Below are 72,089 nucleotides of genomic sequence, written 5' to 3' on the forward strand. Positions count from 1 at the left end.
AATCAAGCAAAACGAACCAATCAAAATGCTCGTTGAAACACATCGCTCGCAAGGACACGCCCCTAAACTTGCTTTGCCTTGCGTCATCCTCCGTCCGTGTATCTCTGCTCTCTGGCGAGTACTCATGCGTCCTATCAATATCATTCCATGTTCTCCTTTCTCTCCCGAGGAATCATCAGCATACCAGGTAAGCTTCTCCGGTTGTAAATTCAAACTTTCCTTCGATCATAAAGCTTGGCTTCATCCGATGGACAACTTTCGTAGACACGAGAAGCACAAACCGAGACGAGCTGACGACGAGATGTGTAACTAGATGTCGATCAGCACAGGTTGCTTCGTCGATGTGCCGACCCGATCGCCGTTTATGATTATTTTGTACTTTGTCCACGTGTTTCATTCATTCGCCTGCACGTTTGTCTCCGTCGATATCTTCTTTTTCTGCGACACTTTGTCTCACCTGCATAGACGTCGCTCGTTTAATAGGTGTCCGTGATTTAACGCTCTGACACCACCTTGATGGCGGTAAATGAGAGTAAAGTAAAGGAAAGTAACGGCTCCACGTTCCGGGCAAGTCGGAACATGTTCCAGGCGGCCCGCTCCCCTCCTCCTCCCGGCCTCATACCTCTCTCTGTCCGCTCCCCTCCTCCTCCCGTCCCTCATTCTTCTCTTTCCGCTTCCCCTCCTCCTCCCGTCCCTCATTCTTCTCTCTTTCCGCTCCTCCTCCTCCCGTCCCTCATTCTTCTCTTTCCGCTCCCCTCCTCCTCCCGGCCCTCATTCTTCTCTCTTTCCGCTCCCCCTCCTCCCGTCCCTCATTCTTCTCTTTCCGCTCCCCTCCTCCTCCCCGCCTCATACCTCTCTCTGTCCGCTCCTCCTCCTCCTCCCGTCCCTCGTTCTTCTCTCTTTCCGCTCCCCACCATTTCCTTGAACTTCGTCCTCGACTCTCAAGTTTTCATGATCAGCGCTTTTCCTGTGTAGGATTCACGAAGCTAATCGGTCCATATTACTAGCATCGCATCCACAACCGCTTTAAATGTAACCCATTCGCACGGATGGTCATCACAGGGATGTGTATGTTTGGGAAAGAATGAAGAGCCGGGTTGGGAGGAGGAGGGGGGAGTGAGGCGACGGGTTGGGTGGAGGTGAGGAGCCGGGTTGGGACGGGTCAGGAGACGGGTTGGGAGGGGGTGAGGAGACGGGTTGGGAGGGGGTGAGGAGCCGGGTTGGGACGGGTGAGGAGACGGGTTGGGAGGGGGTGAGGAGACGGGTTGGGAGGGGGTGAGGAGCCGGGTTGGGACGGGTGAGGAGACGGGTTGGGACGGGTGAGGAGCCGGGTTGGGACGGGTGAGGAGACGGGTTGGGAGGGGGTGAGGAGACGGGTTGGGACGGGTGAGGAGACGGGTTGGGACGGGTGAGGAGCCGGGTTGGGACGGGTGAGGAGACGGGTTGGGAGGGGGTGAGGAGACGGGTTGGGAGGGGGTGAGGAGACGGGTTGGGAGGGGGTGAGGAGCCGGGTTGGGACGGGTGAGGAGACGGGTTGGGACGGGTGAGGAGCCGGGTTGGGACGGGTGAGGAGACGGGTTGGGAGGGGGTGAGGAGCCGGGTTGGGACGGGTGAGGAGCCGGGTTGGAGGAGGAGGGGGGAGTGAGGAGACAGGTTGGGTGGAGGTGAGGAGCCGGGTTGGGAGGGGGTGAGGAGCCGGATTGGGACGGGTGAGGAGACGGGTTGGGACGGGTGAGGAGCCGGGTTGGGACGGGTGAGGAGACGGGTTGGGAGGGGTGAGGAGCTGGGTTGGGACGGGTGAGGAGACGGGTTGGGAGGGGGTGAGGAGCCGGGTTGGGACGGGTGAGGAGCCGGGTTGGGACGGGTGAGGAGACGGGTTGGGACGGGTGAGGAGACGGGTTGGGACGGGTGAGGAGACGGGTTGGGAGGGGGTGAGGAGCCGGGTTGGGACGGGTGAGGAGCCGGGTTGGGAGGAGGTGAGGAGACGGTTGGGAGGAGGTGAGGAGACGGGTTGGGAGGGGGTGAGGAGACGGGTTGGGAGGAGGTGAGGAGACGGGTTGGGAGGGGTGAGGAGACGGGTTGGGAGGGGTGAGGAGACGGGTTGGGAGGGGTGAGGAGACGGGTTGGGAGGGAGTGAGGCGATGGGTTGGGAGGGGTGAGGAGATGGGTTGGGAGGGAGTGAGGAGACGGGTTGGGAGGGGGTGAGGAAACGCGTGGGAGGGGGTGAGGAGACGGGTGGGAGGAGGTGAGGAGACGGGTTGGGAGGGGTCATTTTGACTAATGACAGTTGATTTATTGATGAAATATCACATAAAAATGCTCATTTAAGAAGTTGATTAATTTGGGTTGGGAGGGAGTGAGGAGATGGTTTGGGAGGTGGTGGGTTGGAGAAGGTGAGGTGGGGGTTAGGAGGAGGTGAGGTGGGGGTTAGGAGGAGGTGGGTTGGGAGGAGGTGTGGTCGGTTGGGAGAAGGTGAGGTGGGGGTTAGGAGGAGGAGGTGGGTTGGGAGGAGGTGAGGAGATGGGAGGGGGTGAAGAGGCAGGTTGGGAGGGGTGAGGTGGTGAGTTAGAGAGGTGAGGTGGAATTTTGGGAGAAGATTTGGAGGAAATGAGATTTTGGAGGGGATGAGGAGGCAGTTTAATGGTTGAAAAGTCAGAACTGAGCTTTAATTACTTACTGAACAGTTGAACTGTATTATTTGGTGTTTCCTTCATTTGTGAATAATGACAGTTGATTTATTGATGAAATATTACAAAAATGCTCATTTAAGAAGTTGATTAATTTGCTTCCATCGACACTATGAATGATCGTTTTAAGGCCATTTCCCCCCCGCTAAAGCAGGGGTTAACCTTGCGGGCCCCATGACAATCATGGTTCCCTGTTTGAGGCAATGTTTTTATGGCCGGATGCCCTTCCTGACACCAACCCTTAGTCGCCTCTTTCGATGCGCAGGGATACGGTGCACCTATTCTAAATCAGGGTACACACCGGGATCATTCATCCCAGCGAGCTAGTACTCAATTTGCCTCCCTCGGGAGGATGACAGGCTGAGTCAATCCCCTTGGCGTTAATCCAGCGATCGACCGGGATTTGAACTCAGGATCCTAAGATCCCAAGCCAGCACCCGAACCGCTAAGCCAACACCAGGTTTTCCATAGACACTAGAAATGCATTAAAAAGATGAAGCAAACTGCACAAAACAAAAACATGATCTGATTTTTACAAAATGTAGCCAATGACCTTTAAAGTCCAAGATCCATGTCATAAGAATATCCAAATGTATTTATTGTGGTTTAAAAAAAAAAGTTTCATTAAACTGGATATTGAATTTACTCCCAAAATCAATTTCAACTGTCACACGTGGCCGGCCAGTTTGTGAAAGACTTGGGCCAAAAGCGTTCACCAGCAGACCCCAATAGGTGGTGGGAATAATTGGGGCCACTAAATAAGTGGTAGTAGTAGTAGTGGTGGTGGTGGTGGTGGTGGTGTAATTCCTGTCATAATTAGTTGTTCGAGGAACTCTTTCATTTGTCATTAGCTCGTAGACCTGACGCAATAGGCTCCAAGTGGTGTTAACTTTATAGATAATACATCCTGCAATTGGATCCGATATTGTACATAGGATCATGATCATAGGTCATCCTAGGATCCTGGGTTCGAATCCCGGTCGATCGCTGAATTAACGCCAGGGGGGTTGACTCAGCCTGTCATCCTTCCGAGGTCGGCTAATTGAGTACCAGTTCACTGGTAATTCCCTGCTTGTCGTTAAAGGCGGCAAAAAGGGTTGGCGTCAGGAAGGGCATCCGGCCGTAAAACATTGCTTCAAAAAGGGAAACCGAAAAACAACAACAACCACGGTTCCCGAAAAAGGCCAACCCCCGCTTGCGGGGAAAAATGGCCTCTAAAGGTGGTTTATTATTGTACAGGTGAGCACATGAACCGTACAAGAAAGCTGCACAGGTGTACAGTAGAGGAAAAAAATAAATCAAGATTTGCTTGGGAATTGGAACGTATTTTTGGTCTCTGTGGTTATGATGAGGATTTCTGACATTCGCTTTCTTTATTTTTGTCCATCAGAGCCCAGCATTGATTCACAGGAAGTAACACGAGAAGAAAGACAGAACGTGATCGAGGACCAGTGGAGTAATGCAGACAATCTCCATTTTCCATTTTGTCTCTCTGCTCATATCCTTCACACTCTGTGTCTTGGTAAGGAAGCTGATGACCTTCATGGAAATCGCGGAGTAATGCAATGGAACAGGATTAAAGGGAATGGAGAAATTTTGTGGGGAGATGAGGATAAAGAGAGGAGGTTGGGTAAGGAACATTGAAGTTAAGGCCAGGAAAGAGAGGTGAGGCTCAACAGAGACAAATGTGTGAGTACAGCACTGGTGAGAATATAAGTTGGTAGAAAAGAAGAATGATGCGGAATTGTGTTGGAAGGGAAGAGAAAAAGGTCGGATGCATCGTGTTTCTAAGAAGGATTTCAGAGAGAAGAAGAGACGGATAAGTAGTGACAATTGTCCCTCTGATCTTTGTCCCTTGCAGATGGAGAGCAAAGGGCTTGAGCAGAACTGCGGAGCGAGGGAGTATGAGAGTGAAGCAGGAGTGTGTACGCCATGCCGAGTGTGCGACGGTGGCACGCAGCTGTCGGAGGTTACAATCATCTTTCTATTCAACCTTGCTCTCCCCTTTCACCTTTCATTCACTTTCCTTTCATTCCTATTTGCTTCTGATATTCCTGCCGATCTAAATGTGGCAATGAGTACAATCCTCATCTTGTGTTTATTTCACTACACCCTGTATAGTTGAATTCGATTTTGGTGAAGATCCAAATGCGGATCCAGATGCGAGAATTTTTTACTTTCTTAAGTGATGCTACACCTTTGAGAGATGGGGCCAAAACGATACACTGTACTGTATAGCATGATATTTCAAAACGTGGATGGGTTATGACCAAACTAGGTGGACAAGTTGGTTACGAGACAAGTTGGTTACATGCAGCAAAGCATTGTGAAGGTTCACTAGTTCTTCAGCAAGTTGACCAGATATTTGTGTTATTTCTTTACTGGCTTGAAGCTTATGAGGAGTACGTTTAACTTGCCGTGGGCTTATATACATGAGACTCCAATCATTCCACGGGAACAGTTCAGGATTTCGGTGCTTCCAAGACCGAGTTTTTTTTCCCACTTTCATCCATGTCTAGCACAACAGAGTGACGGATGCACACCCTCAAGTTGTGGGTAGGCCGCCACTCAATGGGCCGTCGCACTGTCCTTATCCACTGCAGCCGCTCATTGGTATGAACAGGAAATGGTAGGAACGCGAACGCCTCTCATTCATGGATATTTCTCATATTTCCCATATTTTCATGTGTCCTATTTGCATGCCACATCTGATGCATCCAGGAACACAATTACCGTCCATTTTGGAATTGCCCTCAGTTTGACTCTTTCGTTTGAATACTGCAGTTGTATTTAAAATACCATTTGATTTCGCCCGATCAACGGCAGACTCAAAGTGCCCTGATTAATTATCAGAAGTGAGGCAATGAAAACGAACGCACAGCGCATGCGCAAAGGGCATCATTTGGCATTCTCGAGACATCCCAAAAGTCCCTTATTGGCGTACTTTAGAATGAGCTAGGATTTAGAATACACTCTCCCACCGGGAGCGGCGCAACACAATACACATTTACATAGACAATTTGCATCGCTCCCAACACCCTGCCTCCCTAAACCCCCGCAACATTAATTTTTTTAAATGTCTATAACCTTCTCGGGCACACCTCAAAAATACAACCACAAATTTTCAACTCATTCCATCCAGTGCTTTAGTAACGCATACAAGTGAAACACTGAAACACACACACACACACACACACACACACACACACACACACACACACACACACACACACACACACACACATATATGCACATGTACTGGTATCTTTACACATATATGCATATATATATATGTATATATATATATAGGTGTGCACATATATGTTTTAACCAGTTGACACACAGTCGGGTTCAAAGATTGCCCCTTAAATCCCCCCCCCCCCCCCCCCCCCACTCAAATCCCTCCTAAAGCACTATTCAAAGCCTTTAAAACCTACCCTTATGAAGGGGGACAGACACACACACACACACGTCAAATTATATATATATATATATATATATATATATATATATATATATATATATATATATATATATATATATATATATATATATACTAGCCGAAAGCACCCGGCGTTGCCCGGGTTCTTTTTGAATGAATTTACTACTATAATTCAGCTTTTACTCGCGGCCATAGAAGATTGACTACTATAATTCAGCTCAGCTTTTAATTGCGAAATGGGCCCAGTCCGGCCGAAGTGGCCTCGCCACCGAGCCTATAACTATCCCGGGGCCCGTCCCGACATTTTCTGTTTTAGAGGTTCCTCCTATCTTTCACTGTTCAGGAGATTAGCGCGTGCAGACAAACAAACAAACAAACAAAAACTTTCTTATATATATATATGGATGATTAATGATTAAGCTGCTGGTTGCATGGAATGTTTGGGATTCGTTGGGCTGTGTTTATTTTTTATCTGCTTTACTATCACCTCCTTTGTGATGTTTAGCCCTCTTTTTAAGTATTTCCCCCCCCAATGTTACAATGATATGGTGTATAACTTTAGTTCTAAACATACAGCAAGGCTGTTCTTACTCTTTCTCTGCCCCATTGCTTTCACGTACACTGCGATATTGTATCGGGATAATTACCTCCTTATGGTAAGCCGAGATGGAAGGGACGTGGTGTGAGAATGGTGAAGGGTAGGCAGGGACAGAAATACAAGTTTGTGTGGCAAGGGTGCCCGGAAGACGTGCATGGTGTTGGTGTCCTGTTTTCTGAGGAGTTTGTAGACAGTGTGGTGAGTGTGACTAGAGTGAGTGAAAGGTTGATGATGGTGAAAATGATTATTGGAAAGCTCTTGGTGAACGTCATCTCGGGATATGCTCCGCAGGTCGGTCGGAGCAATGAAGAGAAGGACAAGTTCTGGTGTGCAATAGAGAAGCTGATGGAAAACGTGAAAGATGAGGAAGTTGTTGTGGTAGGAGGAGACCTAAATGGACATGTGGGAAGCAGTATGGACGGTTTTGAGGGAGTGCATGGGGGTTATGGATATGGTGTGAGGAATGGAGAAGGTGAAAGGATTTTGGAGTTTGCTGATGGAGCCGCCGGTTTGTTGATTTGTAATACTCAGTTCCAGAAAGAGGATAATAAGCTTGTTACATACACGTCAGGTGGGTCGACGACAACCGTTGACCTCCTGATGGTGCGTAGGCGAGATAGGGGGCACCTCCGGGACACAAATGTGATCCCGGGGGAGGAGGCTGTTTCACAGCACCACTTGGTTGTCTGCGACATGAGGGTGAAAGTTGCGAGGAGAGCTCGGCTGGTGAAGTACCAACCGAGAATGAAGGTGTGGAGGTTGAAAGAGGTGACGGTGAGGGAGGCATTAAAAGAGAGGCTGATTATGGCAGAGGATGATGTGGTTGAGCTTGAAAGTGGTTGCATGTCAATGAAAGATAGTCTGTTGGGAGCCGTTGGTGAGGTATGTGGATGGACTAAAGGACTACCGAGGCACTCGGAAACATGGTGATGGGATGATGAAGTTGGAAAGAGGATTGACGAGAAGAGGAAGAAGTTCAAAGAGTGGCAGAAGGCGAAGGATACGGGGGCAGAAAAGGCAGAGCATGAAAGTTATAAGGCAGCCAAGAAGGCTGCAAAGAAAGAGGTAGGAAACGCGCAGGAGGCATGTCGGAAAATGTTCGGAGAATGCTTGGATTCGGTATTCAGGATTATTATTAGCAGTATTCAGGAATTCATAATTCATTATTATTAGCGGTATTCAGGATTGCAAAGCAGACAGCGAAAGAGAGGTGTGATGTGATGGGGATGAGTTGCTTGAAGGATGACGTGGGACAAATCGTTGTGTACCCAGATGGAATTAAAGGAAGATGGAAGAGATATATGGAAATGCTGTTGAATGCAGAGAATGACTGGGATGGCAATATAGAGAGTAACGCAGTTTTAGGACCGGCAGAGAAGATAACCGAGAAGGAGGTTGAGGAAGCGATAAAAGCAATGAAGGGTGGAAAAGCGGGAGGGCCGACGTGTGTTGTGGGAGATATGTTGAAGGCAGCAGGAAGTTGGGGTGTGAAGAGAATGACAGAGATCTGTAATCTGGTGGTGAAAGAAGACTTAGACGGGTCAATATACAACCAGAACAGCCGTACCCCAAAAAAATTGCAAATTTTAGTTTTATTGCATTTCCTTATATTTTAAGACTTACTTAGGAACATATCAAAAGTTGGACATAAATGGACCATGGGAAAGTAAAAAATTTTGACATGATAAAAATGTCACAAAACCATGCACGATTCACTACGTCGAAAACGTCTTTGGTTTTTTATTTTTGTTTCTTTTTGTTTATATAAATTAATTTGTTCCACTGAGACCAGCTGCAAAGGCAACATTTTATAACACTTGTTTCGTGTCTTTAACAATGTTTACATCTGCTACCTGACACATGTCTTTAACAATATGACCTCCCAGCATGTAGGCTAATGACCTAATTCCTCACTGGTAGTTGTGCAGCTTGACTGAGTAACAACTCCACATGAATGAGTTAATTACACCTAATTAGGACTCAATTGGACAACGTTGTATGGTAAACATTGGAGATACAATACAATACAACCAAGGAGATACAGTACAATACAACCAAGGCCAAGGCAGTAGCAAAAAGACAGGTAGGCCTATGCATACAATTGCCCCATATATTCTACATGTATTTTGTACTCCTACAACTGTAGTGTATGATGGTATTTATTTTCCAGGTTCTAGAGTTGTGGGGATGCATATTTATTTAATAGGAATGGGACCAGTTGATTGGGGGAAGGGGGGGGGGGGGGGGGGTTCTATCAGTATGTTTTTCTTCTGGACTATACATATCTTTTCCTGGTGCACCTTGTGACTAAGCAACAGAGCCCTTCAGCCAAACTAACATACGCACTACATAAACCTAAACTAACATCCATTTGCTTGTGGATCAGTGTCTTACACGTCAGGTTGTTGGCAAGATTGTGGAAGTTGACCCTGGGTTTCAAGAACAAGTGGCAGAACTGGAGCGACTGTACATTTCCCTGGAGACTGTCGAAAGTGACACTATAGAGTCTGTGTTGCAATCAGAGTGCATTCATTTCATTGACAATAGATTGAATCAGGAAAGGAATAAACTTGCAAAGGACTCGAAAACCAGTGCACTTTGGATCAACTACCAGCGTATGTTGGGAATTGCAAGGGCACTTGTGGCAGCTGATCGGACGGGGTCCTGGGAGATGCATCTCCAAGCCATATCAGCTTGCTTGCCGATATTTGCAGCTGCTGGCCATCCCAATTACCTGAAGTCAGCTCGACTCTATCTCGAGAAGATGCTTGCTTTAGAGGATGACAACCCTGAGGTTCATCAGAAGTTCCAATCTGGTTATCATGTAATCCGGCGCAGTGACCAATACTGGGCTGGCCTAGGCTCTGATCTTGTGATAGAACAGACATTAATGCGCTCACTGAAAAGCCAAGGGGGGCTGACTCGAGGAAGTGGGATGTCAGAGCACCAGAGAGCAGTTTGGACTCTGTCTTCAACCATATCGTCCTCCTACAACCTTGCTATGCAAGAACTGACCTCGAGTAGCTACTCAACAAGTGAACAACATAAGGAGTTGACAACATCCAGGGTGAGTCGAGATGAAGCTGATCGTGGCAAAGTTGCCGAAAAACTGGACAGCTTCACACCATTTTCTGATGACAAGTCATTGCGCAATATCATCACAGGGGTTACTGCAAATGAGGATGTCAATGTTCATGACCTATTCAAAGTAGGTAGTGACATTGTCAAGAAGATGGATGATCACCCAGCTTACTCCTATTCACACAAAAGGAGTTCTAAAGCCAAGACACTTGCATTCAGCAGGGCAGTCAAAGTTGCTGAGGACCGCACAATAGATCCAGCGTTACTATTCCAGAGGTTCTTAGTGGTGTCACAGACGGGAGATCTCCAGATAGGTGAAGTGATGAAATATGAACTCTGCCCATACCCAATGTCTCTTTTTGAGGCAAAAAACATCCTGCGCCAGCCAGATAAACCACAGTTGGCGGAGGCAATAAGGAATTATGCTACAACCAAATCTGACAATGCTGTCAACCAGACAGTTCCAGGAACAGATCACTATGTTCTTGACGGGGGATCACTTATTCACCGCTTAAAGTGGACAGAGGGATTCACCTACAGTTCCATTGCAGATGAATATGCCTCATTTACAGTACGACACTATGGCAAAGCTACTGTTGTGTTTGATGGTTATGAGGCTGGGCCAAGCACAAAGGACTGTTCTCATCAACGTCGGAATAGAAACAAGAATGCCACCAAGGTTAACATTACGGAGTCAACAAAATTTGTTGGGAAAAAGGAGGACTTTCTGTCGAATGAGTCAAACAAGCAGGCAATGATACTGTTGATTATAGAGGTGTTGCACAAGGAAGGCTGTGAGGTGATCCAAGCAGAGGGAGATGCTGATGTTGAGATTGCAAAAGCGGCCGTCGCAAATGCGGCTTCCAGATCTACAACCCTCATTGGAGAAGATACAGATCTCCTTCTCCTCCTGCTCTTCTATATGGTGGAGACAAACTGCATTGAACTCTATTTCCGTTCTGACAAGGCAAAATCAAATGTCTACAATATCAAAGTCCTTCAGCAGATACTTGGAAATGCAGCCTGCAGAGATATATTGTTCCTTCATGCATTAACTGGCTGTGACGCAACGTCTCGTGTCTTTGGGATTGGAAAGAAGTCAGGGTTTCAAAGAATCATCAAGAAAGAAAAGGAACTGATAGACAGCTCAAAGGTGTTCTGTAAACCACAGCAGAGTCAGGATGTTATTGAAACTGCAGGCTGCAGAGCAATGGTGGCATTGTTTGAAGCAAATCAGAACGACTCATTGGCATCGATCAGATACAACATTCTCTGCAAAAAGGTTGCAAGGGCTAAGGCATTTGTCACTCCTGAAAGACTGCCACCCACATCCGCTGCCTGCAAGTTTCATTCTCTGCGGACCTATTACCAGGTAATGGAATGGATGGGCCTTTGTTGTGGAATGGAGCCAACGGAGTGGGGATGGAAGGTAGAAGGAGGAAAACTTGTTCCAGTGATGACAGACAAAAGCCCTGCTCCAGACATACTACTTCAGATGATTCACTGCAATTGTTCAGGGGGGTGCAAAACACTAAGGTGTTCATGTAGGAAGCATGGATTAGAGTGCACCAGTGCATGTGGACATTGCCAGGACAGCAACTGTGACAATATGAGTGTTGAACCAGACATAGAGGAGGAGGAGGAGGACGATGAAACTGGAATCTAAGACTAGAAGGCATATGGTACTTCCACATGTGTCAAAATTGTCCAATTTTTTATATGTTGCTTTCCATGTCATAGACTGGCAGAAACAATCAAAGAACATATATTTGTGCAAATATTTACTTTAAATTGCGAATGGTCTCAGGATTAGCACTGCATAAACTACCAGCAACGATCATAATACAAATATTGGTGCAAAATTAACTTTAAATTGTTAGTGGTCTGATGATTATCAGTCAATTTTTTTACGTTTTATCTGCCGGCAGCCATCTTGTTTTCTGACGTCACTGAGGGACTTTCCCATGCGTCAAAATTGTCCAACTTTTAATATGTTGTCTTCCACTTCATAAACTACTAGAAATAAGCATAAAACAAAAATTTGCAATTTTTTTGGGGTCAGGCAGTATATTGACCCGTCTAACTACATTCCAGTGGATTGGGAACTGAGTACCCTCGTCCCTCTATACAAGAGGAAACGTGACCCTCTGGACTGTGGCTCGTATCGAGCGATAAAGTTATTGGAGCATGGAATGAAGGTATTGGAATGGGTGTTAGAGAGGAGGATAAGGAAGAAAGTGAAGATCGACGAAATGCAGTTTGGATTTATGCCAGGAAGAGGAATGGCAGACACGCTTTTTATTGTAAGGCAGTTGCAGGAAAAGCCTGGTGTTGGCTTAGCGGTTAGGGTGCCGGCTTGGGATCCTAGGATCCTGGGTTCGAATCCCGGTCGATCGCTGAATTAACGCCAGGGGGGTTGACTCAGCCTGTCATCCTTCCGAGGTCGGCAAATTGTGTACCAGCTTGCTGGGATGAATGATCCCGGTGTGTACCCCGGTTTAGAATAGGTACACCGTATCCCTGCGCATCGTAAGAGGCGACCAAGGGTTGGCGTAAGGAAGGGCATCCGGCCATAAAAAAAACATTGCCTCAAACAGGGATCCATGATTGTCATGGGGCCTGCAAGGCTAACCCTTGCTCTAGCTGGGAAAATGGCCTTAAAACGATCATTTGTTGACGTCTGATGTTGATTTGACGTTTGTTGATCTGGAGAAAACATTCGATAGGGTTCCACGCGAAGTATTTACATGGGCATTGAGGAAGTTAGGAGTGGAGGAATGGTTGATCAGAGTAGTGATGGCAATGTACGAGAGAGCACGCACAGCTGTAAGGACGAAGGACGGGAACAGTGGTGAGTTTGAGGTGAAGGTGGGAGTGCATCAGGGGTCGGTACTAAGTCCATTACTATTTGTAGGTGTCATAGAGGTGCTGGCTCGGAATGTAAAGGAGGGTTTACCGTGGGAGTTGTTGTGTGCAGATGATGTGGTGTTGATTGCGGAAAGTATGGATGGACTAAAGGAGAAGATGAACAAGCGGAAGGAATGTATGGAGACAAAAGGTCTGAAGGTGAATATCGGAAACGGAAGTGGTAAAGCATGTGGTGAGGTGGAAAGAACTGGGAAGTGACCGTGTGCTGTGTGCAGGAAGGGTGTCAGAGTGAACTCCATTCAATGTACAATGTGCACTGAGTGGGTTCATAAAAAATGTAGTGGTTTGAGAGGGTCATTAACTAGTGTGGCAGCTACATTCAAGTGTAAGGTGTGCACATAGGGCGCTGCAGATGGAGTAAATGTTGAGTTAGATCTTGGAGACGGCGTGAAGCTGGAAGGTGTGAAAACATTTTTCTACCTAGGAGACATGATGAATGGAGAAGGTGGATCAGATTCAGCAACGGTTGCTGGAGTGAGATGTGCATGGAAGAAGTTTCGGGAACTGAGTGGCGTGCTGACGAGGAGGGGAGTGTCGTTGAAGCTAAAGGGAAAGTTGTGTGCTGCATGTGTGAGAAGTGTTATGATTTATGGGAGCGAGACACGGGTAATGAATGTGGTGCAGCAACGAAGGCTGGAAAGGGTGTAAATGCGAATGGTTCGGTGGATGTGCGGAGTATCGTTGAGAGAGAGGAAGACAAATGATGAATTGCGAAAGATGATGGGAATAGAGCCTGTGATGGATGCTGTGAAGAGAAACAGGTTGAGATGGTTTGGTCATGTGTTGAGGAAGGATGAAAGTGACTGGTTGAGAAGAGTGATGGAAATGAATGTAGAAGGAAGTAGAGGACTGGGGAGACCATGAAAGACTTGGCTAAAGGTGGTGGAAGAAGAAATGCGGGCACAGGGGTTAACAAGGGTAGATGGTGAAGATTGTCATGGGGTCCACAAGGCTAACCCCCGCTCTCGCAGGCAAAATGGCCTTAAAATGCCTGTTGTTGTTGTTGTTGTTGTTGTTGCACTATCACCTCCTTTGTGATGTTTAGCTCTCTTTTTAAGTATTTTCCCCCACCCGCCCCCCCAAATGTTACAATGATATGGTGTATAGCTTTAGTTCTATACATACAGCAATGCTGTTCTTACTCTTTCTCTGCCCCATTGCTTTCACGTATACTGCGATATTGTATCGGGATAATTACCTCCTTATGGTAAGCCATACCTTTTGTTTTTCTCTGAACCGACTTTAAATAATTGACAAAGTGACCAATTGTTTGCTTAAAACTCAAAAACAGAAGAGATTGTTTCCGCTTCAAAAATACCTTGATTGATATTTGTCTTAAAATGGTTTTGAATTAAATACGATATGCAGTCTGACCCCGACATTCGCGGTCCCAAGACTCCCAGTATTTGCGGTTCATAACATGTGACCTGCTTCTGTAATCGCGCTTCACGTATTTATGGTTTACCAAAAAAAAGAAGATATGTATATAGATGCATATATACAATACATACACATCCTTCTGCTCTTGGTACTCAGAATCCTATGGTGAGGCAGTTGTTTTAAAACAACTTGCATTCTCCTCCTGGAAGGAAAATCCAACTGAAGACAACCTCAGATCATTCCACAAAGCTTGCAACAAGTCTGTCTGCTCTCACGAGAGCCAGAAAATAACATCTGTCAAATCTCAAGAATGAGCCTTCAATCTTGTCTCCCTCCTCTAAAACCTGGTGGTGCCTTGTCAAGGTGGCACGTTGTCAAGACTTGCACCCTCTGCCATGTCCATGCTTTTTTTCCCCCTCAGGTATCTGTCGGACACATGTGGTCCAGCACCAATCCCGTCCTAGTGAAACTGCCTAAATCCAGAAGCACTGCTCACGTCCACTCATTTATTCCTCTTTTTTCCAACCTGTGGAACCAACTTCCATACTCTATTCAATCTCATTCTTCAAGACAGCTCTTCACCACTATCTCAAGTCATCCCCTATCCAAAATCATTATGTTTTCTACACCTGTTTAAACCACCCTTACTCCTGCCAAAATTTTTGCTTAGGTATCCATGTTGTCTTTCTACCCTTTGCATTCTCCCTTACCCCTCATCGTTACCTGCAACCCTTGTTTGTCCGTCTCCATCTATTTTCTCCCTCTGCCCTGCTGTTGGCGTTTCCCTTTTCTCCTGCTGTTCCCTTTGTTATGTTGTGTCCTGATTTGTTCTGTGTCGTATCTCTTGCAGGAATCTAGACCATGTAGTTAAAAAGAAAAAAAACATTCCCCACTCTCGACCCCCATTCAAACAATTTCCCCACATTCATGGATTTGCGGTATTTTCCAGGAATGTATCCCCCGCAAATGTTGGGGTCCTACTGTTTTGGATACTTATTATGAGGATTAATTATTTTAATTCCTTTAACTTTTTTGTCTTTTGCCTTTGTCATCCCTCCTCCAGCCATGCGGCTACGGCAAAGGTGCCAGGGCTTTGTGCGTCCCCTGTCCTCCCGGGCGCTACAGTACATGGGACAATGAAGGGATCATGGGTGGGGAGATAGGTCGAAGGAATGGCCTGTGTCGGCCGTGCAAGGCATGCCACTTGCTACACCGCAATACTGTGTCCAATTGCACCCGAAGCCATAACGCCATGTGTGGCTTCTGCATGGACGGGTGAGAGGGAGCGGTTGAGGAAAAATGACAGACTTTGGGAGAGGGATGTAAGGTTGGGAGAGATTGGTAATGTGACAGGCAAGCACTTGAGAGGGAAGGTGTGAGCCATTTTTATGCTGGCACAACTGGTGAACGATAATTGGGGTGGAAATATTTGAGAGAGAACTTGTCTGAGAAAACAATGAAAGATGTGGTGCTTGTGTTAAACGAAGAAGGTGGGGTCATGTGGTAATCCATTACATGATTTTTAACATTGTGTGCTCTCAGCTTTTATCTCAGGGAACATCTCGGAGGGCTGACAGAGGGAGATTGCCTTCCCTGTGGAGATCTTACCCACAATGAAGAGAAGCAATGTAGGATTGTTTTTCATTCCCTCTTTAAATGATGAGGTTGTTGTGAAGAACCTTTATTGTCCACCACAGATGTACTTATTCGTATTTTCCTGTTATAGATGACACTCTCCTATTAGTGCTTCTAATTATGAAAAGAAACTATGACTGATTTTTATTTCTTAATTTAGTTTTCAGCAAGTTTTTCTCGACAAAGGTTCATCCAACGCATCTTGATGCGCAATTTATATCACTAGCAACGGTACCCACCCTATGGGCGGGGCTTCAATTGGGAGGCCCAAATGAAAAGGCAAAATATCAGAAATTGAAGGCTTTTTTTATTTTAAACGATTTATATAAACATCCGTTAAATCATATCACACTCAAATCATCAAAATCTAAACAGTATTTGTAGAATTTCAATAAAAGCCACATCACTGTTCATATCGGTAAATATTATTCCATAGTGTTTGGAAAAACTGCAAAATTGGCAAATTGGAAAAAAAATCCTAATTGGAAAAACAATGTAGCCTATTTTACTCCAGGAGGTCCCAGGATTACCTACCCAAAATTTTGTTGCGATCGGTTCAGCTGTTTTTGCGGTACCTAGGAACAGACAGACAGACATTTGGTGAATTATAGTAAGACCAGCGAGGTACCCATGCTACGCACGGGTGGGAGGCCAGAAGCAAACAGACAATGCAGAAATGGCGAATGCTAAAGCATGAAACCAATAAATTCCACATTCATGTAGCACCTTCAGTCACACGTCAGACATGGACAACAAGTTCGTGAAAGACTTTCATGAAAAACGTACCCGTTCGCAAACAAACGGGTACGTTTGTTCCATACCCAGTCAATGGCGAATCTGCATATGGCGATCCGCGAAGTTCACGTTCAGAAAGTAGAAACCGTCATGGCATTTCGTCATTCACTTGAACTCGATATCTTTTTTCATTCCAAACAACATAACTCCAATCACAAATTAAATAGCATTAATATAAAAAATAAACTTTTAACAACATTCGTGACATAAACAAATATTTAAATCCTGATGTGAAGTTCCGTACGGTTGGGTGAATACAATTACGAATTCAAAGTCGTAATTGTATTCACTCAATTCCAATCATCAATTGATACTTTCAGAAAATACTGTTTGAAATGACGGTTGTCTTGGTATATTATTAAACCCGCTCATTGCCGTAATCTGTCCACTTCCGCATTCGCGGCAGGTTCGTAATTCATCAGGATTTTCCTCAATGCCGCAATGAAATGTTCATGAAATACTGTTCAGCCGTTTTTAATTTTCATGTCATGTTCTTTTGGTGAATTATCGTAGGATTTTACTGCAGGGGTTCCAATAAATTGTTGCGATTGGTGCAGCCGTTTTTGCAGTACCCGGGACAATAATGTTATGTGGGAGTCCAAACCTGAACATGCTGGAGACCAAAGCAGAAATTGGAAAAACAATATAGCCTATTTTACTCCAGGGGGTCCCAGGATTACCCACCCAAAATTTTGTTGCGATTGGTTCAGCCGTTTTTGCGGTACCTGGGAACAGACGGACAGTTGGACATTTGGTGAATTATAGTAAGATAATGCAGTAATACAGTAATACATCTCGTGAGATTGCGAATTGAATGTTGTTTCGTCATTATTTTATTGTGTGTGTGTGTGTGTGTGTGTGTGTGTGTGTGTGTGTGTGTGTGTGTGTGTGTGTGTGTGTGTGTGTGCGTGTGCGCGCGCGCGCGCATGCGCGTATGTGTGAGCGTGCATATGTGTGTGCATGTGTATGTGTGCGCGCGTGTGCATATGTATGTGTGCGCGCATATGTATGTGCGCGCGTGCATATGTATTTGTGTGCACCCGCACACGTGCATATGCATGTGTGTGCGCACGTGTGTGCACATGCATATGTGTGCGTGCGTGCGCGTGCATATGTATATGTGTGCACGCACGCATGCATATGTATATATGTGTGTGCGCGCGCATGCAAATGATCGTTCATTGCTCATTATTTTAAAAACGACAGGATTATGTGCCTTTGGATGCATCAATCGATCAGAGAAGGGTTTCAAAATGAATTGATTCCCTGCAGATGCCAGAAAGGGAAAAAATATTGGGAAAATAAAGTTCGTCGTCTGAGATGGAAACCGATTTTGGAGTTGTTGCTGTGCCAGTTGGAGTCCCCTGTGTGTACATTTTTGTGTGGTGCTGTGATCGTATTGTAGTTGTTAGTTGGGTATAACTCGTGTCCAGACATAAATAATCTTGGAAACATCTGCAGATCATTTATGGCATATCAATTACATCCGAGCAAAGTTGTTTATAAGTAAACACGTCACTTGTGTGTCTGTAACGGAAGTTTGTTTATTCATTTATTTATTTGAATTGATGTACATGTTGTAGTTAACATTGGTTCACAACATGTCATGTTCCATGACATGGTTAATGATATATTTAACGAGAATACAAAAGAATGAAGGGTTACATGCCATGCATGTTTTCAGCACATGTGAAGAATTACATGCACATGCATGTTTTCAATGGCACGGTACTTATGTTAAAATTTAAATAAAGAGTTGGGAAAAAAATAACCCCTTCACTTCCAGCTAATCTCTGTTTTAATGTATCCCTCTCTTATTCCTTCTATCTTCTTTTTAAGTTTCTTCTTTGTTCTTTCTAAATTTCTACTTTCCTGTTCCATTCGATGGCAAAGAAAAACTTTCTTTTTCTCAATCCATATCTTCTCAATGGGCTGGCAGGATGGCCTTGAGGTATGCACACTCGTCTCTTAGCTGTTTAGCCTGAGTTTGAATCCCGACCCAGCTACAAATTGTCATCCTGGTGTTTCACAGGTACCTACGGTGATTCATCAATGTGTGTGCCGTCCCTCGAATTGACGTTAAGCTGGGTTTCCCATCTACTAATATTATTTAGTGGTTGTTAAAGATCCCACGGTGTTTTTCGCCAAAAGTAGATGAGCTGAAATGATGAAGAAGGCCACCCCTTTTGCATCGTCAGATGCATAGAGCTGCCAAAGCAGTTTCCTGGGCAAGTGGACACAATCCTGGATGGGTCGCCACTCCGATGCAGGATACTCATATGGCTCAATCTTCCCAGTGATCTGGTACTCATTTTTTTGACCTCAGACGCATGACAGGCTGAGTCTACTGTTACGTATTACCTCCCCAAACCCTAGTTACGGTGCACCTCTGAGTCTGGAGCAGGAACACGGCAGAAAGATTTGTTATTTTGAGTGTTCTAATAAACCATGACAAAACCACACCAATGCAATTGTAGAACAAAACAAGTAATTGTATTAAGAACTCTCACATACACAATAATAACACTATGAAAGAAAGTACAATGAAAATGTCACTTGTATCAAATGAACAATACATATGATGGTACCATCATTCCCCAATGCTCTCAAAGCAATGAACTCACGATACACCAAACGTGAGTGGGATGTAACACTCCCCAAAGTCCGTGCATGGATCCCCACGCTGGTTGGAGATCGAGGTCGTGCAGAATGGCAAATCAATAGGCAGGTATTGGCGTGACTGTGGATGAGGAGTTACGAGGTGAGAGGTCGATATGGGAATTGAGCCGATAGGTAAACCAACGGCAATCATCACATTGAGATTGATATGGAAATCCCAATGGCAAAACAAGATGCACCAAGCGGACAGCCTCTTCTTCTTCAAGGTCAAAATGGCGTATAGGCCCATAATGGAGGCGCTTGATTTCTCCAACGATGACTCACACTTGGTGATAAAACCTGAGACGCAGGTTTAATTGCACTCACAATATATGACGATGTCGCGTGCAATCCCTTTCCCGGGAAGCCTCAACTCATTCGCGACCAATATAAAAAAGTCAGCTCACAGCCTCGAAGCAATTCACGGCTGTATCTCGATCATGGCCATTCTCCTCTTCCTCCTCCTTCCAGTTCTTTGTCGCATTTTCCTTTTTCCTCCACAAACATTTATTTTTACCTTTTACTAAAGCCATTTCACACAAAAATCTTAACAACAAAATTACCTGACACTAAAAATCCTACAAGTATATAATAACAACAAAGGTGGAAGTGACGGATCCGTAACACTGCTCACCTGGTGTTAATTCAACGGCATGACATGGGCTCAAACTCAAGACACTAAGATCTTAAGCCAGCCATCTTAATCATTAAGCCAACACCAGCCTTACCGACATCATGAACAAATTACAAATTCCTGTCCTGACTAACTGCTGGGAAGGTAATAGGCAATCCACCCAGTATCACCTTTCCACCCATTGCAATCCACCCAGCCAGGGAACTGCTTCAAGCAGAGCACACAATCAATCAATCAACCGATCTTCTCAAGCTCTTTCTCTTTTTTTAGTTCACAGTTGTTATCTTTTCCAATTATCTACTCTCTTAATGGTGTGCACACCTGGTGTGGATGGTGTGCCTTCATTTCTCTCTTTCACTTTTCCTCTTTCAATTCTTTCAAATTTCTGCATGCTCTCACTCCTTATGTGTCTCACTACCTCGCATATTACCCTCCATTGTAATGGCTTCTACGATATGTTTAAAGCTTAAACCAACCGTGTCTGATTGTATGTATATACTTATTCTGGCACGTTGGAAGAACGAAAATAAATATTTAAGTAATATAATCCTCGTTTTGAACACAGAGAAAGACAGCTTGATGAGAAAACGGACACATTAGGCGTCACACACAATGGGCACATGATCGGTGCGCCGCGCTCCATAGAAAAATAATGGCTTCAAATTAGATTTTGGCCTAGTATATAGAGATAGTTCCCCCTCCATCCCCTCCCTCACCTCAAACGGCTTAACGGCTGACTCCGCACGTGAAAAAGCTGAATGCCTCAACTCTGTGTTTGCCTCTAAATCTTGTGTCCCAAACCCATCCCTCTCTGTACCCACCGTACCCAGTCGTACCCAGCTGCTCCTGGACTCTGTGTCCTTTCCTCCTGACAAGGTGGAAAAGTTTCTGTCAACCCTCGACTCTGATTCTGCAACTGGTCCTGACGGCATCAGCCCACGGGTCCTAAAATCATGTTCTTCCGCTCTTTCACTCCCTCTTTCTGTTCTCTTCACCCTCTCTTTTGCTCAAGGTCATCTGCCATCTGCTTGGAAATCAGCCAACATCACCGCTTTGCACAAAAAAGGTGCAAAAACAGATCCCAGCAACTACAGACCAATCAGCCTTCTCCCAATTATCAGCAAAGTCATGGAATCCATCATTGCTTCAGATATGAAATCTTTCCTCTTCTCCAATGGCTTGATCTCTGATCATCAATTTGGTTTCAGACCTGGTCACTCTACTCTGGACATGCTGCTTCTGCTTTCTCAACAATGGATGGAGGTCCTCAATGCCAAACAGGAAATTAGAGCTGTCTCCCTTGACATTTCACGTGCCTTCGATACGGTCTGGCACCCTGCTCTGCTCACCAAACTCTCCTCCTTTGGTATCCATGGAAATCTCCACGCATGGCTGGCGGACTTCCTCTCTGGTCGTAGTCACCGTGTGGCCCTGAATGGGTTTCTCTCATCTCCTCTTCCTGTTCAGGCTGGAGTTCCCCAAGGTAGTGTTCTGGGCCCTGTGCTTTTTCTGGTCTTCATCAATGATCTCTCTGACTCTCTTGAAAATCCTCTCTATCTCTTTGCTGACGACTCTACTCTCTGTCGCTCCATTCCTCATCCCTCAGATCGGCAGTCTGCAGCCTCCTCACTCTCTGCAGACCTGGACAAAATCACAGACTGGGCAAACAAATGGAACATGTCTTTCAATCCTGATAAATCTCACACTCTTACGATGTCTCTCCGAAAAGACCGACTGGAAAACCCTCCCATCCACTTTCTGAATAATCCTCTCCAAGAAGTTCTGTCACTCAAGCTTTTGGGTCTTACTATTTGCCATGAGCTTTCCTGGGAAAACCACATTTCAAATCTGGCCTCCAAAGCCAGTCGCCGACTGGGCATCCTCCGTCGTGCGAAGTCCTTCCTTGGCACACCTGAGCTCCTCACCACATACAAGGCTTTCATCCGCAGCTCTATGGAATACTGCTCTCCCCTCTGGTCTTGTGCTCCTGCCTCACACCTAGCCCGTCTTCACGCTGTTGAAACCAAAGCGTTCAGAATCATTGGAATCTCCCGCGATGAAGCTAACTCCAAGGGCCTTTCACTCACTCACCGCAGGCAGGTTGGTGGTCTTTCCGTCTTCTACCGACTCCTCTCTGGCCTTGCCCCCCCAGCCCTCTCTGGGCTCTGTCCCCCAAATATTCCTACAGGTCGCACAAGATCTGCCTGCAACCCTCTTATGGTTAAACTGACAAAATCAAGACTTTCTGCTCACCTTCACTCCTTCATTCCTCTTTTCTCCCGCCTCTGGAACAAACTCCCTCACTCTCTTCAATCCCACTCCACCCGCCAGGTCTTTAAAACAGCTGTTCACCACCATCTCTTATCCTCCCCCATCCAAAACCTTGATCTTTTCTACCCCCGCTAATTTCGGTCCCCTTGTGTTTTATACCTCTCCACCCCCCCCCCCCCCTCCCATTCCCACGCCTCCTGCCCCCAAGCCCTCTCCCTCCCACACTTCTCCCTGCTCTCAAATGTTGTGGTTGTGTGCTTCCCCTTCTCTCCCCATCTTGTCTTCCGCTCCCTCTTTTTGTATATTTTGTTTGTCTGGTTGATTTGTTTGTGAAATAAATGTTAGCTCTTTCACGAGCCTCGATTCAGTATACAAAAAATATATATATATATATATATATATATATATATATATATATATATATATATATATATATATATATATATATATATATATATATATATATACATATATATATATATATATATATATACATATATATATATATATATATATCAAAGGCATAGGGTCATCAGGATCTTACCACTCAAGATTTTAATGGATGGCACTGATAAATCCCAATAAGAAGTTACAATAGCTGAGACCATACAGCAAAATTGCGGGGCAAAGGACTGAGATGATACTTGTATTGTTCCGTACAGCCAGCTGCGCAACACAAGAAAGATTGTCGACCGCCACTCAGAAACCGTGTTGTGTGAAAAGTGTTGCCTCATAGAAAAGCAGTGTTGTAGTGAAATCACATTGCATGAAACCGTGTTAAGCAAGGACGTACTGTAATTGTGGGCCATTTCTCAGTTATTTGTTTTCAAATGTGTTCACTTTGTTTTTGTGATTGATGACATCGTTGTCATTGTGCTTTGTGCTTTCTGGAACTTGTACTAACACTTGACCAATTGTTCTCATCCATTAGCTCTATTTAAGCCTTAACTCGGCCAATGTGGCACTGCCATGCATGTCGGGCAACCAGTTGCAGTGATTATAGAGCTTGCCATTACCAAAGTAGTCTGGAACATGATATCCTTTTTTCCAAAGTGGTTGTGCTAACATGGTGAATAGGGATAGATTGCTAACCACTGCAACTTTCAAAATGGGACTTTAACAGCTCACCGTTTCTATAAGTTATGTTGTTTCCAGTCTTTCCATGGAAGTTGATGAAATTGCAAAAATTGCCGACTTAAGACATATTGTATAATTTTAGGTTATGCGACTATTAATAATCTCGATATTTTTTTAACAAGATCTAGGCGAATGGAAGAGTGAGGTGACAGGGTAGAAAGGCAACAAACTGACAGTGGGCCAGAGGGGCCACAGTTGGACACAAGCAAACGAAGGAATGGACAGGAAAAGATCAGATAGGATGGGGAAATACAGGAACATGCAAGAAAGAGTTGGGTTTGATTAGCTGGAGTTAGAGTCCCTGTATAGAGAGAGTTGCGACATGAAGAGTCCGAAAAAAATTGGTCACGTGGTCTGTGGACGCCATGTTGTTTCCTGTCCGATCTTCGCGTGTTTCTGGCCTTGCATTGAATACATACGAGGAACGCTCTCTTTTATTGTCTGGCTTTGTTTGTTGTCTTTAATAATACTTAACAATGTGAGTATTGTCTTTAATACTCACACTCATTCTAATGACGCCAAATACTTAAGATCACACGCTGATAAGACTCTCCTTGTCTGTAATAGAACTCATATGCCATACGGGGACAAAGCCTTTTGCAACTCAGTACCTGCCCTCTGGAACAAACTACCTATAACTATTCGGACCTCACACAACATAAAAACTTTCAAATCAAAACTCAAAACACATTTATTTCCAAAGTAACTTGATTGTATTTTTTGAAAAGTAGCTTTAAGTCGTATTCTTCTAAGATTGTGTAATGTAAGTTGTAGTCTTCAAGATATGTTGTGAAGCGCTTTGTTCATTTCATGCTAAAGTGCTATATGAATGATCGTTTTAAGGCCATTTTCCCGCGAGAGCAGGGGTTAGCCTTGTGGGCCCATGACAATCATGGTTCCCTGTTTGAGGCAATGTTTTTATAGCCAGATGCCCTTCCTGGCGCCAACCCTTAGTCGCCTCTTACGATGTGCAGGGATACGGTGTACCTATTCTAAACTGGGGTACACATCATTCATCCCAGCAAGCTGGTACTCAATTTGCCGACCTCGGAAGGATGACAGGCTGAGTCAACCCCCCTGGTGTTAATTTAGCGATCGACCGGGATTCAAACCCAGGATCCTAGGATCCCAAGCCGGCACCCTAACCGCTAAGCCAACACCAGGCTTAAGGCTAAAGTGCTATATAAATACTGTTATTACTGTTATTATTGTTATTATTATGTACATGTATGTAATTTGGAATAGTTTAGATGTACACCATACAACTAATTGTACATTGCTATGAAAAACGGGTATGTTTTACATGCATACTCTTCCACTGCAAGTCTCGATTACAATTTCTGGGCCTTTTATATAATTACAATTTAATTGTGCACATGTATTTCTCCCGGTGCGCCTACATGAAAAGTTAAATTACTTTTTAATTTTCATATTTAAAATCAACATTTCTGTCATTTGTCAAGATGGTTTTAAGGCAATCTTGTTATAATAATAGGAATTTATATAGCGTAAATTGCAGGAGCCTCTAAGCGCTTAGAAAAGAGAATAAAGCCAACGAGATGAATATACAAATACAAATTATACAAGAAGAAAACCTAAGATATAATCAGATGTAGGCATTTTCAAATAAATGAGTCTTTAACAGAGATTTGAAAATGTTCACATTGTCGGCTTTGTGTGCATGCATGCTAGTCAAGAAAGTAAGACGCAAGAGGGCAAGGTAGTCCAGAAAATGATAGGCACTTCCTGGCCCCTCTTTTCCTTTTATTCCTTTTCCCACTCTCCTCCCTCTCCTCCCCACATAAAACTACATTTCTGAAGAAAGATTATTGCCATAAACAAAATCCGATTCTTATCTTGGACAAAGAGAAAATCATATCAAAAGCGAGGGGCACGGTGCAAATCACAAATTACACAATGTAGGCACTCACATTTTGTACTAGGTTACGCACAATGTATACACACTAGTGGGCAGTGCACTAGTGTGTGGCGCAAACAATGGAAACAAAATGGCTTCTAATTCCGGGTTATCGTAACTCTCTCTCTACAGGGACTCTAGCTGGAGTTAATGGGGGTGGATAAAAAGAATAGTGAGTAGGACTAGTGGGGGGCTATGTGAGATGGTGTGCACGTCTTCTTGAATCCCTGGAGGGAAGAGTGAGATTGAACAGCCTCCAGAAGGCAGTTCTACATACAGGAGAAAAGAAGAACAAGAGTGGAGGTAGACTGTAAGCTTAAATGTTGGAATTTAACCACGAGTTTACTGGAAAAACTCCTGTACGCTGGAGGAGCTGTGGAGGGTTGAAAGCTTGAGAGAGCAGAGCGAGCTAGACTGGAGAAAAGGTGGTTTAAAACAGAGAGGCCTGTGATATGAGAGCACCAGGCCTTGTGTTTCAGTCTCATTTATGGAGATGCCAATAACGTTAAGAGCTTTAGATTCTGCAGATTATAGGAGATGTGATAACAGAAGTGATGCTGGGGTAACAGCACCTAATAGAGAGCAGTAAGTACTCCATTGAGCTATGGCCAAAGGCCTTGTAAGCTGTGAGTAGTTCTGATTATTCAAGGAATGACTTGGAATGGCAGAGGATTCCATGTTTGGGGCTGGCTTTGCTGGCCTCCAAAACCAGTCCCAAACACGGACGAGAGAGGTCGTGGCTGATGGTGAGGCCTTGACATTCAAGATACTGAACTTGTTTTAAATACTGACTTTGGAAATAGAGAGGTGAGTTAGCTTGACGATCCTTCCAGATTGACATGGTGACAATGTGACATTTTCCAGGAGTGAATGGAGTCTGAATGAATGGCATGTTCCATTGAATGAATGATTGAATGAATGACATTCTTTTTATCATCCAGAATTTATTTAATTACTCATGTAGAAAGGGATTTTGACATACCGTACTCTTGTCTTGCATGTCAAAATCGAACATTAACAGCAAGGGATCATTTTATTGATTGTAAAAGATGACTATGACCACAAACATGAATATAAATACCACAAATAGAAGATGACCACAAACATATTCCTTGTAATAATAAAGGCGATTGTAAAAGATGACTTTATGGAGATGAACATTGACGGAGGAACCCTGAAAGTTCTAGGTATCGTAACAAAAAAGATGTATCAAAATACTATACTATTAAATGAAACAAATGAACCACATTTCGAGGCCATTTTCCCCCCGCAGAGCGGGGGTTGGCCTTTTTCGGGCACTGTGGTCCCCTTTTTGAAGCAATGTTTTATGGCCGGATGCCCTTCCTGCCGCCAACCCTGTTAGTCGCCTCTTGCAACACAGAGGGAATTACCAGTGAACTGGTACTCAATTTGCCGACCTCAGAAGGATGACAGGCTGAGTCAACCCCTCTGGTGTTAATTCAGCAATGACCGGGATTCAAACCCAGGATCCTAGGATCCCAAGCCGGCACCCAAACCGCTAAGCCAACACCAGGCTCGAGGCTATTAAATGTTTGCTCAATATTGATTCTGCCGAAAGGTAATTGCCTCAAGTCTCCAAAGCAATAAGTGAAGCAAACGTAGGGGGCACTGATTTAATTATCAAGATGATTGAGGAACTGAAGGAAATGGCATATCATGCTAAGCTGAAAGTGCTAAAGGTAAGAAATTTGCAAATGTGGTGAGAGCCAAACAACTTGTTGGCATAAGTTATTATTATTTGATTAAGTTGGGTTAAGAAGAGGCTTCGACTCTTGATATCTTACCTTGTTCATAACCTGTGATGAGTCCTTCATTTCCACACACTATGTTTTGTTTTTGTGCCAGGTGCCAGAGATGGCAGTTCAACAGGAGTGGCGAACGAGGATAAGCTGCACAATGAGGTGGTAGTGACAGCCGTGGTGTGTGGAATACTCTCTTTCATCTTACTTGCAGTCATAATTTTGTCATTAATCTACTGTGCACGGATTCTGAAGAGACCACGAAGTGGTGAGTTTTGTACACCGCTCCTTTGCAATGCCATCACCATGCGCTGCATAACGTCATTGCCGGGCACCGAAGGGGGCTCGGCAATGACGCACGCTGAAAGAGAGTACTCAGTTTTCACTCTGGTTGTTTTCTTGCTTTCTTGTTACTTGCCGGAAAAGATTCCGGCAAGTATGTTGGTTGGTTGGTTTGTTTGTCTGTCTGTCTGTTTGTCTGTTTGTGCGCAGTACTACGTCTGCACCGTTGCACATAGAATCGCCATACTTTACACACAAATTTGTCTTGCCCTGGAATGGACTGTGCCCAATTTTTAACTCTCTCGGCCCAAGGCCTCCATTATGACGTCATAATTCGATAATTCGACATGTACAAAACTTAATCCAATCAAGATGCAATTTCTTGAGCGCCATGTCGGCATAAACTGGTGGAGAAAAAAAATAATGATTTCGTCATCGGTCACGTGGTTCAGCCGCCATCTTGGAAAAACCGAAAAACTTTGCACGTCTATATCTCTGAAAGTGCTGAATAGAAAGAATTGAGACATGGCTCATTGTAAAGAACTCTCCATGGAGAATAAAATATGTTAATGATGATGTCATAGGTGCATCCATTATGACGTCATAATTCGACAAGTACAAAACTTAATCCGATCAAGATTAAATTTCTTGAGCATAATCGAGGAATAAATTAGTTTAGAAAACAAATAATGATGTCATCGGTCACGTGGTTCGGCCGCCATCTTGGAAAAACCGAAAAACTTGATCCAAAATGGCCGATAAAAAAGTACATTCCGGCAAGTCCTTGGTCTCTGACCGATTTCTTGTTTGTTTGTTTTTTCTGGGCGATATCTCAGCCATCCTTGGAGCTAGGAAACTAAAATTTCGGCACAATAGTGAGCAAGTACTTTGTCAAAAACGATATTTTTTGTTTTTTGATTCATCAATTAATTGATGAGTTATTTAATTATTAGCGATTAATTAAGTACTGATGCATTTCCTTTCTCTTTTGGCCAATATCTCAGGCACCTTTTGAGTTAGGAAGCTGATATTTGGACATGCCAATGACCAAGTGATTTGGCTGTGAAAGATATTTTTGATTTATTGATTAATCAATTAATTGATTAGTTATTTAATTATTAGCGATTAATTAAGTACTGATGCATTTCCTTTCTCTTTTGGCCATTATCTCAGGCACCTTTTGAGTTAGGAAGCTGATATTTGGACATGCCAATGACCAAGTGATTTGGCTGCAAAGGCTATTTTTGATTTATAGATTAATCAATTAAATGATTAATTATTTAATTATCCGATTAATGACTAAAAATTTTTTTTTTTTAAGTTACAGATTGTGATGAGATGGTGGTGGTTTATGTGTTCTATTAGCGGATTGATTAATTATTATTTTTTTTAAATGATTATTATTTATTTATTTCCATTATTAATTATTTATTTATTTTATTTCTCATCTGGGCAATATCTCAGGCACCTTTTGAGCTTGGAAGCTGATATTTGGACATGACAATGACCAAGTGATTTGGTTGTAAAGGGTACTTTTGATTTATTGATTAAATAATTAATTAAATAAATAATTAATTATTCGATGAATGACTTACTTAATTATTTTTTTTAAAGTTACAGTTTCGGATGAAATGGTGGTGGTTTACGTGTTCTATTAGCCAATTGATTAATTATTTAATTTTTTATGATTATCCTTTATTTATTTTCATTATTAATCATTTATTTATTTTCTTTCTCATCTGGCCAATATCTCAGGCACCTTTTGAGCTAGGAAGCTGATATTTGGACATGACAATGACCAATTGATTTGGCTGTCGAGCCTATTTTTGATTTATTGATGAATTAATTAATCGATTAATTATTATTTGTTGATTAATAAATTAATTATTTAATTTTTTCGATTAATTACTTCTTTAATTTTCAAAAAAGTTACAGCTTCAGATGAAGCACTGGTGGTTTAGGTATGCTATTAGCCAATTGATTAAGAAAAATTGATTAAGATTAAGATTGACAAGAAAATATTTTATGACAATCTTTTATTGATTTTAATTATGCAATTAATCAATCAATTATTGTGCACCTCTCCCTCCCAATACAGTCTCGATGAGCTGCACGGTGGTATTGCTGGGTGCTGCTGGGCGCCCCGGCAATGCCGCGCTGGAGGATATTTATTTATTTGGCATGGGGGTGGTGTACTTTGAATGTATCTGTATTTGTTTTTCTTTTTTTCATCTTCAATTTGATAGTTAAACCAAGCTTCACATGAGTTTCACATGAGACATCAGCAGGTTTAAGGAGCTTGCAGAGGGGATGTTAGCCACCTTATGAAGAAGTCCCATGCTTTGACTTAGCGTGGTTTTTCCCTAAAGATTGTATCGGGCCTGATATACTTCAAACCTAGGCCGGGAGGCATAGGCAAGGCCGATATGTTTGCTATATGCTTTAAATGTTTGTCCGAACAACAAGCTCCATTTCAAACTCGCCAATAATATTATGCGAGTATCACGTCCCTGCAAGCATTATTTGATGGACGTAAAGGTGCCACAGTGTCATTCGGTAAGAGCAAGCGAGCTATCGCCTACACCCTAAACAAATTCCAAATTCCTGCTCTAACCTACGGGTGGCACTGCATCAATGTCACAGCAGTACCCCCAGCAAATGATGCTACCCTGCTCTAACCACCTGGCAGCACTGCATCAACAACACAGCTGTTGATGTTTCTGACCCAGCAAATTATGCTACCCTGCTCTAACCTACAGGAGGCACTGCATCAACAGCACAGCTGTACCCCCAGCAAATGATGCTACCCTGCTCTAACCTACAGGGGGCTTTGCATCAACAACACAGCTGTACCCCCAGCAAATTATGCTTCCCTGCTCTAACCTACAGAAGGCACTGCATCAACAGCACAGCTGTACCCCTAGCAAATGATGCTACCCTGCTCTAACCTACAGGCGGCACTGCATCAATGTAACAGCTGCACCTCCAGCAGATAATGCTACCCTGCTCTAACCTACAGGCAGCACTGCATCAACAGCACAGCTACACCCCCAGCAGATGATGCTTCCCTGCTCTAACCTACAGGCAGCACTGCATCAACAGCACAGCTGTACTCCCAGCAAATGATGCTACCCTGTTCTAACCTACAGGCGGCACTGCATCAATGTAACAGCTACACCCCCAGCAGATGATGCTTCCCTGCTCTAACCTACAGGCAGCACTGCATCAACAGCACAGCTGTACTCCCAGCAAATGATGCTACCCTGCTCTAACCTACAGGCAGCACTGCATCAATGTAACAGCTATACCCCCAGCAGATGATGCTACCCTGCTCTAACCTACAGGCAGCACTGCATCAACAGCACAGCTACACCCCCAGCAGATGATGCTACCCTGCTCTAACCTACAGGTGGCACTGCATGAATGTAACAGCTACACCCCCAGCAGATGATGCTACCCTGCTCTAACCTACAGGCAGCACTGCATCAACAGCACAGCTACACCCCCAGAAGATAATGCTACCCTGCTCTAACCTACAGGCGGCACTGCATCAACCACACAGCTACACCCCCAGAAGATAATGCTACCCTGCTCTAACCTACAGGCGGCACTGCATCAACAGCACAGCTACACCCCCAGAAGATAATGCTACCCTGCTCTAACCTACAGGCGGCACTGCATCAACCGCACAGCTACACCCCCAGAAGATAATGCTACCCTGCTCTAACCTACAGGCAGCACTGCATCAACAGCACAGCTACACCCCCAGAAGATAATGCTACCCTGCTCTAACCTACAGGCGGCACTGCATCAACAGCACAGCTACACCCCCAGAAGATAATGCTACCCTGCTCTAACCTACAGGCAGCACTGCATCAACAGCACAGCTACACCCCCAGAAGATAATGCTACCCTGCTCTAACCTACAGGCGGCACTGCATCAACCGCACAGCTACACCCCCAGAAGATAATGCTACCCTGCTCTAACCTACAGGCGGCACTGCATCAACCGCACAGCTACACCCCCAGCAGATGATGCTACCCTGCTCTAACCTTCAGGCAGCACTGCATCAACAGCACAGCTGCACCCCTCATAGATGATGTTCCCGGCAGCCATGTGCTCGTCCATAAATGAGGCTTTAGTTGTCATTGCCATCATGTCAGGACGAGTTTATCGTTATGCCGTTCCACTTTATCGTCTTTCATTTCACTTTATTATAAGGTTGACGCTGGTGTTGCACTGCATGTAGAAACCCTGGTGTTGGGCTAGCGGCTAGGGTGCCGGCTTAGGATCCTAGGATCCTGGGCTCGAATCCCAGTAGATCGCTGAATTAACGCCAGGGGGGTTGACTCATCCTGTCATCCTTCCGAGGTCGGCTAATTGAGTACCAGTTCACTGGTAATTCCCTGGTTGTTGTTAAAGGCGGCAAAAAGGGTTGGCGTCAGGAAGGGCATCCGGCCGTAAAACATTGCTTCAAAAAGGGGACCAAAAAACAACAACAACCACGGTTCCCGAAAAAGGCCAACCCCCGCTTTGCGGGGAAAAATGGCCTCTAAAGGTGGTTTTGTATAAGGTTGATGCATAAGAGATCAAAGAACACCAACGTCAATAAAATATCAAACGTCTTACAACACCTTGGACTGATGTCATCGATCCTTCTTGGCTGAAACAAATTGGGATTCAGACGAAATGCATTTCCTTGAAGGGGATGAGCCCCAATGGGCCCCTGGCCGCTCAGCCCCCTGGTTAATTTGCGCACAGTGAAGATGAACCTCCAGGTATTCCTTAGTCCAAAGAGATTCAAGTCATCACAGTGTGACATATATGTGGACAATTACGTACTGATGTTCATACTGCCGTTTATTTCTACATGGTCTCAGGTTCATGGAGGAGTTGAAACGCAAATCATGCACACAGCCACACATATGTAGACAAATACATGCGACAACACTGGGCTTGACTTCAGTCAAACACAGCCGCTGAGCTTGGGTCACGTCACTTCTCGGAACACTCCAGGCACCGGTGATGCCATAGCTTTGTCCGCACTAAGCGGGGGGCATTCAAGAGGCATGTCCTCCTCCCCATGGATGCCAACAAATGGGGTTTATTTGTGTTCTATCATTTAAATACTGAGCATCGAGCAAGGAAGCAGTGCATTTTTCCAAGTCTTTGGTATGACTCGGTTTGAGTCAGAATCGAACCACCAACCTCCCTGACGCAGAGCGGATACTCAAACCATTTTGAAACTGAGTCTGCTCAATGATGGACAGAGTCTGTCTCCTGTCCATATCAGTACTTTTGCAACCTCCCGACTCTGACTTTAAAATTGAATTTGTGTGAATGATTGATGGTTACAACAAGTCAAATACTGATACACAGTTCCATTGCAATATCTTTACAATAATGCAAGCCTGGTGTTGGGCTAGCGGCTAGGGTGCCGGCTTAGGATCCTAGGATCCTGGGTTCGAATCCCGGTCGATCGCTGAATTAACGCCAGGGGGGTTGACTCAGCCTGTCATCCTTCCGAGGTCGGCTAATTGAGTACCAGCTCACTGGTAATTCCCTGCTTGTCGTAAAAAGGCGGCAAAAAGGGTTGGCGGCAGGAAGGGCATCCGGCCGTAAAACATTGCTTCAAAAAGGGGACCAAAAAACAACAACAACCACGGTCCCCGAAAAAGGCCAACCCCCGCTTGCAGGGAAAAATGGCCTCTAAAGGTGGTTATTTTATATTTATAATGCAGCGATTGCTTCACACCAACTGTTCAACCCAGGTAATCTTTGTTGGTATCGTGATACTTGGTTGCATTTTTCTTTTCTTTTTTTGCTATCTGTGTGAGGCTGCTGTGTATCAGACAAGTGAATGAATGAATGATCGTTTTTTAAGGCCATTTTCCCCGCCAGAGCGGGGGTTAGCCTTGCGGGCCCCATGACAATCATGGTTCCCTGTTTGAGGCAATGTTTTTATGGCCGGATGCCCTTCCTGACGCCAACCCTTGGTCACGCTCTTAGGATGCGCAAGACATGTATCAAACAAGTACCTGCTATTATTCTACTGTACTACTTGGGACACTGATACACTTGCAGTTTAGGTACAACAGCAAGCTTTTCAGTATCTCTTATACAAGGAACTCTGCCTTTAACTGCCAAATGTTTATTTCCAGCCTTGGCCTATTGGTGTGTCGTGTTTTTGTTTAAAATGATTGTAGTGCTTACAAAATGAGCCTTGAATAGCAAGTATCAAAAAATAGTCGAGTTGTAGTCAGACCGGCCAGTTGTCCGACAGGATGGTGCAGAGGTAGCGAACTTACCTTTGAGCTGTTTACTCTGGGTTTGATTCCCGGCCCAACAAAACTGTTGGATTGGCAAATAACAAGTTGCATCATAAAGCACGCCATTCCTCCGATGGACGTTAAGCCTGGTGTCACATCAGTCTGCATTAGTTGGTCGATGTTAAAGATAGTGATTGTCTTAGTAGGGCAGTAAAACCTGTCAGGTGAGATCAGGTTCCTCTGAAAGGAATTTATTTAGTTGGACAGTTAACTGTGAAATTTGATTGCGGATGTTTTGGGCTCAAGTCAGATGAGCATCTTGATAAGTTCTTCAGATTGAACGGCCTGCGTTTTTACTTGTGTTTCTAGTTCTGACTGCGCTGACTGGGAGAGGTAAAAAGCCAGTCAACCCAGAAAACGGCGAGCAACTCGTGAAGCAAAACATGGCACAGAATGCAACTGCACCGGATGCACCGGACCTTGATTATCAGCAGTGTAAGTGGTGAAATGATCGGACGATCGGACTGAGAAAGCTTTTTGCTAAAGGAGAGAGGGAAATATAGAGGTGGATGTGCGAAAGAGTGTGGTTGAGGTCAGGAGGGTGCAGGGGGTAGGGAGGTGGGGTACGATAATGTTAATGGGTTGCAAGTTTTAAAATAAAAGTTAGGTGAAAATTGTTTATTGTCATTTATTTTCTTGCCTTTTTTTGTTGATATAGGTGCAGGAGATGAACCTGCTAGTCTGCGCTCAACTCCCCCCTCACCTACTTCTCATGATAAATCTCACTTGCGCACACCACTGCCTGGCACCGTTGAGACCAATCCTGAGCTTCGTTACTGCCTCGGGAGGTATGACTGCATCACAAGCTCCTCATCCATGGTTTTTTGGGCGTTGTAAATGCAACTAACTGTGAGATTATCAAATATTGATTCTTACCTTGACAATCACCCCAACTCTTTATATATTTTCCAACTACAGCCAAGCACATACTCATACCACCATCACCACCACTCTATATCTTTTTCTTTTTATTCTTCTTCTTTAACGGAGCCTGGTGTTGGCTTAGCGGTGAGGGTGCCGGCTTGGGATCCTAGGATCGTGGGTTCGAATCCCGGTCGATCGCTAAATTATCGCCAGGGGGGTTGACTCAGCCTGTCATCCTTCCGAGGTCGGCAAATTGAGTACCAGCTTGCTGGGATGAATGATCCCGGTGTGTACCCCGGTTTAGAATAGGTACACCGTATCCCTGCGCATCGTAAGAGGCGACCAAGGGTTGGCGTCAGGAAGGGCATCCGGCCATAAAAACATTGCCTCAAACAGGGAACCATGATTGTCATGGGGCCCGCAAGGCTAACCCCTGTTCTAGTGGGGAAAATGACCTTAAAACGATCATTCATTCATTCATTCATTTCTTCTTCTTTAATGGCCACTATTAATTCACTTTTTTCTTATAGGATCGGCTGGGAGAAGCTTGGCCGAGTCTTCACTAACTGGCTGGCCAGGCCTCATGTTCGACTAGTTAGGGCAGTTATTTGGAATTTGGCCACGGTGCCGGTGATGGCTCGCCTACTCTTAGCGAAGGACACCATTGGATGTTTGACGTCCACCAACAAATGCTGGCAGACGGGATGCCCGTTTAACGTCCATCTGAGGGATGGCACACACATTGATTAATCACTCTGCATGTGAAACACCGGGGCTCGCAGTTTTTTGCTGGATCTGCAATCAAACCCAGGCTAGACAGCTTAAAGGCGAGTGTGCATACCTCTAGGCCTTGTTGCCAGCCTGCCACTCCCCCTTTTTTTCACCACTCCCCCCCCCCCCCCTCTTTTTTTTGAAAACGAAACTTTCTTCCACCTTTTGGATTTTTTTTTATCGTGGTCACCCCTGTGTTTCAGCAGAACCCTCACAAATTGTAGCTGAAGTGGTATGGAATTAATTTGAGGGACATAGCTCATGGCCTAAAGGCTCTTGGGAAGCCCCGACAATGAAATGAATTCTTGGCAGTGGAATGTCTGGTGAATGAATCCTGTGTTATTTATTTATTTTCACAGCACTTTGACTTCTAGCGGATCACATTCCTGGCATTCTTTTCACTTGCTGATTCTTGCCCCCAAAGAGCTTCCTTTAATACCACAGGCATAGACTTTGCTACCACTTGTCGTATTGCATAGTTTCTCTACATGCAGATACCCACTCGACCAGAGTGCGAGACACACCCTAACTGTGCCTGAGTTTAGGGGAAAACTAAACTAGCTGCTAACTAATGACTGTAAAGGGCAGGCAAAATAAGAAAATGCCACATAATACCATTTCTTCCTTGTTAGATGCTTTTCTTCAGGATTGCCTTTTCCTTTTGTTTCTTCCACTTCCTCCAGTTTCTGCTTTTTACACTTCAATGAGACAGTAATTCCAGGGTTGGCCTTGGGAACTTACCCATCCACTTTTTACTTTAGACGTCTAGTTTATCAACGAGCTCGGTTTAATATGTTAGTAGCTAACTCTCATGCGGTAGTTTTATACAAATTTAATTGTATGTCGAGATGTTGACCATGACATTGTCCGAGCAATCCTTTTGTCCCTCTACTGACGAAGTCGCTGGAGACATGTTTTTGGGTTGTACGTCTGTGATAGGTTTTCGTTATCGCGATAACTTAAGACCAGCTGAAGGGATCTAAGTCACACTTCGTACAAGTATGTATAATGATGTAAAGATGAAATGATTAAGCGATGGGGTCAAGAAGTCAAAGTTCAGAGGTCCTGCTAGGTAAAAATTATATAACCACGCTAACTTGTAGACCAGTGATGGGATTTTTACCAAACTTGGTATAAGTATATATTATGCTGCAACGATGAAATTATTATATTTTGACATCAAGAGGTCAACAGCTGAAGGGATTTAAATCAAACCTTGTACAAGTATGAATCATGATATAATTATGTGGGCGGAGGCATATCGGTCGAGGTAGCGACGTGGAAGAGTATCGTTCTGGTTTGAAATGTTAATGTTGATCCCGTATTTGTTTTATCGAATGAACGACTAACTTCTTTCAAGGCAAAAAATGATAAGCAAGGTAATTGCTAACTTAGCTTAAATTAACACATACTAATCTGTGGGATGTCGCTTATCTGCACAATAGTACCAGGATGTTATTCATGTACTGTAAGTAAATGCTTAACCAGACCCATTGTCTATTATGGTTTGTCGGTGCTGCACACATCACAGGTCCGGTCTGTGCAAGTTTAGCGTGTACACACACACACACACACACACACAGAAATATTACCACAAATGAACTACAACTGGATGCACTCTTGGGTTCGGTGACGATCCCGGAAAGAGCATTTGGAACAAAACTATGAAAAGTTGAACAGCTTGTTCCATGAACTGTGATCCCTTACTGAAGCGGACCTGGATACTTGAATTCTTAAAGTGATTCTTCATAATTGAGAGATAGGGCCAAAACGATATATAGCATGATGTCTAAAAAAGTTGCGGATGCGTTATGACAAAATTGGTAGATCATTTGGGTAGGTGACAAGAACAAGCCGATTAGAATTTTGGTTAAGGTCTGGATGTTGACCCGGCCTATCGGAGATGCAAAACGTAAACTGTTCAGTGTAGCGAAGGTATGCGCACTAACGAGTGCCATTCTAGTTTTGCAGATGTTTTCACCCTTTCTTCAGTTTTATTCAGCTGCTTGAGACAGGGGTGTTGATCTCTATTGAAAAGTAGGGGGGTTGGGGGGGGGGGGGGGACATTTTCTGGGAAAATTATTTTGAAGTGGCTATGAAGAAGATGATTATGTTTTTTGTCATTTTCATGAATTTGATATAATCGCATAAATAGTGACCAATTTGAAATCTGATATCAAATTTAAAATTGAATTGACGATATATCAGGAATTCGGAAGACTTCCTATTTAAGAATGACACACAATTCCTCGAAAAATATAATCTACCAAGATACAAAGTTGTAAACCCTTGAAGGTACCTACCAGTCTGTCATCTGTGGAAGATTTCACATCAAATAACACTCATTAAATCTTTGTGCGCTGCATCTGATTCTTTTCTTCAAAATTTTCATTTAAAAAATTACATTTTCTTTTTTGCCAATATCCATAGCTTTATTGATTATTGATTGATTCATAGAATATTTAACGACCACTTTTGTGCACATAAAGGCTAAATTACTCAATGAAGATGAATATGAAAAAAATTTCAAACTATATTCAAACTAGCTCGTCAATCATACACTACATGACCAAAAGTATGTGGACACCCGAACCTTGAACATCTCTTTCCAAAATCAAGGCCATTAATATTGAGTGGGTCCCCCCTTTGCTGCTATTACAGCCTCCACTCTTCTGGGAAGGCTTTCCACTAGATGTTGGAACATTGCTGCGGGGATTTGCTTCCATTCAGCGACAGGAGCATAAGTGAGGTCGGGCACTGATGTTGGGCGATTTGGTCTGGCTCACAGTCGGCGTTCCAATTCATCCCAAAGGTGTTCAATGGGGTTGAGGTCAGGGCTCTGTGCAGGCCAGTCAAGTTCTTCCACACCGATCTCGACAAACCATTGAGCATGCGGCATTGTCATGCTGAAACAGGAAAGGACCTTCCCCAAACTGTTGCCACAAAGTTGGAAGCACACAATCATCTAGAATGTCATTGTATGCTGTAGCATTAAGATTTCCCTTCACTGGAACTAAGGGGCCTAGCCCGAACCATGAAAAATAGCCCCAGACCATTATTCCTCCTCCACCAAACTTTACAGTTGGCACTATGCATTCGGGCAGGTAGCGTTCTGGCATCCGTCAAACCCAGACCTATCCGTCAGACTGCCAGATGGTGAAGTGTGATTCATCACTCCAGAGAACGTGTTTCCACTGCTCCAAAGTCCAATGGTGGTGAGCTTTACACCACTCCAGTCGACGCTTGGCATTGCGCATGGTGATATTAGGCTTGTGTGCGGTTACTTGGCCATAGAAACCCATTTCATGAAGCTCCTGATGAAGAGTTGTTGTGCTGCCGTTGCTTCCAGAGGAAGTTTGGAACTCGGTAGTGAGTGTTGCAACTGAGGACAGACGATTGTTACGCGCTACGTGCTTCAGCACTTGGTCCCGTTCTGTGAGCTTGTGTGGCCTACCACTTCGTGGCTGAGCTGTTCTTGCTCCTAGACGATTGCACTTCACAATAACAGCACTTACAGTTGACCGGGGCAGCTCTAGCAGGGCAGAAATTTTACGAACTGACTTGTTGGAAAGATGGCATCCTATGACGGTGCCACGTTGAAAGCCACTGAGGTCTTCAATACGGCCCATTCTGCTGCCAATGTTTGTCTATGCAGATTGCATGTGTGCTTGATCTATGCTGTGTGCTTGATTATATACACCTGTCAGCAATAGGTGTGGCTGAAACAGCCGAATCCACGAATTAGAAGTGGTGTACGCATACTTTTGGTCATGTAGTGTAGGTATGAAGTTTCGCATTGATCTGTTACGTGGTTCTGGAGAGCATTTTTATTTTATTTTAATTTTCAATCTAAAATGTCCACCATACCACATGACTGATGACATCATAAATTAAAATTCTTCACTCGCATCAGGTTGGGGATTAGATATATGAAGGTTCACATTATTTTTTTGGATAAGGATTTTTATTTAACCAGTTATGGGTAGAATACCACTGCACCGATGATGTAATCGTTATCACCCTATATACCCCATGGGGAGTTGATGACATATGTCATGTTTCAATTTTTTGTTGTTGAGCGATTTCAGAGAAGATGTCCAAATGTTTTCCTTTAACCCAATATGGCTGCCATACCATGTGACCTAAGACATCAGAGTTGTGAATAAAATATTATCAGTGGGGAGTCCCTCCTATGTTTGAAGGTTCACATCGATCAGACAAGCGGTTGCAGAGACAAAAAAATGTAAGTGAAAATATATAATAATAATAATAATAATAATTCATTTATTTTGTATAGCGCTACCATATACATGCGCTATACCATATAGCGCTACCATATAATAATAACAATACCATATACATGGTTAACATGGTGATTGTGACCGAATTTTGAGGCATGGTTCTCCATGATACAATAAATGAAACTTTCAGCCTTTTGCCAACATTTAGACCTGCACAAAGAATCATTTTGGTGATTGCATCCTGTAATACTAGAATGGCACTTGGTAGAGTGCCTCACGGCTTGAAAGGAATGGTTGTTATTAATATTTTTATTATTATATCCCACTGATAGGCCGGATCTGGATCAAAATCTAATCGGCTTGTTCTTGTCACCCACCCAACTCATCCACCAATTTTCGTCTAAATCCGTCCACAACGTTTTGAGATATCCTGTTCACAGACAGACTTTTTTTGAATAGTTTTTTCTTTTCTTTGTTTCACACATTGACGAGCCCCCACAGACAACACTCCGAACAAATGCACACAATCGCCCATCCATACTTGAGCTACCTAAAAGTCCTGGCAACATCCCTTTGCCCCTCTATCTCCAATACTTCCAGGGGCCTATACAATTCCAATTTAAACTTATCTATTCTTTCTGCTGCCACTACCTTTCCAGGGAGAACGTTCCATGCATTAACTACTCTCTGAAAAAACATGGACACACACATAAACAGTTACAATAGTCTCGCATCCCCTCTTGGGCGAGACTAATTAATGAGCCAGTGAACACGTTTAATATCCACACAAACAATACCAGGGGATGTTTATCGTTCACAATCATGTGAAACATGTCAGATTGATGCCTTCCAATATTGTAGGGGAGAGTGAGGTAAGATGAGCCATTTTTCAGTAATGCCCTTCTGGACATCAACTATAAAGTGCTGTGCATCAGAGCCATAGTGATTATGATGGTGTAAATACTTGCTTCTCCCCTCATACACATGTTACCATTTCATTTTCATGTAATTAATTAGCAGAGGCCTTCAAAAAAAAGTTGTCTAATGGCTCATTTTGCCCCAATGATGGGGCAAGTTGATCATGGGTTCGGGGTAACTTGAGCCAGTGGGTAAGTTGCGCCACAAGAAAAAAACAGCATGAAACATTTTGTGTCCCATCAAATTCACCGGCTCAATACAGGACAGAACAGCAATAAAACAAGTTTGAGACAAAAAGTTTAAGTCCAGATCCACTGGAAAAGCTTATTATTGATAAAACACTGAGAAAACCCATTGAAACTGGGAATGCATGAAGTATTAATGAATATACATTTTTTTAACAATCACGCAAAAGCTGTTGCTTATAGCTTTAACAATGCAAAACAAGACAAAGTAGTTTCCTGTAAATGTTCACGTTTTTCAGATCAGATTTTTCAGTTCAATAATTGAAACTTGATAAATGCTCCTTTCCCTTGTGTGAAATTTACGCACATGTAAGAAGCACCTCGTGTCTATTACAAAGTAACATGATGTAATTGATCTAATGAAATTTAACCGTTTGAACTGAAATAATTATACATGTATTGTGTTCTGATTTATTGGTAAGACACATGAATTATCAGTAAACTTTGGCTGAATGTTCATACATATGTAATCGTCAAGATTTATCAGTCAGATATGCTGATGAACTGGTTTGTATTTCAAATAATTATGAAGAACAACCACGTGCTGTCTTCCTTTTATAGTCCCGAGGCATTTTTCCATTTACCTGTGATTAATGCAAAAATATTTACATAAATCATTCTTAGGAATAGGATTTAGATCTATACACAAGTATCGGTGCTACAAGAACTACAGTTTTCAACTCCAACTAGCGTATAAAGCAGTAACTTTATCTTGCACACATGTTCATGGGGTAAGATGAGCCATGGCTCAACTTGACCCGACCCAATTGATCATCTTACCCCATGGGCGCCACTTTGAATATAAACATGCTCATTTCACGTATTGATTCAATTTACAATTCATACTCTCAGGTAAATAATCTACACCATTCATGTTCACATTACTACATAAACAATTCATTAAGCTTCCATTAATTCTATTGTTATCACCCTCAAAACACCATAACTCAAAGTTTGGGGAATTCCGAAAAAAATACAAATTTCATTAGATCTTACTTACCCCTGCTTCATATTCCTCTGCATGTGTACTCAGGAAGAAAGACTGTTGCTATGAAAGTATAGATGGCGCTCTCACACCTTCAAATATTTCACTTTCTAAGAAACATGGGGTGGCTCAACTTACCCTTAGGCTCAACTTACCCCACTCTCCCCTATCGTTCCAATATGTCACCCCAATGTCCCATTTTCGTTTTGTTGTTTGAAAGACCTATTTATACAAATATTTATCAAACTTTCTTTCCCTGCTCCTCCACATTGAGTCATGTCATTCCCAAAATTAATAATATCAAACAGCTATTCAGTTGTGCACTGGAATCTGGAACTTTCTTGTTACTTTCAAATGTATTAATGGAGATTTATGAGGTTTTATAAATGAATGGGCTAAGTGAATCATTCCTGTAACTTTAAGAAAGACTGAGTGCATCATTTCAGAGATACATATTCTGGAACTTTATTGGTATTTTACACATGAGTTTTTTTTTTTTTTTTCACATATTCTTTCACACAGTTTCACACATTCTGGTCACACAGTTTCACATATTCTGGTTAAAGTTTTTTTTGTTTTCTTTTTTAGTGACAATTGTAATGCTTTTTGTTATCGGTATTATGGAGTTTAATCAACCCTGTAATCAATGTTCATGAGGAATGAGCTTGGCGTTGCAGAGATACAGAATTGAAGAAGAAGAAGAAGAAGAAGAAGAACAATGAATACGATAACTATGTCAGAAGGCATAAGAGGAGGAGTCTCAAAACGTCCTTGATTGGACGGGCATACGAAATGAGCATGTTTAGCTTTTTGAACCCCCCCTTGTATTGATTACGATATTGATCAATGTAGTTCCTGTCCTGAATGCACATACAGCGCATATGTATCCAGCTACTAACAACTAATCACCAACTTGTCTATTTTAAGTAAATGTGGGGTTGCCAAATATTTATTTATTTATTTATATATTTTTATATTTTTATCTTTTGTATACAAAGTCGAAGCTCGTGTAAGAGTTAACACATAAAACACATAAAAACATAAACACAAACACATAAAACATATAATAAAGGGAGTGGGAGGCAAGATGGGGAGATAGGGGAGCACAACAATAGAGAACAGGGACATTGGTAGATCTGTGGATGGGGGGGGGGGGGTTGGGGGGGGGGCTGGTACAAGGTATAAAACAAATGGACACTACTAGGACTTTCAGGAAAGAAAACGGAATTTGAAAGAGGTGGATTTGGGGAAATTAATGAAGGGTAGAAAAGATTTTTTTGTTTTTGTTTTTGTTTTTGAAAAGTTTTGGGTGGGGGAAGATAAGAGATGGTGGTGAACAGCTGTTTTAAAGACCTGGAGGGAGGAGTGGGATTGAAGAGCATGTGGGAGCTTGTTCTAGAGGCGAGAGAAAAGAAGAATGAATGAGTGAAAGCTTCACAGAGCTTTCCCAACCGTTTTGCCACAGAATCGTTGATGCCCCAACCCCAGTGGTACGACAGAACTACCCTACTCCTCCTCCCACGGACCTCATTTGCATCCCCGCTGCCCCTCACCATCTCCCTCCAGCCAAGCACTGTGAGCTCGAACGCGTTGCCACGGTACCATATTATGCGGATCACCCCCCCTGCCCTGGACCTCGAGTCCTGGGGTCACAGGAAGAATCAGGTGGCTTTATTATTAACTGTCGTAATATTTAATGCATTTTGGTTTTCAGTTTGTTTCACGAAAGAAATTGTTGATGATTTCAGTCTTTCCCCAAATCTCCAGTAACTGCAGGATATCATTGGGTTTGGTAAATTACCTCACAAATCTTTCAGGGGTAAAGCTTGTCGCTTTATGGTGACTTCAGGCAGTAGACAAGCTTATCATTTTGTTTAGGTTTTTAAAATGAAACAAAAGGTAAATAATTATTCGATCCGTATCACAGCTTGCTAAATTTTGCACGTGCTTCACGACAGGTACGTCGGCCATCTTGAATCGCTGAACAGCACAAGTCTCGGGCCCATGATCTCTTAATACAGCGCATGAGATTTGCACATCTTGCAGAAGAACGCTTCCAGTTTATATCGGTCTGCGAGTTTGTTAACCGACTGATAATTATTTTTATTTGAACTTCACTTAATAATTGAGCCACTCTCCTTATTACAATAATTCACGAGCCATTTACACTGTGTACATAAAATGTACCCACATCGTCTGCTTTGTGGCCCTGCTGTATCTGTACAATGTACAGGTGTGCACATGGCTCAAAGATCCTTTTGCAGGTGAATTTGGTTAGAATTGGCTTGCTTGTATGGTCCAGTGGTGGTGCGGCACAGTTGGGCTCGTACAAAGTCGACATCAAGAAAATGAAGTCCGTTTGAGATGTACAATTGAAGAAATCGTTTGTTTTAATGTAAACTTATGTCTAGGATGATGTTTCTCTATCCGAAAGATTGCAATTTTTTATCATTTGCCGTAATCCAATAATTCCTTAGTTCAGTACCGTTAATGGTCATTGATGAGCCGTCGATATAAAAAGGATGCAGTTCATGATTGCTTGATGATTTGTTTTTAACGACCTATTTACCAGCAGCTTGGATTAACCGGCCTCTTGCAGGCAAGAGCTCGCCTTCGAGTCAGCGCACTTTGCAGCCAGACACCATCAATGGCTGCCAACACAGACTCTTCAATAAGTTCCTGCTCAGTGTCAGGGATCAGAGACTGGTGAATGGCATTGTGAGCACAACGTGCACCTCAGTTCGTTTTACACCTTCCGATGGTTTTGTATGGCGGCACAAGCTTGTGCTCGACGTTTGCCCAACTTTAATAGGAGCCGTGAGCCTAATCACACCTTTTGTTCATTTCCTCTCGAGTACAAGCTAAATGCTATTAGACAAGCCCGGTACACCATAGGAAAGTTTTGTTTTTTTATGGACAGTGGCCTGAAATAGTATTCATCCCCCTTCAAAGTTTTCACATTTTGTTGCCACCTGAGCTTATTTCATGATGCTTTCAAATCAAACTTAACATAGAGCGTTTTCACAAACTACTCCAAAATGCTAAAGATAAAAAATGCAGATGAAATGTGAACAAGTTAGATTAACAGAGAAAATCAGATGATTCTCAGTTGCTTAAGTATTCAAACCCTTTGCCTAATTAACACGAAATCACTTCAGGAGCAAATTATTTGTTTGAAAGGTTACGATATAAGTGTAGTAGGTTAAACCTATATGTATGTACTCAGTGGTTTAACTTAAAAAATTAAGCTTCCCCACTTATCTAAGGAGTTTTAAGGTGCAACTCACTTTGTCAACCAACAAGGCAAACATGAAGATCAAGAAGCTTTCCGAAGAAGTCAGACATAAAGTGGTGGAGAAGCACCGTTCAGGAGAGGGTTATAAGGAGATTTCAAAGTTACTCATTTTCCCTTTGAGTACGATAAAATCAATCATTACGAAGTGGAAGACGTTTCATATCACCCAGACTCGACCTAGATCAGGTCACCTATCCAAACTCAGCAGCGAGGCAAGCAAGAAACTGGTTCGGGATATCACTGTAAATCCAAAAAGGACGTTGAAAGATCTGTGAGGCTCTATGTTCAAGGTGGGGGTCAGTGTTCATCAATCAACAATATCCTGTTCCCTTCACAAAGCTGGCCTCTATGGATAGGTGGCAAGAAAGAAGCCATTACTGAAAATACGCATCTAAAAGCTCATATGGAGTTTGCGGAAAAGCATCTTAATGATACCGCAGGCATGTGGAGAAACGTTTTGTGGTCAGACGAGACAAAAATATAACTTTTTGGTCTACATAATTCAAAGCGTTACATCTGGCACAAACCTAACACTGCACATCACCCAGTCAACACCATCCCTACTGTCAAGCATGGTGGTGGCAGCATCATGTTACAGGGCTGCTTTTCATCAGCAGGGATGGGCAAACTTGTCAGGATAGAAGGGACAATGAGCAGTGCAAAGTACAGGAGAATCCTAGATGAAAACCTTACTTGAATCAGCCAATAATCTGAAACTGGGTAGGAGATTCAGATTTCAACAGGACAATGATCCGAAGCACAACGCTAAAGCCACACTGGAGTGGCTGAATAAGAAGAAAATAAATGTTCTTGAGTGGCCCAGTCAAAGTCCTGACTTGAACCCAATTGAACATTGATGGCGACACTTGAAGATTGCAGTCCATCAACGATCTCCATCAAACTTGGCAGAACTAGAACAATTTTCACATGAAGAATGGGCAAATATTTCACCATCTCACTGTGCAAAACTGGTAGAGGCCTACCAAAAAAGGCTCAAAGCAGTCATTGCTGCAAAAGGTTAATCCACCAAATACTGACCTAAGGGGTTGAATACTTTTGCAATCAGTGAATTTTGTTTTTGTAAATGTTTTTTGCAGGTATTCCTGACTTGTAACCTCCTTCAACTATAATAGTGTTTACTTTGATCTCTTCAGTTATGAATAAAAAGTTCATTTGGAAAAATTGTTTCTTCATAATTCGTAATTTATCTAAATGTGGAATTATTGGTTGGGGTTGAATACTTTTGCAGGCCACTGTATGTATTATTTTTCAGTATTCACTTGCTCCCAGTTTCCTTTTCTAAGGTAACACTGTGGCTTATTTGCAGATGTGAAGTTGACTGCAAGTGCAAATAACAAGAGAAGAAACAGAATACCTCAGTCATATTGTTGCAATACATTGTGTTATTGTTGAAGGGGTATTGCATTTGCACCAATGTCTCGCTGACCATCCTTTGAAATCGGAGAAGTTGATTCTTCGTCCATTTGATCAGTATCACTGGCTCTGAAGTTCAGAATATGCGAGTCCGTCTAAAGCAACACCTCAAGTCACCTGTCGAATGACGGGCTCATCACAAGCTACCGATAATCCGGAAGAGTTTGTCGACGCATCATTTTATTTTTGGATATTTGAGTACCTGCATGTGCAGTAGATTTATTTGATATAAGCGCACCGGCATGCAGGGCGTCCTCTCTAATTTTATTTATGGAGGGCCTTGTATGAAACTAAAGATCAACAAAAGCAAGCTTTAACGCGAGTCCCTCGTTCGGCTAATGCTGACGTGTTAATTTTAATATCATGGTGTTCATTCGGTGTAGACAAGACTATGGTGTAAATAGTCTGTGATAATTATGTTCTGATTGGATCTACAATTTCACTCGCCTTGGAGGCCAAAAAAAACCCACACCATTCATACCTCATTTCTTTGCGTTGTATACTTGATTGAAGGAGTTTTTTTTTTTTTAACTCGATATCAAAGCCATCTTGGAAGTGGAATTTGAGAATTATGGAATGAAATGGCCATAAAGTGGGGATTGTCCCTTAAAACGGTTGTCCTTACAGTGAACGCAGGTGAGATCGCTCGTTGATATTTTCATCAAAATTGATCAGGTTGTTGAGAACTCTCGGCTGGACAACTAAAAAGGTGATGTTGAAAGACACACGAGGGTTTAAGAGGCGTGAGGTGAGGAAAGGAATTGTTGTGATAGTATACTTGCTTTTGTAATTTTAAAAACATTACCGGCTGTCTTTGCTTTCATCGCTGCAAACTTTTTTTTTTAAACCTGTGAACTTTCCTTCTTTTTTTTACCATCAAACATTTAAACACTTATTTGCGTTTTCAAAACGGTGCAAAGAGACAAGTGCTCACTTATTTGCATTTGTTTTGTGAAGAGGCTGTTAATAAAGCGTTTTATTTAACGTTTTATTGTTTGCTGTATGTTTCATTTCTTCTTCTTTAAAGGTCCTCCATCTGCTAGTCCCACCACGCAGTGAGGTGGTTGGGAGGGTGGTGGGCCGTTTTTGGCTTGAGTCTTTGGTGAACCGGTTGCAAGGCCTGACATTTGACTGAAGGTGATATGATGTTTTTTTAAGGGTGTGGGTAATAACTCACCTACTACTCTTTGCAAAGAACACTGTTCGAACTTGAATGTCCAACAATTAATGGTAGCAGTTGGAACACACAGTTTAACGTCCGCAACATCTACTGCCAGTGGTCATCCGACTTAACGTCCAAGACGCATCGATAACTTACCTGCCTGCGAGATGCCAGGATGACAAATTCAAACCCAGCTCGACAGCTCAGGTGAGTGTGCACACCTCTAGGTTATTGTGCCACTATCAACACCACGGTGCTCACATTTTTTTGTTAAAAGTGAAATAGAAACCTCGTTTGTTTCCCGCCTTTTGGTGAGGGACCAGCAGCTACTGCATCAGGGGAGGACCATCCTGTCATGTTTTTAATACAATCCTCCTTTTACACCGACATGTGCCCACAAGTGCGAAATGAATGCATTCGTCACGTGAATTACAATTTACTAATCATTGAAACATGAAACAAGGTTTGTCCATGAATAACAAACTCGACTTTATAAGTTCAACCGTTTGTGCTGGAAAGGCTCTGAAGAACAAAGATGGATTACAAGTTATCAGATAAGTAAAAAGTACATGTGTTGGTTCTAATTACTCACAGAGACTGGTAATCATCTGCTGACATTGCAGTGTCTTCATCCTTATCAGCAAACGAAAGTTTGACAAACACTTGCATCATAGGCAGCAGATATCGGCAAACCTAACGGGGTTTTAGGTTGTATTTTTGTCGGGGGATACATTATAAATCAAAAGAGGTATTTTAACACTATATAGGAATTTAGTGGGGTCATCACAGTTAGAATATTGTGTGCAGTTTTGGTCACCACAGCCCAGGAGGTCATAGCTACCACAGAGGTTCAGCGCAGGGCTACTAGATTGATACCGGGCCTTACTAGACTCTGCTAAGAGGAGCAGCTGGAGGAGTCAGGGCTTTATCTGTATACAGGGTGTTCCAAAAAGACCTGGACAAATTTGGTCATTAATGTATTTAGAACCACAAAGGTTACAATTATTTATATACAGACTTGCCATTTAATATGGAATATTTTTTTTGTGGGGCTGAACTTACTTTTCAAGATGACTTAGAACCAAAAGTTCATTGGAATTATGTTGAAATTATTCTAGATTTTGTTAATGTGACCTTTAAAAGAAACAAAAACCACATTTGACATTTCGAAGCAAATAAATTGATCCTTGAAGGTGATGGAAACTGATATCGAACTCAATTCACGGACAGTACTGTGTTAAACTTCTGTACGTTTTCCAGAAGTATCTCTTTATTTTGCACATTAGCCAAAATTTTTTTTAACAAAAACAAAAGTTAAATTACGACTGGGATTACGGACAGTAAAATTACAGTTCAGTACTTCGTGTAACCCCCACGAGCATTCAGGAGAGCACGTACACGTTGGGGCATGCTGTTCACGAGATTTGCCAAGGTTTGGACAGGAATCGCTTGCCATGCAGTGACAATAGCCTGCTGCAATTCACGCACAGAGGTCGGCTGCTGGTCCAAGTTGTCGATTTAACGCGTTAATTCTGCCCACAAGTTCTCGATCGGATTCATATCCGGGGACATGGCAGGCCACTCCATATGCTCTACACCACGGTCAGCAAGAAAGTGTTGGATCATGCGAGCACGATGAGGCCGTGCATTGTCATCTTGGAAGACAAAGTTTCCTCGAAAGGCTGCATGAGCAAATGGAAGCAATGTTTCTTCCAGAATGACCCTGTACTTGAACTGGTTCAGGTTTCCATTCAGAACAACCAGGTCAGTTTTGCCCCCTGCATGAAAAGCAGCTCAAACGGCCACCCCACCACCTCCAGCTTGGACTCTTGGCACTATACAATCTTCGTTGTGAACTTCATGCACTTGTCTGCGCACTCGGACGTGGCCATCTTGATGATAGACCAGAAATCTAGACTCGTCACTGAAGGTCACGTGATTCCAGTGTCCTGGCTGCCATTGACGGTGCTCTCTGGCCCACTGCAATCGGCGCTAGCTGTGTTGTCTGGTCAGGCGTGGCTTTCTCAGGGGATGCCTGGCACGATAGCCTGCTTGAACCAGTCGTTGGTTGACTAGCCTTCTGGATACAGGCACATTTGTCAGTTGCTGCCACTCAGCCCTAAGCTGATTAGCTGACTTGGTACGGCCATTGCAGACTAACCGGTGCAGCTGGCGATCATCTCTCCTTCTGGTTCTGCGTGGACGTCCTGGCCTCGGTATTGGAGTAGGGACACCCCTCTGAGCATTTCGTTTCAGGATCTTTGACACCTGACCTTGAGTGATGCCATACTGCCGAGCAATAGCACACTGTTTCATGCCAGAATTTCGTAAAGCCACCACTCCATGACAAACAGCATTGTCAAGTTGACGGATCATCTCCAGAGGAAGCGGCAATAACTTTTGTAGACGTGCAGCAGTTGTTTTCCACTAATACAGAACGCAACAACCCTTATATACCTGATTGTGAAGCCAATCGTCGAATGTACCTGTCCTTACATTTTGTCACGCCACCTGTGATATAATCCTGTTATTGACTTCTTGCTGCAAAAGACGATCAGTGACATGGTTCTTTCAACAAAGACATCACCGAAGGGTAAAAGAAACTCATAAGATTGATATACTGAGTTCAGAAAGTAAACCCAAGTCAAGAAAAAAAAGATATTCCATATTAAATGCCAAGTCTGTATATATATATATATATATATATATATATATATATATATATATATATATATATATATATATATACACACACAGGGAGGGGGGAAAATATACTGTATATACATCTTTTTGGGGGTGGGGGGCTTTGACAGGCCCCTCCATTTAACGGGGGGGGGGGGGGGGAGTGGGGGGAAGAGGAGAAGGGAAGGAGGACAAATTTACCTGTGTGAAGAGTGCTTCAACCTCAGGTGTGCCCACTTAAAAAATGGAAATTGTAATACCCTATGCCACCACCATGTGGCGCTACACGGTACAAATGACACAGAGAATGTGTGCGCCCTCCCCGCCTCCCCCCCCACTCCCGGCCATATAGCCTATGTTACTCCCCCTCCCCCTCTCCCCCACACACAAGGCTGTATTTGTACCTAGACTTTGGAGTTTGCAACTTAAAAGATGTGGCTTTGCATAAGGAACAAAGACTGAAAGCCAGAGAGAGAGAATGCCGTTTTTATATTTATTTATTTATATATATATAATGTTTAAAAAACGAAAAACACGGTTAAGATTAGAGATGAGGCCGTGAAGCCTCGGTACGGTATATATCTCCTGATTACATACTGTTTTGAAGGTAAGTTACACCCTGACTACATGGTCGTCAATTAATTGCGTATTAATTGGAACGTACCTTTTAAACCTATCGACCCTTTACACTGCTGAGACCCCGTAGACCTGTGAAAACCCTTTAGACACCATTAGACATTTACATCCTTTAGACCCCTTGATAACATTTATATACCCTTAAGACCCTTGAAATCCCTTAAGACCATCAAGATCCTTAAGACACCCTTTTACATTTAAGATCCTTACATCCCTTAAGTCCCTTTAGACCCCCTTAGACCTTGACACAGTATATACCCTTTACACCTTTCAGCCATGTTCGACTGCTTGGACCTTTGACCATTTAGATCTTTAGACTTTTTTGGACCCATTTTACATGCTTGAGAGATTAGACCCCTTCGACCCCTTAAACCTCAACCACTATTAGAATGTACCTTTTAAAATACTTAATCGAGGCTCGTTGAAGAGCTCGTACACTGAACGGATCAGAGTGGAACGGGCAAAAACAAGACGCAAAACATGTATGCACGGGGTGGACAGGATAAACACAGAAGGTCGAATGAGGGAAAACTGGAAAATTGTAAGGAGTGATTTGGGTGGGGTTAACGAGGGTAGAAAAGATCATGGTTTTGGATTGGGGACAATCTGAGATGGTGGTGAACAGCTGTATTGAAGACCTGGATGGAAGAATGAGATTGAGGAGATGTGGAAGTTGATTCCACAGGTGGGGAAAAAGAATAATAAATGAGTGGAGGAATAATTGAGTGGAGGCTAGCAGTGATCCTGGATTTAGGTCGTTTCACCAGAAGGGGGTTGATGGTGGATGGTGTGAGCCATGCAGAAACCTTGGTGGGATCAAAGCACAGAAAGAGAAGACGACGCAAGACCGGAAAGGAGACGGTAGAAGACACAGTGACCACCGATCTGTCTGCGATGGTGAAGTGGTAGGCCCATAAACTCAACTTCATTGCGGGATATTCCACTTATCTTAAAGGCCTTGGTTTCGACGACATCAAGCTGAGCAAGAAGTGCCGCATAGGAACCAGCCCAAAAGGGAGAGCAGAACTCCATCAAGCTGCGGATGAAGGTCTTGTAGGTGTTCAGGTGTGACAAGGAAGGACTTTGCATGACGAAGGATACCCAGTGGGCGGCTGGCTTTGAAATATGGTTTGCCCAAGAAAGATTATGGCAGATAGTGAGACCCAGGAGTTTGAATGACTGAACTTTCTAAAGAGAATTGTTAAGAATGTACATTTGCTCAACCGAGATGGTCCTTTTGGAGAGAGATAGCGAGAGTGTGAGAATTGTCAGAATTGAATGACATATTCCAAGTGTTTGAGCAGCTTGTGATTTTTTTTCAAGGTTTGAAGAGAGGGAAGAGGCTGTGGCCTGCACCTGTCTGAATAATGATGGATGTCATAGCAGTGGGTGGAGTCATCAGCAAATAGATCGAGGATTTTGCAGAGAGTCAGAGATATCGTTGATGAATATCAGGAACAGGACTGGACCCAGAACACTAACTTGGGGTACTCCAGCCTTGACAGGGAGAGATGAACAAATTCAGTTGAAAGTCACACGTTGGCTACGAGAGTAGAGGAAGTTATTAAGCCATGTGTGGAGTTGGTGGCCTTGGATGCCATGGGCAGAGAGTTTGGAGAGTAAGGCAAGATGCCAGACTGTATCAAAAGCACCAGATATGTCAAGAGAGACGGCCCTGATCTGATCTCATTGAGGGCCTCTATCCCTTATTTGGTGAGTAGAAGCAGCATGTCCAAGGTGGAATAACTAGGTCTGAGTCCAAACTGATGAGCAGAGATGAGATTGTTGGAGAAAAGGAAGGATTTTGTGTCAACTGCAATGACAGATTCAACGATCTTGCTGATTATTGGAAGTAAGTTGATAGGTCTGTAGTTGAGGGGATCAGTTTTTGCACCTTTTATGTACTGCATTGATGGTGATGGATTTCCAAGCAGATGGAAGATTACCTAGCGCAAATGACAGGGTGAAAAGGTCAGAGAGAGGATGTGAAAGAGCAGCAGCGCGGGTTTTCAGCACACGTGAGCTGACGCCATCCGGTCCAGTTACAGAGTCAAGGGTTGAAAGAACCTTCTCCACCTTTTAAGATGCAAAAGACAGAGCCCAGAAGCAAATGGTTACAACAGAGAAGGATGGGTACTGAGAGTGAGGGGTTGGGGACACAAGATTTGGAAGTAAGCACAGAATTGAAGCATTTGGCCTTCTCACAAGCTGAGTCGGCCATGGTGCCATTTGAAGAGAATGAAGAGTGGAAGCGGAGCACACTGTAGAGGCAGACTGAACAAGGCACCACCATGTTTTAGCGTTGGGAGCAAGTTTGAAATTTCGTTTTTGAGGTTTGACAGATGTTGTTTTCTGGCTCTCCTGAGAGAGGACACACACTTGTTATGGACGTTTTGGAGTGCACTGAGTTCGCCTCCTGTCTGATTTGCCTTCCAGGAAGAGAAGGCAAGTTGTTTCAGCGCAACTGCCTCACCACAGGATTAATTGCACCATTGGTTGGAAAAAAGAAGGGTAGGATAATTGCAGACCAGATGGGATGAATCTGTGCATGAGGGAGGGCAGGATTCTGTGGAAGAATTCCCAGGCTGAGTTAATATCAGGAGCAGTAGATATGGGAGACCAGTCCTAAAGAGAGATGGCTGCTTGCAGTCCCTGCCAATCTGCTTGAGTGAAATGTCAGACTTGCCGCCATTGAGGCAGCTCTTTGAGAATAACCAAAATGTGAAAGAGCAGCAGCGTTCAGAAATGTGCTCCTGCCTCACACCTAGCTCGTCTTCACGCTGTTGAAACCAAAGCGTTCAGAATCATTGGAATCTCCCGCGATGAAGCTAACTCCAAGGGCCTTTCACTCACTCACCGCAGGCAGGTTGGTGGTCTTTCCGTCTTCTACCGACTCCTCTCTGGCCTTTCCCCCCCAGCTCTCTCTGGGCTCTGTCCCCCAAATATTCCTACAGGTCGCACAAGATCTGCCTGCAACCCTCTTACGGTTAAACTGCCAAAATCAAGACTCTCTGCTCATCTTCACTCCTCTTTTCTCCCGCCTCAAGAACAAACTCTCCCACTCTCTTCAATCCCACTCCACCCTCCAGGTCTTTAAAACAGCTGTTCACCACCATCTCTTATCTTCCCCCATCCAAAACCTTGATCTTGTCTACCCCCGCTAATTTCACCCCAAATCCACTTTTTTGAAATACCAACTTCTGTCCTGGAAGTCCTTGGTGTCCTTGTGTTTTATACTTCCCCCCCCCCCCCCCACCCCCCCCTTCCCACGCCTCCTCCCCCCAAGCCCTCTCCCTCCCACACATCTCCCTGCTCTCAAATGTTATGTTTGTGTGCTTCCCCTTCTCTCCCCATCTTGTCTTCCGCTCCCTCTTTTTATATATCTTGTTTGTCTGGTTGATTTGTTTGTGAAATAAATGTTAGCTCTTTCACGAGCCTCGATTCAGTCTACAAAAAAAAACAAAAAAAAAACGTTGACTTTCACAAACATATGATCAGATGAATCAATTGGAGCAGAGGAAGAACAGGGGACATTTGTGGGAAAGTCAGTCGTCCCCCTTTAGAGTTTAGGCCATCTAGAACCTTTTTGGGCGCACACCACACAAACATCTATCGTTTTCTTGCAAAACACAAACTATACTTTTTTTCAGCAAGTAAAGCACAAACTTGACCAACTTAGGGGATGGGTACTCTGCTGGTATATACTGTATATGTATATCTTATATATGAATAAAAAACAAACAAAAAAACTTTGTCTGTTCATCCATCTGTGAAGCCTCGATATGTCTCTTAACTAGATGGTATTCATAGAATACTTACCCTGCGCAGTCAACTTGGAGCGAGCCAACTGTTCTGTTCTTGAAGGTTTTTTTTCTTTGATTCAATATGGCTGCCAGACCACGTGAGCAATGATATCATCAATATATATCCTCTAATATCATTGTTGCATAGATCATGCTCAATAAATTTCAAACTGATCAGACTAAGCGTTGTCCCTGTCGAATCTTGACGTCATAATTATGGCACCAATGACGTCATCGTTATCAACACCTATTCCCCATACGGAGTTTTTACAATGAGCCGTGTTTCAATTTTTTCCATGGAGTGGTTTTGGAGATATAGAGGTGCAACGTTTTTCGGTGATGTGACCTATGACGTCATAAATATGAATACTCCTTTGGTAAAATTTAGTGCCAATCGGACCAACGGTTGCTGAGAAAATGAATTTTTAAAATGCGGACACGTATGCATGCACACACCCGAATGCTTAACCCTGTATTTGCTTCGCGAGCGCAGGGTAATTACGTACTGTTTGAACATCAGCTGCACCCTGACTACACATACGTCTATTAATTCCGTACTATTGGAACGTACCTTTAAAACATTTCGACCCGTTAGACTGCTGAGATCCCTTACACCTTTGAAGAACCTTCAGAAGCCGTGAACCATTTACATATTTTGGAAGCCTTTGACCTCTCTCTACCTTTAGATCCGATAGACTCTCTGGAACCTTAATACTTTTGAAGCCCCCTAAGATCCCAAAAGACTCCAATACCCTTAAGATCCCCTAATATCCTCTAAAATCCCCCAAGACCCCCAACACCCTTAAGACCTTCATTACCCTTAAGACACCCTAAAACCACCAATAGCCTTAAGAACCCTAATACTTATTTTACCTTGAAGACCCTTTTGAAACCTTTGGACCCCTTCACCCTTTAGATCTTTTATACCCCATAGACCCCACAGACCCTTTTGATCTTTACACCCTGTAAGTCCCTTGACTCCCTTTAGACCCCTTACACCTTTCAGACATGTTGGAAAGCTTCAACCCTTGACCATTCAGAGCTTTAGACCTTTTGAGACCATTTTACATGCTTGAGTGATTAGACCCTTTCATCTCCTCAGACCATTGTTTCTTAAACGGTGGGTCGTGACCTCCAAGACCCTTTAGACTTTTACATCGAGAACCTTTTAGGCACACAACACGCAAACATCTATCGTCTTCTTCAAAACACCGACTATACTTTTTTCAGCAAGTAATGCACAAACTCGACCCACCCAGAGGGTGGGTACTCTGCTGGTATATTAGAGCAGAGGCAGGTACAAGGATATATTGAGGGTGCAGCGAGTGCAGGCAGTGGTGGGCTGTTGCCAGTGCAGGCAGTGGTGAGTGTGCTGCAATAGAGATAGCTAGAAATGAGGTCTGGGAGACTGTTTTTGTGGGTGAGGAAACTATTAAACATGTCGATTCCTCATTCAAGGACATAGAATGGGACAGGGATATTGGCAGGACTTGTAGGTAACTGTGTGGATGGGTGATAGTATCTGTTATCAGGGTTGATGTAGCACACACGTGATTGGCCGAATGGCTTCCTCTGGCACCAATGTTTATTATCGGGTGTATCCTTATAACTTAATAAGACGACACCATCATGAAGTACATAACAGTTTGACTTTAATTACAACAGCGATTCATCACCATTGTCAATCAAAACGAGAGCGCCTGTGGTCTTTTATCAAAGCAGAATGTTGAACAAACCCCAGTGGTGATCGATGTGAAAACAAGTCCAAGTTACTTAAAAGAGAATATGATGTGGTAAGCAGCTACACTGGGAAAACGTTGCACTGGATTTCACATCAAATTCCACAACAACTCTTGGTTTTAAGGAAGCAGTACTTTTGATGTGACTTATGTTCATAAACATTTACAATGAACTCCATCTCTCGATTTCAAAATTGCTTTCTTCGGGTAAAACCAGTGAGTGCAGGCAATGTTGAGTGGGCAGCAGGTGCAGGCAGTGTTGAGGATGCAGGCAGAGTTGATTGCGTGGTGAGTGCAGGCATGGGTTAGGGGCAGCGGGTGCAAGCAGTGTTGAGGGCGCGGTGAGTGCAGGCAGTGGTGAGGGTGCGGTGAGTGCAGGTGGTGGTGAGGGTGCGGTGAGTGCATACATGTGTTAGGAGGCAGCGAGTGCAGGCAGTGGTAAGGTTGTAGGGCATGCAGGCAGTGGTGAGGCTGTAACGAGTGCAGCCAGAGGTGAGGCTATAGGGAGTGCATGCAGTGATCAGGGTATAGCAGTAGGGATAGGTAGGAATGAGGTCTGGGAGACGTTTTTTGTGGGCGATGAGACTATTAAATATGTAGATTTGTCCCTCTGTCGGAATGATCGTAGACATAGAATTGTGTGCAGTTTTGAAGGAGCAGAAGTTAGGGACATTGAAGGAAGGTTAAATGGCATGGCAGAAAGACATTAGTTGTGGCATGGCAGGAAGGGGCAAATGATCCAACCCCTCCCTTACCCCTTCCGTGTTCCCCTCCGTCCCCTCCCTTACCTCAAACGGCTACACAGCTGACACTGCCCATGAAAAAGCCGAATGCCTCAACTCTGTGTTTGGCTGTTTGCCTCAAAATCTTGTGTCCCAAACCCATCTCTCTCTGTACCCACCTTACCCAGTCGTACCCAGCTGCTCCTGGACTCTGTGCCCTCTCCTGACAAGGTGGAGAAGTTTCTGTCAATCCTCGACTCTGATTCTGCAACTGGACCTGACGGCATCAGCCCACGGGTCCTAAAATCCTGCTCTGCCGCTCTTTCACTCCCTCTCTCTGTTCTCTTCACCCTCTCTTTTGCTCAAGGTCTTCTGTCATCAGCCTGGAAATCTGCCGACATCACCGCTTTACCCAAAAAAGGTGCAAAAACAGATCCTTGCAACGACAGACCAATCAGCTGGCTCCCAATAATCAGCAAAGTCATGGAATCCATCATCGCTTCTGATATTAAATCCTTCCTCTTCTCCAATGGCTTGATCTCCGATCATCAATTTGGATTCAGACCAGGTCACTCTACTCTGGACATGCTGTTTCTGCTGTCTCAACAATGGATGGAGGTCCTCAATGCCAAACAGGAAACCAGAGCTGTCTCCCTTGACATATCTCGTGCCTTCGATACGGTCTGGCACCCCGCCCTGCTCACCAAACTCGCTTCTTATGGTATCCATAGAAACCTCCACACATGGCTTGCGGACTTCCTCTCTGGTCATAGTCAACATGTGGCCCTGAATGGAATTCTCTCATCTCCCCTTCCTGTTCAGGCTGGAGTTCCCCAAGGCAGTGTTTTGGGCCCTGTGCTTTTTCTGGTCTTCATCAATGATCTCTCCGACTCTGGAAAATCCTCTCTATCTCTTTGCTGATGACTCCACTCCCTGCCGCTCCATTCCTCATCCCTCAGATCGGCAGTCTGCAGCCTCTTCACTCTCTGCAGACCTGGACAAAATCACAAACTGGTCAAACAAGTGGAACATGTCTTTCAATCCTGACAAATCTCACACTCTCACTTTGTCTCTCCGTAAAGACTGACTGGAAAACCCTTCCATCTACTTTCTCAACAACCCTCTCGAAGAAGTTCTGTCACTCAAGCTTTTGGGTCTCACTATCTGCCATGATCTTTCCTGGGAAAACCACATTTCCAAGCTGGCCTCCAAAGCCAGTCGCCGACTGGGCATCCTCCGTCGTGCGAAGTCCTCCCCCGGCACACCTGAGCTCCTCACCACATACAAGGCTTTCATCCGCAGCTCAATGGAATACTGTTCTCCCCTCTGGGCCGGTGCTTCTGCCTCACACCTAGCTCGTCTTCACGCTGTTGAAACCAAAGCTTTCAGAATCATTGGAATCTCCCCCGATGAAGCTGATTCTGAGGGCCTTTCTTTCTCTCACCGCAGGCAGGTTGGTGGTCTTTCTGTCTTCTCCTGACTCCTCTCCGGCCTTGCTCCCCCAGCTCTATCTGTCCTCTGTCCCCCAAATATTCCTACAGGTCGCACAAGATCTGCCAGCAACCCTCTTATGGTGAAACTGCCAAAATCAAGACTCTCTGCTCACCTTCACTCCTTCATTCCTCTTTTCTCCCGCCTCTGGAACAAACTCCCACAATCTCTTCAATCCCACTCCTCCCTCCAGGTCTTTAAAACAGCTGTTCACCACCATCTCTTATTTAGTGTGATCTTCACTCCCAACCAAAACCTTGATCTTTTCTACCCCCGTTAAAACACCTCAAATCCACCTCTTTCAATCTCCAACATCTTTCCTGAAATTCCAAGTAGTGTTCATTTGCTTTTTACCATGTACCCCCTCTCCCCCCCCCCCCCCCCCTTCCCACTGGCCCTCTCCCTTCCACAGATCTTCCAATGTCCCTGTTCTCTATTGTTGTTGTGCTTCCCTCTCTCCCCATCTTGCCTCCCACTCCCTTTATTATATGTTTTACGTGTTTCTGTTTATGTTTTTATGTGTTTTATGTGTTAGATCTTACACGAGCCTCAATCTTGAATACAAAAAAAAAAAAAAAAAGATGTAGGGAAAGTTTACTTGGAGGATTTGAAAAATAGATACAGGATATTGGGTAAGCGGCTGAAAGCAAAGAGTTGTGAGGTAATGTCTTCTGGGATTCTTCCAAGATTAGGAAATGGAATGTAAATTATAACCAGAGCAATAGATGTCAACCAATGGCTGGAAGAATGGTGTTGGTAGGAAGGTTTTGCATTTAAGAGGCAGTGGGAATCATTCGGGGGATAAAGGGAGTGTTTCCAAAAGGTGGGCAGCAAAGTTTGCAGTGGGAATTGAGGAAGGAATTCAGGCTTTTTTAGTTCAGCGGATGGTGGGGAAGCTATGAAGGAAGGAAATTGTGACATACTTGTGATTGGTAAAGCCAGGCAGGAAAATATAATTTCAGGAAGGGAAAAGTTAACCATATTATATACCAATGCCAGGAGTTTAAATGAGATTATTGAAGCGCTTGAAGCCAAAGTAGATAGCGAGGAATAACAGCTGCCATAGAGAGGGTTAGTTGCAGCCTGATAGTAAAGAAGGGGAGAGTTAAGACGTTAGTAAGGCAGGGATCTTTCACTGAAAGTTAATGCATGGAATGGTCTACCTGGAGAAGTAGTAGCAGCAGAAACAGTAGATAAGTTTTAAATTGGAATTTGATGTGTACCTAGAACTGCTAGAAGCATTGGAGATACATGGGTATAGGTATGTGGGCAGGACTTACAGGTAGCTTGAGCATGAATGGGTGATTGTGTTCATCTCTGTGCGGAGTGTCATGTCTGTGAGGGTCTCGTCAAGGGGTGGTGTGTGGTTGGTGTTGTATATTTCTCACCCAAAACCACCTTCGCCCATCCCCTCTCCCCCAGCCCCGAAAAAGGAAAGTAAATAAATAAGGAAATAAAATTAAAATTTTAAATTATAATAAAAATATTTTAGCTATCCATGAGCGTGCCACATTGTCTCATCCCCACTCGTCCCCTCATTCGCCCCACTGAAATTGCGTCGTTTTCATGGATGTAAGTGGTCTGGTCTTTTGGCAATTTTCCCACACATAGAAACCAAGTAATGCTCTCGAAACGTTCATATAAGGGGTGCCAATTTGATTCATGCAGCTGCATGAAGAAGTCAATGTATTTTATTTGCCAGATGTAGATGAACCCTTCATATGAACTTATCTAGAGCATTACTTGGTTCCTCCTAGGAACACAAGGGTAGTGCAGCATGCACACGAGATTTTTTTTTGAATGTCCCTTCTTTTCTATTGTATGACATTTTCTACAAGCTATGGAATGTCCCTTCTTTTCTATAGTTTGCCACATGGCACATCCCATATAAAGGGGACTTTTCTATGCCCCTGGCATTTCCCCCAAGAATACTATTCGAGAAATCATCCTCCAGTGCAAAGCGTATTCTACGCGAAGCATGGGGGAGTAACTGTAAAGGAGAAAGTTTCACAATCTGGTTCATGAATAACAATCTTTTACCGAAAAAGGGGGTGGAGATTTTGAGTTCTGGGAGAACTTCCTCTCACCTCCTAAAACCCACATATGGAGATAACAACCAATAAGGCAGCTGCTTGTCTGTGTGTCGCAATTTTTCTCACCGATGGCCGAACAGATATTTGGCAAACTTTCAGAGGTCCACAGTGAGTGCCGGGAAGTGTTTTACGCAAAAAACGGTTTTTTGAAAAATAAAAAAGGTTGATTTAAAAAAGATGTATTGCTCTGTTTGGTGTCTAAACCTTTGTATCCACATCTACATGAAAGGTAATATTAAATGATCCCTGACCCAATTCCTTAGTGGGTATAGGAAGTGTTTTACGTCCCACAAAAAGTTCTTCAAAATGTCAATAGGATTGGGACAATACCGGACAATGCAGGGTACCTCTTCTGGTACAGTGTATAAACCAAAATAAAATGGTACAGTACTTGATTCAATAGTTATACTAACTAACAGTGTGCAGCAAGTTAGTAGACATTTAAAGATCCCACTGTGTCCCTTAATACCAAAGGTAGGTGAACTACCACCGACACCCTCGGCAAATGACAAATTCCTGCCCTGATCGTTAAAAGGCAAAGGCAAACCACTCGGTGTCATCAGCTTCGGGAGCATCAACACTCTGCCCGCAGAGAACACGAGAGATTAAAAAAAAAAATGATAGACGAGCTACCGACCTCATCAGCACCTTATGTAGAGGCCATCTATCTATTACGTACGCAAGTACCTTGCGCTAAATCGAGAATACTGAATTAGTATACGAGGTTTGAAGAAATTGGAGTGGAGTGGAGAGGGAGACAGGTTCAGGAAAGGGAAGGGCGTGGATTGCATGGAAACCTGGGTTGCTTTTGCCTGAAAGCTTCTTCGGCAATGTTAGAAAATGGCGGACATGCCAGGAGAGGGCGCTGCATCATGGAGCACTCGGTTCTCAGCAGACACGTTAAGCCGACCGTCCTTTGTGCGGTCACCTATTCGATCAATGGTTCCATATAGTGTTTCAGGCGGTACCCAAAGACCCAGGCACGTCGACCCTTTTAAATGAGCTGCATATTCGGAGTCACGAGATTATAGACTGCATATGAAGGCTTGCTCGAAGTTCCGTAATTAGAAATAAAACCAAGAACGACAATTATCCATTCGGAGTCGAACTGGTGAAAAAGTGCATTCGGCCTCAGTCGGGTGCGGTCGATCCCGGCCGGGGCTGCCAAGGCCCCTCGTGTGGGCGGAAGCGCTTCCCTGAGGCGTCGCTCGAAGTCCGAAGGCCCGGTCATGATCCCAACCCGGCCAAAGTATGGTCGCGCCCTGGAAAGGTAGTTCGAGTAAGAACAGTGGGTTCGAACTCGGCAGCCGGTATCATGGCTTACATGACGAGCGACCTAGACGTGAGGGTAACGTGACTACTTTTGTTTATTCTCTTCAGAATTGCGTCACGAACGTTCTCTATCTTTGCACTATTTGCACACTATTTAAAACTTCGATTAAGAACATTCTCCTCGCCTTGGGTTAATACATCTTTCTTTTGTGAGTTAATAAGTATAACCATTGGTTACCTCATCGCTCTCTTATGCGTGTCTGCGACTGAAATGACGTCATCACGCAACTCTCAAGGCTCGGCGTCCTATATCTTTCTTCTGCGAGTTAATAAGTAACCATTAGTTACCTCATCGCTCTCTTATTGGTGTCCGCGATTGCAATGACGTCATCACGCAACTCTCAAGGCTCGGCGTTCTATATCTTTCTTCTGCGAGTTAATAAGTAACCATTAGTTACCTCATCGCTCTCTTATTGGTGTCCGCGATTGCAATGACGTCATCACGCAACTCTCAAGGCTCGGCGTCCTATATCTTTCTTCTGCGAGTTAATAAGTAACCATTAGTTACCTCATCGCTCTCTTATTGGTGTCCGCGATTGCAATGACGTCATCGCGCAACTCTCAAGGCCATAAACTCGGGCCGATTGGGATTTAATATATTTACACGGGAAACGAACTTTCAAACTGGGTGTCTCACTTTGGGGATGATTTTTCAAGTACATTGGTCGGTTGCATTTGTTATTTTGTCTGTTTGTCACCGGCCTACAGGACACAATTCGAAAGCGACCGTCATTAAACTTCACCAAGTTGTAGAGGTCGTCACAATTGAGAAGCCTATTGATTTTCGAGGTCAAAGGTCATCTGGGGGTCCAATTTCTAAAATCGCCATTTTTAATCCAATCGACTTGAAAATTGAACAGCATTTGTATATCGAGTCACTAAATTGGGAAACCAACTATCTTTGAGGTCAAAGGTCAATTCAAGGTCAAACTTCCAAAATCATCAATTTTCATTTGAAAAACCGTCAACTTTAATCCGATTGACTTGAAAATTTAACAGCATTTGCATAGTGCCTCATTGAATTGGGAAAACAATTTTTTTGAGGTCAAAAGGTCAAAGGTCAACTCAAGGTCAAACTTCCAAAATTATCAATTTTCATCTGAAAAAGTCATATATTTTCATCCGATTGACTTGAAAATTTAACAGCATTTGCATAAAGCCTCACTGAATTGGGAAACCAACTATTTTGAGGTCAAAAGGTAAACTCTAGGTCAAACTCCTAAAATCATCAATTTTAATCTAAAAAAAAGTCATAAATTTTCATCCGATTGACGTCAAAATTTAACAGTATTTCCATAGAGCCTCACTGAATTGGGAAACCAACTATTTTGAGGTGAAAAGGTCAATTCAAGGTCAAACTTCTAAAATCATCAATTTTCATCTGAAAAACCATAAATTTTCATCCGATCGACTTGAAAATAGAACAGCATTTGCATATTGCCTCACTGAATTGGGAAACCAACTATTTTTGAGGTCAAAAGGTCAAAGGTCAACTCAAGGTGAAACTTCTAAAATCATCAATTTTCATCTGAAAAATCGTCACTTTGCATCCAATTAATCCGAGCTTTGATCAAGATCGTCAGTTTTAATCTTGATGAAATGGACAATTTGATGGATCAATGGCAATCTTTTTTTGGGGTGGTGGGGGGGGGGGGGGGGTGGATTTTGCAAGTATCGTGCTCTGCATGACGTCTTAAAATTTGTTTTTCGTTTTGTTTGTGAACAAGATATCTCAAAAGGTTGTGGACGGATTTTGATGAAATTTTGCAGAAAGGTTGGGTATGTGAAAAGGACGAAATAAGTAGATTTTGGTGAAGATCCGGATCCGGCTACTAGAAATTTTAAAGTGATTCTTCACCATTGGGAGATGTGGCCAAAAACGATATGTAGCAGGATATCTCAAAACGTTGTGGACGGATTTGAACGAAAATTGGTGGATAGATTGGGTGTGTGACAAGACCGAATCTATTCGATTTTGGTGAAGACCTGAATATGGATTCAGATACGATAATTATTTAATTATTAGGTCATTCTTCACCATTGAGAGATCGGGTGAAAAGAGATATATAACATTATATTTAAAAAAGTTATGCACAAGTTATGACTAAACTTGGTGGACGCGGTGGTTAGGTGACAAGAACAAGCCGATTAGATTTTGGTTCAGCTCTGAATCCAGATTCGGCCTATCAGTGGGATAGAAACCATAAACTGTTCAGCCTGGTGGAGGTATGCGCTCTACCGAGTGCCATTCTCGTATTACAGGTTGCAATCAGAAAAATGATTCTTTGTGCAGGTCTAAATGTTGGCAAAAGGCTGAAAGTTTCATTGACTGTGTCATGGAGAACAATTCCTCAAAATTCGGTCACAATTTCCATGTTGACAATCCACATATCAACGTGTACAACATCCAGTCAACTCGACACACGGACCCACCCGTGTCTCAACATTGAGACCCACCTGCATCTCAACAACCAGATACACCTGCATCTCAAAACACAGTTCCACCTGCATCTCAACACCGAGATACACCTGCATCTCAACACCCAGATACACCTGCATCTCAACACCCAGATACACCTGCATCTCAACATCCAGATACACCTGCATCTCAACAACCATATCCACCTGCATATCAACACCCATATCCACCTGCATCTCAACACCCAGAATTACCTGCATCTGAACATCTAGACTGACCAGCATCTCAACACCCAGATCCACCTGCATCACAACATCCAGACTGACCTGCATCTCAACACCCAGTTCCACCTGCATCACAACATCCAGACTGACCTGCATCTCAACACCCAGATCCACCTGCATCACAACATCCAGATCCACCTGCATCACAACATCCAGACTGACCTGCATCTCAACACCCAGATCCACCTGCATCTCAACACCCAGATCCACCTGCATCACAACATCCAGACTGACCTGCATCTCAACACTCAGATCCACCTGCATCACAACATCCAGACTGACCTGCATCTCAACACCCAGATCCACCTGCACCTCAACACCCAGATCCACCTGCATCACAACATCCAGACTGACCTGCATCTCAACACCCAGATCCACCTGCATCACAACATCCAGACTGACCTGCATCTCAACAACCAGATACACCTGCATCTGAACATGCATATACACCTGCATCTCAACAACCATATCCACCTGCATCTCAACACCCAGAATTACCTGCATCTGAACATCTAGACTGACCAGCATCTCAACACCCAGATCCACCGGCATCTGAAAAACCAGACACCTGCATCTCAAAGCCCAGACCCACCATCTCAATCCACCCACCAGACCCAGGTCAATACCCAGATCCACTTGCATCTCAACACCCAGATTTACCTGCATCTGAAAACCCAGATCCATCTGCATCTTAACATCCAGATTTACCTGCATCTGAAAATCCAGATCCATCTGCATCTCAACATCCAGATTTACCTGCATCTCAACACCCAGATCCACCATCTCAACCCACCCACCAGACCCATTTCAACACCCAGACACAACTGCATCTTATCAGGTACATGCTCATCATATGACATTGGTCATTAACCAGCCCCTTGGTTAGAGGAGTACACGGTCTGGTAAGCACATGATGTATGGCCACGTGACTTCGCAGTAGACAAGGCCATGTTACAACTGTTGACCAACCCCATCCAAATGCTATTCTTGACACAATCACAAAATCCATCACAGTGTAGCAGCATACTGAAACACTCATGCTGCAACCTTTGTGCTTGGTAGATGTTTAAATCGGACAAGCACGACCCAACAAGTAGTATTTGTTTCAGATTCCCAAGGCAGACCCTGAAGAACTGTTCACAAAGCAGGAACGGATCGGAAAAGGCTCCTTTGGAGAGGTCTTTAAAGGCATCGACAATCGCAGCAAGGCCGTCGTTGCCATCAAGATAATTGACCTGGAAGCTGCTGAGGATGAGATAGAGGACATTCAGCAAGAGATCACTGTGCTGAGCCAGTGTGACAGCCCTTTCGTCACAAAATACCATGGTTCGTATCTGAAGGTGAGGCTGGGTGATCGATGACAAGTTGGCGGAACCGAGGGTTGGAAACGTTGCATTTGGGAAGAACCAATCAAAGGCATTGACATTCTGGCTCCATAAATCTCAAGCCAATTTTAAACTGATGATCTCCCATTGAACAAAACACTTAGCCTTAGATTATTTCGATGTTCATTGGACGATGCGCTCCATTTTTCCACCTCTGGGTAACATTGCGTGGTAGGTACACTGGTGTTTTGTTATTTGAAGCAACAGGATAACTTGAGGTTAAAGTGGTGATCAGAGAATCTTTATTCTTAGAGTAGAGGCACTACTGATTTGATTGGGTTGGAAATTTATGTTTCTGATCACGCACGACTCAATTGGCCTAGTTTGCTGACACTCCATAGAGCACAATCTGAGTCTTTTTCAAAGTTTTTGTCTTGTGAGGCAATACACCTCATGGCTGAGGCACACAACAGTGACAGTGACCAGTGATCTATGCCAACAGACCAATTACATTATTGTGTGCTCTGTGACAGTTCACACTACAGCGTGGATTAACGAAGTGGGAAGGGGAGGACTATTTACACTCTACACTACAGGGTGAGTCATAAGTCCCAGGACATGGTTTGAGAAGCTTATTCAAGATTTGTTTACACCATCTGCCAGGGTGAGTCATAAGTCCCAGGACATGGTTTGAGAAGCTTATTCAAGATTTGTTTATACCATCTACCAGGGTGAGCCGTAAATCCCAGGACATGGTTTGAGAAGCTTATTCAAGATTTGTTTATACCATCTACCAGGGTGAGCCGTAAATCCCAGGACATGGTTTGAGAAGCTTATTCAAGATTTGTTTATACCATCTACCAGGGTGAGCCATAAGTCCCAGGACATGGTTTGACAAGCTTATTCAAGATTTGTTTATACCATCTACCAGGGCGAGTCATAAGTCCCAGGACATGGTTTGAGAAACTTATTCAAGACTTGTTTATACCATCTACCAGGGTGAGCCATAAGTCCCAGGACACGGTTTTAGCTGCTTATACAAGATTTGTTTATATCATCAACCAGGGTGAGCCATAAGTCCCAGGACATGGTTTGAGAAGCTTATTCAAGATTTGTTTATACCATCTACCAGGGTGAGCCATAAGTCCCAGGACATGGTTTGAGAAACTTATTCAAGACTTGTTTATACCAGCTACCAGGGTGAGCCATAAGTCCCAGGACACGGTTTTAGCTGCTTATACAAGATTTGTTTATATCAACCAGGGTGAGCCATAAGTCCCAGGACATGGTTTGAGAAGCTTATTCAAGATTTGTTTATACCATCTACCAGGGTGAGCCATAAGTCCCAGGACACGATTTTAGCTGCTTATACAAGATTTGTTTTTATCATCAACCAGGGTGAGCCATAAGTCCCAGGACATGGTTTGAGAAGATTATTCAAGATTTGTTTATACCATCTACCAGGGTGAGCCATAAGTCCCAGGACATGGTTTGAGAAGCTTATTCAAGATTTGTTTATACCATCTACCAGGGTGAGCCACAAGTTCCAGGAGTAATAAAATATTACAGTAACAACAGTAATACACAATAACAGGAGTAATAATAACATATTACAGTAATATAACAATTGTATGACATCCGCCGTTTTCACGGCACAAGATAATTTTTCTCCATGCGCGGTGTGAAAACCGACTCAAGATACCATGTGTTATGGTGCCAAATGTTTCCTGAATGCCTTGTTTCAGTTCATCAACAGATGCCATGCGATGTTCTGCAACCTTAGCTTTGATGTACCCCCACAGAGCATTGTCACAAGTGGTCAGTTCAGGCCACGTGGTGGCCACAGAAGCTGTCATCCTGTTTTCATGATCTGCATCTGACAATTCACAAATGACAGCTGGTTACATGGTTTCATGCGAAGGTCCTCTTTCACTGTGCGACGTAACGAGGAATACGAAACACTCAACTCTGCAGAACGTTTCCGCAATGATTTTTTCGAATATCTGAGAAAGGATACTTTAATGTTTTGAATTCCCAAATCATGATTATTTTGGTCATCTGCTGCGCTTTCTGTCGAGTGCATTTCCAGTCTGAAATGCCTTTTTCCCCCGAAGAAGATTTAATTTTGACGGTGCTGGTTTTCCAAAACGCTCCTTAAAGTCTTCTTGCACCTGTTTCATCTTGCTTGTGTTTCTCCTCTCGTGGTACCACACCACTGATACCAGCCTCTCTTCCACTGTAAATGGACTGGTGTCTGCCATCTTGGTTCAATGTATTATTTGTATTTTCTGAAAAAAAGAATACAGTATAAATACATGGTATAAACAAATCTTGCATAAGCAGCTGAAACCGTGTCCTGGGACTTATGACTCACCCTGTAGAATGTGGGAACACCACAACGTAAAATGACAAGTGATTGCCAATCATTTTTCTACCTTAAATAATGGCAACCTACCGAATGGACTACAGAAGGCCTTATAAATAACATAGGTTTTATAAGCAATTGTTGGTGGGATACGCTATTGTTGAGCTGTAAGAGAGAGAGAGAGAACAGATGCACTGATGGATGGGCAGAGTGATCTGATGGGGGTCTTTATTACCTGTAGGACTGAGTGTTTGCTTTATTCACCTGACTTTTAATTTGTCTGCTTGTTGTGGCTCACAGTGCAGCAAGCTATGGATCATCATGGAGTACTTAGGAGGCGGTTCAGCACTTGATCTGGTAAGTTGTATAATGCGCCATTTATGTATTAGTACACCAGTGGGCCCGTTTGGTCTTCACAGCCTTGCAGCATACCTGCCTGCTTGAGCATTAGCTTGCCTTTCACCAGCAAGCACAGATGTGCTTGGACCAGGGTGGGGGGGAGTGGGAGTGGATTATACAGTGCCTTCAGAAAGTATTCACACTTTTTTCACATTTTGTTGTGTTACAGGCTGAATTTAAAATGGATTAAATTGAGATTTTGTTGTTACTGATCTTCAAATAATACCCCATAATGTCAAAGTGAAGTGTTTTGTTTTTGAAATTTTAACAAAATAATTAAAAATGGAAAGCTGAAATGTTTTGAGTCAATAAGTATTCAACTCCTTTGCTATGACACTCCAAATTGAGCTTGGGTGTATCCAATTTCTTTTGATCATCCATTTGAGATGTCTCTACAATTTGATTGGAGTCCACCTGTGGCCACTTCAATTGATTGGACATGATTTAGAAAGAAACACACCTTTATGTATAAGGTTCCACAGTGGACAGTGCATGTCAGAGCAGAAACTTGACCATGAAGTTCAAGGAACTGTCCGTAGAACGCCGAGTTAGAATTGTGAGGAGGCATAGATCTGAGGAAGGGTCGAAAACAATTTCTAGAGTGTTGAAAGTTCCCCAAAGCACAGTGAGCTCCATCATTAGGAAATGGAAAGAATATGGAACTACCCAGACTATCTTAGAGGCTCTGAGAACATGAGGCAAACATTCTGTGGTCTGATGAGACAAAAATTGAACGCTTGGCCTGAATGCAAAGCACGACATCTGGTGGAAACCAGGCACAGCTCATCACCCATCAAACGCCATGCCTACCGTGAAGCATGGTGGTGGCAACATCATGCTATGGGGATGCTTTTCAGCGGCAGGGACTGTGAGACTTGTAAGGATGGAGGGAACAACAAATGGAGCCAAATACAAGCAAATCCTTGAGGAGAATCTGTTTCAGAGTGCAAAAGACGTGAGACTGTGGTGAAGATTTACGTTCCAACAGGATAATGAACCCAATCATACAGCCAAACCAACACAGGAATGGCTTCAGAACAAGAACGTGAAAGTCCTTGTGTGGACCAGCCAAAGCTCAGACTTGAATCCCATGGAGAATCTGTGGAAAGACTTGAAGATTACTGTTCACTGACACTCCCCATCCAACTTGACAGAGCTTGAGCAAATCTTAAAGAAATAATGTGAGAAATTCCTTAAATCCAGATGCGCAAAGCTTATATAGAGACATACCCAAGAAGACTTGAAGCTGAAATCACTGCCAAATACGCTTCTACAAAGTATTGACTCGGATTGAATACTTTTGTAAATCAGATACTTCTATATTTTAATTGTATTGTAAAAATTTTGAATAAAAAAATTCCACTTTGACATTATGTGGTATTATTTGTAGATCCGTGACAACAAAATCTCAATCTAATCCTTTTTAAATTCAGGCTGTAACACAACAAAAATGTGGAAAGTCAAGGGTTGTGAATACCTTCTGAAGACACTGTACATTCGTCATTATTATTGCAAAATGAATAAATGATACTATTATTATTATAGTTCTTAATATTATTACTATTAATTTTCAAGTAACTGAGTAGGGAATCCGATAGGCCGAATGTCCGTGTAAGATCGTATGTGTCTCCATGCGAGGAATGGAGCTATGCTAATTAGGTAGGGCTTAAGAATCATCCCCAGTGTGTAATTGCCCTGTGATTTTCCTGATGTTTCATGACAATTAAAAAGCACAACAATTATAACCACCACATTCACCGACAGTATAACCGGACATGCCGATCTACAGAGGAACCCCGCCCAGTCGAACATTCCCGAAGGACGGCTAGGCCACGCCCCGAGCTTCGTCAGTGGGCATCAAGAATGGCTATGAGGCCACGCTCCAAAGGACGATTGGTTGGAACAATTCAACAGCGCTGGGCGATTGGTCAGAAGGATGACATCGGAGGGAACCATCGAGAACGGAGGAGGAAAAAGCGAAGGGATTGCGATTGTTCGCTCTCTCTGTGCTGGGCTTTGTGATGAGCGGTCTCATTTCCTTCTCTCTCTCTGTTCCGGTGTTCGTGGCAGGCGGTCTCAGTTTGTTTGCTCTCTCTCCCTGGGCCTACGGTGGAGGCGGCTGCGCGTTGAGCGGTACGTGCTCGAGAGGCGAGTGGTAGAAGCCCGGTGGATCCTGTCTATCGGAGGAGGAGCGATTTTGGCTGCCTCGCGCAGGCAGCTGGCTGTGGCGCGACTTTGCACCATTGTGCGTTTTTCCGCGCAGCGACTCCATTCAACGACCACCAGGGTTCGAGGGCCATTTGAGGATGCCAGGCTGAGTACCAGCCAACACACCACACCACATTTTATGTTATTTCTTTCTCCCTGTGTCTGTATTTGTGTCTGAGTGGAGGATCCTCATTTAGGAATTATAGATTTTACCTCACCTTTCATTTCTTTATTGCCTGCATTATTTTCATTAAATCATTATTTGTTGCATTTTCAATTTCTTGTCTTGTACGCTTATTTGTTCATGGTTTCGGATAAACCCTCGTCCCGTCTGTCCGTTCAACTAAGACCACGGGACCTCCGTTTCCCACACACGCCATACAGAGGAACCGCCATTGGTTCAGCTTGCTCACCTCAGAGTTAACGCTCATTTTGGTCTTCACTGAAGACCTGAGGTCTTCACTACAGGGTTGATGCGACAAGCAACAAGCAACAAGTGTCGCCTGCCACGCTGACACATGGTCTCTGCCCTGCTCATCAACAATTAGGAGGTTTGCAGTCAGGAACATTAAATATAACTAAAGAAGCACACTAACCTTATGACATGACACTGACTGTCATGAAATTCTGTCTAACGTCTGAACCCAGGTGTCATGCGTCTTTTGCCCGCCCGTCATATATATATATATATATGTATATATATATATATATTGTTACGGTCCGCGGTTAAGGATGGTATGTTTGCCGAGCGGAGGCTCCGTGGCCGAACAGTTGTTCCCCAACTAAACCCGATTCACCCAAACGTTGGCCGTATAGCGCCACAGATATTCAATGTGGAAAAGACTAAGACGACGAATGCAAAGAGGAAGAAGAAGAAGACGTACAGAAGAGTAACGGGGTTTATTATTTACACACACATAAGCAAAAAGAGCAGTCACGATTATTTACAGGGGACATGAAAAAGCAGGTAACACAGTGCAAATTACTAGCTTATACAGACTTAGTTTACTACCCAGGACAGCACGAACAGAACAAACTCACGTACGCAAATGGATGGAAGGGTAGGAATCGTTTGGAGGAATGAGCAGGTGGAATCACAGGGCACAGCGAGCAGGTCCACTCCGGGCGGGAAGCGAGGAG

General features: G+C 43.6%; 2 protein-coding genes across 13 annotated transcripts; both read left to right on the forward strand.

Moving 5' to 3' along the window:
- The first annotated feature begins 58 nt into the window (after positions 1–58).
- LOC137425382 (uncharacterized) lies at positions 59–47,278 on the forward strand. 12 transcript variants are annotated; one of them, XM_078769387.1, is made up of 11 exons: positions 59–187; positions 4,078–4,209; positions 4,549–4,656; positions 15,180–15,391; positions 15,659–15,744; positions 27,031–27,192; positions 33,846–33,971; positions 34,195–34,324; positions 43,026–43,225; positions 44,133–44,278; positions 46,183–47,278. In XM_078769387.1, the coding sequence occupies exons 2-11, from the start codon at positions 4,147–4,149 to the stop codon at positions 46,186–46,188; spliced, it is 1,239 nt and encodes a 412-aa protein (XP_078625513.1). In that variant the 5' UTR covers positions 59–187; positions 4,078–4,146; the 3' UTR covers positions 46,189–47,278. The 12 variants fall into 12 exon arrangements, with proteins under 12 accessions (XP_078625513.1, XP_078625517.1, XP_078625515.1 ...); XM_078769391.1 differs by having other exon boundaries at positions 44,160–44,278; XM_078769389.1 differs by having other exon boundaries at positions 62–187; positions 44,136–44,278.
- Positions 47,279–61,457: 14,179 nt separating this feature from the next.
- Positions 61,458–69,921, forward strand: LOC144889295 (uncharacterized). The gene is made up of 6 exons (XM_078769399.1): positions 61,458–61,597; positions 61,686–61,965; positions 65,762–65,992; positions 68,643–68,699; positions 68,809–68,833; positions 69,896–69,921. Exons 1-6 carry the CDS (start codon positions 61,458–61,460, stop codon positions 69,919–69,921), a joined length of 759 nt encoding a protein of 252 aa, XP_078625525.1.
- The last annotated feature ends 2,168 nt before the right edge of the window (positions 69,922–72,089 follow it).

Source organism: Myxine glutinosa, unplaced genomic scaffold, assembly GCF_964187855.1.
Source record: "Myxine glutinosa unplaced genomic scaffold, kmMyxGlut1.1 SCAFFOLD_2330, whole genome shotgun sequence".
Lineage (NCBI taxonomy): Eukaryota > Metazoa > Chordata > Myxini > Myxiniformes > Myxinidae > Myxine > Myxine glutinosa.

Coding starts and splice junctions, on each gene's coding strand:
- LOC137425382 (XM_078769387.1), top strand. CDS start 4,147: ATGCAGACAATCTCCATTTTCCATTTTGTCTCTCTGCTCATATCCTTC. Junction 34,325..43,025: donor CTTCGTTACTGCCTCGGGAG/GTATGACTGCAT, acceptor GTTTTGCCACAG/AATCGTTGATGCCCCAACCC. Junction 43,226..44,132: donor GGGGTCACAGGAAGAATCAG/GTGGCTTTATTA, acceptor CCTATTTACCAG/CAGCTTGGATTAACCGGCCT.
- LOC144889295 (XM_078769399.1), top strand. CDS start 61,458: ATGGCGGACATGCCAGGAGAGGGCGCTGCATCATGGAGCACTCGGTTC. Junction 65,993..68,642: donor ACCATGGTTCGTATCTGAAG/GTGAGGCTGGGT, acceptor TGTGGCTCACAG/TGCAGCAAGCTATGGATCAT. Junction 68,834..69,895: donor ACAGATGTGCTTGGACCAGG/GTGGGGGGGAGT, acceptor CCAACTTGACAG/AGCTTGAGCAAATCTTAAAG.